This window comes from Pituophis catenifer, unplaced genomic scaffold, assembly GCF_029215685.1.
Source record: "Pituophis catenifer annectens isolate HBS135680 unplaced genomic scaffold, rPitCat1.0.hap2 SCAF_120, whole genome shotgun sequence".
Taxonomy (NCBI): domain Eukaryota; kingdom Metazoa; phylum Chordata; class Lepidosauria; order Squamata; family Colubridae; genus Pituophis; species Pituophis catenifer.
The window spans coordinates 15,130-85,613 of record NW_027257000.1 but is presented as its reverse complement, the minus strand read 5'-3'; the positions used below and the strand labels follow the sequence as shown (position 1 = coordinate 85,613).

The 70,484-nt window shown below is 46.2% G+C and overlaps 2 protein-coding genes across 3 annotated transcripts in view; both read left to right on the top strand.

The window, feature by feature from the left end:
• Nucleotides 1-11,755, top strand: part of LOC139326754 (negative elongation factor B) — a 16,465-nt gene extending 4,710 nt beyond the window's left edge. The window contains exons 5-13 of the mRNA XM_070956606.1: nucleotides 209-394; nucleotides 1,784-1,896; nucleotides 3,596-3,698; nucleotides 5,778-5,873; nucleotides 6,701-6,843; nucleotides 7,892-7,998; nucleotides 8,596-8,737; nucleotides 9,340-9,448; nucleotides 11,044-11,755. Of these exons, the coding sequence (XP_070812707.1) occupies nucleotides 209-394; nucleotides 1,784-1,896; nucleotides 3,596-3,698; nucleotides 5,778-5,873; nucleotides 6,701-6,843; nucleotides 7,892-7,998; nucleotides 8,596-8,737; nucleotides 9,340-9,448; nucleotides 11,044-11,184 (1,140 nt within the window). The 3' untranslated portion in view covers nucleotides 11,185-11,755. The remainder of the gene's footprint in view (nucleotides 1-208; nucleotides 395-1,783; nucleotides 1,897-3,595; nucleotides 3,699-5,777; nucleotides 5,874-6,700; nucleotides 6,844-7,891; nucleotides 7,999-8,595; nucleotides 8,738-9,339; nucleotides 9,449-11,043) is intronic.
• Nucleotides 11,756-52,300: 40,545 nt separating this feature from the next.
• LOC139326753 (glutamine synthetase-like) lies at nucleotides 52,301-67,899 on the top strand. 2 transcript variants are annotated; one of them, XM_070956605.1, is made up of 7 exons: nucleotides 52,301-52,342; nucleotides 58,921-59,095; nucleotides 60,445-60,606; nucleotides 62,590-62,736; nucleotides 64,685-64,812; nucleotides 65,673-65,872; nucleotides 67,477-67,899. In XM_070956605.1, exons 2-7 carry the CDS (start codon nucleotides 58,930-58,932, stop codon nucleotides 67,835-67,837), a joined length of 1,164 nt encoding a protein of 387 aa, XP_070812706.1. In that variant the 5' UTR covers nucleotides 52,301-52,342; nucleotides 58,921-58,929; the 3' UTR covers nucleotides 67,838-67,899. The 2 variants fall into 2 exon arrangements, with proteins under 2 accessions (XP_070812706.1, XP_070812705.1); XM_070956604.1 differs by lacking the exon at nucleotides 52,301-52,342 and having other exon boundaries at nucleotides 58,897-59,095.
• The last annotated feature ends 2,585 nt before the right edge of the window (nucleotides 67,900-70,484 follow it).

Genomic DNA, 70,484 nt, shown 5'->3' with positions numbered 1-70,484 from the left:
TAGGTTGACCATAGTCAGATGGCCGTGGCGAGTTGGCCACGGCAAGTTGTGTTAGGATATGGTTTGAGCCTAACAAGTTGTCCAGGCAATATATGTGTTCTGTGACTTTACTATGAATATGTATTGTGTGACTTTAAAGTCACACAATTCATGCCGTGGTGAATTGTCCTCGATCCCACTCCGAACCTTGCTCTGTTTTTGGGACCAGGTGGTTCAGAAGCTGACCCAGATGATCGGGAAGAACGTGAAGCTGTATGACATGGTCCTCCAATTCCTCCGGACTCTCTTCCTTCGGACACGGAATGTCCATTATTGCACGTTAAGGGCGGAGCTCCTGATGTCCCTCCACGATCTGGACATCAGCGAGATCTGCACGGTGGACCCCTGCCACAAGGTACAAACCCAAGAAACGGTGGTTGTAGCCCTTCCTCCAGCCCTTCCGCGGCTATAGAGTTTTGTTGCCATCAAAACATCCCATCTTGTTCGCATCCCAGCTTGTCCCCTAAGCGAGACTGCTGTGGCAGGCCACTCTAATCAGGCCACTCTAATCTAAATATCAACCTTATTTTCTCATTTTTACTTATTTGTATCCCGCCTTTCTTATTTTTTACAAAGAATTCCAAGAGGCTGATATATCCAACACGAATTCCTCTTCCTATTTTCCATTCAACAGCAATCCTGTGAGGTGGGTTGGGCTGAGAGAAAGAGTGGGACTCGCCCAAAGTCACCCTACTGGCTTTCCATGCCTAAGGTGGGACTAGAACTCACTGTCTCCTGTTAGTTGACCCTAAGTCGTCCAGACAACTTTCATGATTAATGTGAGACTAGAACTCACCGTCTCCTGGTGATTGGCCCAAAGTCATCCAGCCAACTTCCATGATTAAGGCGGGTCTAGAACTCACTGCCTCCTGGTGATTGGCCCAAAGTCATACAGACAACTTTCATGCCTAAAATGGAACTAGAACTCACAGTCTCCTGATGATTGGCCCAAAATCACCCAGCTGGTTTTCATGCCTAAAGCAGGACTAGAATTCACTGTCTCCTGTTAGTTGACCCTAAGTCGTCCAGACAACTTTCATGATTAATGTGAGACTAGAACTCACCGTCTCCTGGTGATTGGCCCAAAGTCATCCAGCCAACTTCCATGATTAAGGCAGGTCTAGAACTCACTGCCTCCTGGTGATTGGCCCAAAGTCATACAGACAACTTTCATGCCTAAAATGGAACTAGAACTCACAGTCTCCTGATGATTGGCCCAAAATCACCCAGCTGGTTTTCATGCCTAAAGCAGGACTAGAATTCACTGTCTCCTGGTAGTTGACCTTAAGTCGTCCAGACAACTTTCATGCCTAAAATGGAACTAGAACTCACCGTCTCCTGGTGATTGGCCCAAAGTCATCCAGCCAACTTCCATGATTAAGGCGGATCTAAAACTCACTGCCTCCTGGTGATTGGCCCAAAGTCATACAGACAACTTTCATGCCTAAGATGGAACTAGAACTCACCGTCTCCTGGTGATTGGCCCAAAGTCACCCAACCAATTTTTATGCCTAAGGAGGAACTAGAACTCACCGTCTCCTAGTGATTGGCCCAAAGTCATCCAGACAACTTTCATGCCTAAAATGGAACTAGCTTTCTAACCTCACCACTAGACCCCTAGAACTTCCCTTCCCAGGTGCCTGCATTCTTTCAGGCACTGGTCAGCCTCTCCTCCTGGTTCATGCTCTTATGTCAAAAATATTTTTTAAATATATATATATTTCTTTGCTCCCTTCCTTGGCAGTTTACTTGGTGCCTCGATGCTTGCATTCGGGAAAAGTTTGTCGACAACAAGCGGGCGCGGGAGCTGCAGGGTTTCCTCGACGGAGTGAAAAAAGGCCAAGAGCAAGTCTTGGGGTGAGTGTCGATGTATCTGGAGGCAGGCTGGGCTTTTCCTGGCGCGAAAAAATTCCTAGCGTTAAAACCCCATTCACGAAACGTGATGTGTCAGCAGTGAGGAATCTGCCGCTGTGTTTCCTTTTTGGGGGGCTTTGTTCTGAACTGCCTGGAGTTGAACTGGTGATGGACATTTTCTATGTTAGGCACGGATGCCTAAATAAACCCTGTTCTGTCCCCGTCCCCACACACACACACAAACAGCCAGCCGGGGTTTAAAGAAGTACTTGGCACACACAAGGTTCGTTATCAGGAACTTGGCAGCAATACGATAACCGTCTGCCAAGTGCTTTACTACAAGAAGAGGGAGTGTTCCTCCACCAGATAACACCAACTAAGACACACAGTTTTCAAAACAGTCCAGCTCAAACATGAAACCTTCAGCAGATTCAGGCGTTGTACAAAGTGACTAGCCAGAAGTTAGCTTTGTCCGTCACAGAGTCTAAATGGCCACCACACTCTCTTATATAGCCTGTGGGGTGTGGTCCAGTGACTCAGCTTAATCCCTGGCACGCCTCCTCATCTGCTGCAAACGTTTATCTCGCCTTCGTTGGCGTGGATCCAGGAACGACTTATCCCCCTCATCGCTGTCATCGGAGACACCTGGCTCCTGGTCAATCTCCTCTCCCTCGGCAGACACCTGAGGCATTGCCAGAGAGGAGGGTCCTGGAGAGGGAGGCCTGGCCGGCTCCTCTCCTTCATGTTCGGAGCCTTCTTCCTCCGATAAGATGGGCTCGGGGGTCGGAGCCACAACAAACCCCAAATCCCCTTACATTCCTAGTCTGTATATATATCTTTATTCTAGCCAACTGGAACGGCACAAAACAGTACACCTTTCATTGAGCGACCTTGCAAAGTTACAACGGGGCTGAAAAAACAAGGGACTTACGGCCGTTTTTCACACTTAACGACCGTCACAGCACCCCTGTGGTCCCGTAATCAAAATTCTGACGCTCAGTAACTGGTTCATACTTAAAGACCGTTGCCGTGTCCCCTAAGGTCACACGATTCCCCTTTTGACAAGCAGAATCAACGGGAAAGCTGGATTCGCTTAACAGCCATGCTGCTAACCGAACAACCGCAGTGATTCCCTTAACCAGGAAGCAGGGGTAAAATGCTCCCGGTTCGGACCAGATCACCCGATCCGGTAGTGATGGCGGCGGGTGGTTCAGAGAACCAGTAGCAAAAATCCCTGTGCCCCCCCCCCCCCATGCCCAGCTGACCCGCGCAATCATCAGAGACTTTTTTTTTTAATTTTTAAAAGCATTTTTTCTACAACCTCTTCGGCTGAAAAGATGCTTTTTTTTAAAAAAAAGCCCCTGATGATCGCGCGGCTCAGCTGGGATCGTCAGAGGCTTTTAAAAGCATTTTTTTTCTACAACCTCTTCGGCCGAAGAGGTTGTAGGGGGAAAAAATGCTTTTAAAAGCCTCTGACGATCCCAGCTGAGTTGCCTGACCGTCAGAGGCTTTTAAAAGCATTTCTTTTCTGCAACCTCTTCTGCCGTGATTCACTGAACCAGCGCGGCGAGGAAAGTCGTAAAATGGGGCAAAACTCAATTTAGCGACATAAATGTTGAGCTCAATTGTGGTCGTAAGTTGAGGAGTACCTGTAGGTTGCCGCAAAGGTACATTGGGTTCTGTTTCTTCTCGCCTTATCTAGGGACCTGTCGATGATCCTGTGTGATCCGTTTGCCATTAACACCTTGGCTTTGAGTACCATCCGGAATTTGCAGGAGCTGATTGGTCAGGAAGTGTTACCCAGGGTAAGTTGGGGCTGGACCTTTTGAATCGTAGAATCCTTCAGAGGTCATTAACAGATTAATACAATTGAAAGGGGACCTTGTAGGTCATCTAGACCAACCCCCCACCTGCCCAAGCAGGAGACCCTACACCAGTGATGGCTATTGCGTGCCAAAAGCGGGGTGAGTGTTGGAGGGTTACGCACATGCCCACACACATAATTCTACTCATCCCACAGCCCGCGCGCTTCCCCTGCTTTTGGCACGTCATGTCATAGTGGGCCCGGTAGGCCCGTTTTTCGCCCTCCCCAGGCTCCAGAGGCTTTCTAGGAGCCTGGGGAGGGTGAAAACAGCCTTCCCCCCCCTCTGGAGGCCAGAAAGAGCCTGTTTCCCGACTTCCAGTGGGCCCAGAAGGCCTGAAAATCAGCTGGAGCTGAGCTTGCGTGCCCACCGATATGGCTTCACGTGCCACCTGTGGCACGCGTGCCATAGGTTCGCCATCGCGGCCCTACGCTATTTCTGACAAATGGCAGTCCAATCTCTTCTTGAAACTCTCCAATGATGAAGCTCCCACAACTTCTGTTCCATTGGTTGATTGTCCCTGTAACCGTTCATCGCATATTTTAGCCTCCAGTCCCCTCATCATCCTGGTTGCTCTTCTCTGCACTCTTTCTAGAGTCTCAATATCTTTTTTATAGTGTGGTGACCCAAACTGAAATGCAGTATTCTAGGTGTGGCCTTAGTAAGGCTTTATAGAGTGGTATTAGTACCTCCCTTGATCTTGATTGTATCCCTCTGTTCATGCAATTTAGGATTGTGTTGGCTTTTTTGGCTGCCGCTGCACACGGCTGGCTTATTTATTTATTTATTTATTTATTTATTTATTTATTTATTTATTTATTTATTTATTGGTTCGATTTATATGCCGCCCTTCTCTGGAGACTCAGGGCAGCTTACAATGCGTTAAGCAATAGCCTTCATACTTTTGTATATACCTGCTTAGTAGGGCTTTCGGCCCTCCCTAAGCGGTGTTCTTTTATATACAAAGTCAGCTTATTGCCTCCACAATCCGGGTCCTCATTTTACCTACCTCGGAAGGATGGAAGGCTGAGTCAACCTTGAGCCTGGTGAGATTTGAACTCGCAGTAATTGCAGGCAGCTGGCAGCTAAGTGCTACTTTAACAGCAGTTTAGTCCGCTGCGCCACCAAGGCTCCAAAATCCCTCTCACAGTCACTGCTATTAAGCCTGGTTTCCCCCAGTCTACATGTCTACTTTTGGTTTTTCTTGCCTAAGTGTAAGACTTTACTTTTCTCTACATTGAATTTCATTTTGTTTAGATAGTGTTCAAGTGTTCAAGTCTGTCAAGATCCATCTGGATCTTGAACCTATCTTCTAGGGTGTTAGCTATTCCTGCCAGCTTAGTATTATCTGCAAATTTGGTGAGTTCTCCTTCTATTCCCTCATCTAAGTCGTTTATGAAGATACTGAAGAGTCCTGGGCCTAAGACAGAATCTCGTGGTATCCCGCTGCTTACTTCCCTCCTCTTCTAGTCCAAGCCCAAGGCAGGAGATCTTATTCCACCCTAGATGAATGGTTGTCCAAGGAAGCGAAGTGGATTTGCAACGTGCACTTGGGGTTTTGCAGTGAAGATCTGAGAGCTGAACTCTACATTTCCTGATGGAGGGAAAGCTCAGAGCTCCTAAACATAACTGAAAGGACGTCTTCCCCCCCTGGTAGAAAAAGGATTCTAATGGCCATTGCCAGATCCTCAAAAGCAGTGCTAGAAGAGACCAGTGGTGCCACAGCTCAGAAAGTGGGGGACAAACAGGAGGGGTTTAGCATTTCTCACAATCTACTGGGGTGGTGAGGCAAGGCACCAGGTTTGCTAAGATGATGATGGAGCAACTAGAAGCGAGGAACAGATCCAAAGAGCAGTCTTTGTGATGTCACGGTGCACATTTTGGCAATCATCGGGGTTTGTTCCGGATGCCGACGCGGCCGTAGTTTAATTTCCACTTGTTCGTTGAGCGCATAGTCGACCTGACAGATTTTAGCATCCGGAGAATTCACTTGGAGATGCTTCCGTGTTGTTGAATTTTCAGGAAAGCCTGGAGCTCTTGTTACTTCTGAGGATGCTGTCCCTGGGACAAGGAGCTTGGGATGTAATCGACAGCCAGATCTTCAAAGAACCCAAACTGGTAAGGGGTCAGCATGAACGTTAGCGCTTATGGCAGCGGTCCATAACCTTTCCAGCTTGGCACCTCGGCCCAGAGCACGTGTGTGTGTGACAGGCGTGGGAGTGCAAGTGTCCTCACGTGAGTGGAGCTTCACACATATGCGCACTTGCCTGTCACTTCTTGTGGCCCGCCAGCAGATTCGGACAGTGAGGAGGTTGGGGAGGAAGATGGGCCAGTCCTGGAGTCTGGGGAAGGCTCTGATGAGGGCTCTGCGTCTGAGGCAGAGAGAGGGCCAGGGCCATCTGACAGTTATCAGCTGCCTTCGGAGTCAGACATCAGTGAGGCAGACGAACAGCTGAAGCCTGTTCCCAGTGTGTGCATGCACAGAGCTGCCAGACGAAGGGAACAGCTAAAGAACAAGGGTCAACTCAGGAGTAAGGCCACAGGTGGACGATGAATGGCCCCTCCCAGAGGGAATAAAAGAGGAGCGAAAGGGGAGGGGAGTTTGCAGGAGACAATTAGTTCATTCCTGCATTCTTGGTGTCTGAAAGATATCGGCCTGGCCACTCTCCAAGCCTGATAAAGGTCGGTAATTGTGAACTATCTTGAAAGACTGTGGGAGAGGAAAGACTTTGCTGGAGAGGAATTCACTGTAAATTAAATAAAAGGGGTTTATCGGGACGAGGGCTTTGTGCTGCTGGGGAAGCCTAGGTGAGAACACCACTCAACAAGTGCCGCGGCCTTGTAAGGGTTGGGGACCTCTGGCTTATGGTCTTGAAGGTCCGATTCTCACTAGCAGTTAAGGATAATGTTAGGTGAACCTCCTCCGCTGCCTTTCTGTCTCCCAGGAAGTGGATTTGATCACCAAATTTCTGCCCATGCTGATGGCCTTCGTGGTGGACGACTACACCTTCACCGTGGATCAGAAGCTGCCTGCGGAAGAGAAAGCGCCAGCGTCTTACCCCAGCGCCATCCCTGAGATGTTTCCAAAGTAAGTCATTTCAGCTCGGGAGCCTTTGCCCGTCAGTCAAAACCTTCCGGTCGGCAGAGCTGAAGAAGGTGGGCTTCAGAGACCGAAGCCAAAATGTAGGTAGTCCTCGACTTCTCGACAACTGGGTCCAGAACGCCTGTTGTTAATAAGCAAGGCTGCTGTTCACCCACCAGGCCTCACTGAGAATTGTGAGTTACAAAAAAAATCATTTAAGTGGTAAGGCACCTGGCTAGTAAGCAGGAGACAGTGAGTTCTAGTCCCGCCTTAGGCATGAAAGCTAGCTGGGGGACTTTGGGCCAATCAACAGGAGACTGTGAGTTCTAGTACCACCTCAGTCATGAAAGTTAGCTGGGTAATTTTGGACCAATCACCAGGAGACTATTCTAGTTCCACCTCAGTCATGAAACCTAGCTGGATGACTTTGGACCAATCACCAGGAGACTGAATTCTAGTTCCACCTTAGGCATGAAAGTGGCTGGGTGACTTTGGGCCAATCAACAGGAGACTGAATTCTAGTTCCACCTCAGTCATGAAACCTAGCTGGATGACTTTGGACCAATCACCAGGAGACTGAATTCTAGTTCCACCTTAGGCATGAAAGTGGCTGGGTGACTTTGGGCCAATCAACAGGAGACTGAATTCTAGTTCCACCTTAGGCATGAAAGTGGGCTGGGTGACATTGGACCAAACAACAGGAGACTATGAATTCTAGTTCTGCCTTAGGCATGAAAGTGGCTGGGTGACTTTGGACCAATCACCCGGAGACCGAATTCTAGTCCCACTTTAATCATGAAAGGGGCTGGGTGACTGGGCCAGCCCCTTTCTCTCAGCCCAACCCACCTCACAAGGATGTTATTGTCGAAAATGTAGGAGAAGGATATCTCCTACATTTGTGTGTTGGATATCGTTATCACTTTGAGATATTGATTAAAATAATAAAGGTGTGGTAGAAAATGAATGAATGAATGAGCGAGCAAGGGAATGAGTGAACGGACAAAGAAGTGAACAAACACAGCAGCTGAAACTCTTCCTTTTATGCGTGTCCCAGATTTCTGCAAGAGCAGCGGATCGCCTGTGAGATCGGCCTTTACTACGTGCTTCACATCACCAAGCAAAGGAACAAGAACGCATTGCTTCGCTTGGTTCCCACCCTGAGTAAGCCCCCTTGTCCCATGTCTTCATCTCAGTGGAAAAGCCAAAAAACCCTCCCTGCATTGGTGGCTCTTCAAGTCAGGAAGAAATTGCAAGACTTAAGACCAAAACAAAAACAAAAATTGCAGTGAAGACATCGTGGAGTCATCCACCACCTTCTCTCTCCTCCTCCTCACTTTAGAGCAGGGGTCAGCTCTGGAGCCGCATGTGGCTCTTTCACCCCTCTGCTGCGGCTCCCTGTCGCTCAAAATATGTGTTGCAACCGCCAATGTGCGACACCCGCCGGCACGTGATTTATTGAGCTTTTCAACCCCCCGTTAGGCCAACCATGGATAAATCCAAGAAAAGAAAAGTTTCAGAAGAAAACATAATGTTTAATTCAACTACATATGCTAGTTTTGTGGCCGCTCGAGAAATAGTCAGGCACGGGAAGGGTTTTTGTGGCTCCCGGTGTTTTTTTTTTTCTGTGGGAAACGGTTCCAAATGGCTCTTTGAGTGTTTGAGATTGCAGATCCCTGCTTTAGAGAGGGGGAGGGAGAAAGTGGTCCTCTCCCCCCTCTTCTCAAAGTCACCCTAAGTATCTCTCTGGGCCTTTTGTAGCGGAGACTTTTAACGACCTGGCCTTTGGCGACATTTTCCTGCATCTGTTCACCGGCAACCTCACCTTGCTGGCTGACGAATTTGGGCAGGACGATTTCTGCGCTGTCCTTTTCGACCGCTTCTTCCTGACGGCCTGCCCCAGGTAACACTCACCTCCTTTCCCAGAAGGTGACAGCGGAAGTGTTTCTTGCGCTTATATTCTATGCTCCCTCGGGAAGCGAGGGGAGGGAAGAGATGGAAAAAGAGAAGGAAGGGAAGATGGAAGGGAAAGGAAGGGAAGGAAAAAGAATGAGGGGAAGGAAAGAGAAGAGAAGGAAAATGAAGGAAGAAAGGAAAAGAGTAGGAAGGCAAAAGGGAAGAGAAGAAAGAAAAAAGGGAAGAGAAGGAAAAAGGAAGAGGGAAGGAAGAGGAAAAGGGAAGAGAAGGAAGGGAAGGAAAAAGAAGGAAGAAAAAGGAGAGGGAGGGGAATGGAAGGAAGGGAAGAAGAAAAAGGGGAGAGAAGGGAAAAGGGAAGGGAAGGAAAAAGAAGGAAGAAAAAAAGGATGGGGAAGGGAAGGGAAAATGGAAGAGAAGGAAGGGAAGAACAAAAAAGGAGAGGGAAGGGAAGGGAAGGAGGAACGAAAAAGGAGAGGGGAGGGGAGGGTTGCCACTCATTCTAAGGCAGGTAGTTAGGGCTACCGATTGGGAGAAGCTGCTGGGCTTCCAAACTGAGCCACCAACAGTCTTCTTTCAACCCCGTTCCAGGAAGGACAACGTCCACCGGCACCTGCTGAGGATGCTGCTTCACCTCCATCATAAAGTGGTCCCCACCAAGTTGGAGTCGTTGCAAAAATCCTTGGAACCCACCAAGCAGGTAGAGTAGTGCAAGGGAGGGGGAGGGCAAAGAGAAGATTCTCTGCATCTTCCATGCAAGAGTTCCATCGGGGACAGAGGGAATTTTTGGAAGGGGGGGGGTTCAGTGGAAGTGGTAGGGACGAGACATAACCTTTGGGGCACCCCCTTCCTCTGCCCACAACTCTTGTGGGGCTCCCCTAAAGCAGGGGCGATGGAATAGGTGCTGGCAGACATGTAAAACGGTGGACACCTGCGAAATGCCATCAGGCCTACAGGTAGTCCTCAACTTAACGACCGCAGTTGGGAATGGAGCTTCTGTCGCTAAACGGGGCAGTTGTTGAGCGAGCTTCTGTCAGGTTTCACAACCTTCCCGCTGTGGTTGTTAGGGTTCCCTCCCTGATTTTTGTTTGTTGGAAATTCTCGGGCAATCCCATGACCCCAGGACGTAGGCAACCATCCTAAATAAAGATGCCAACCTGAATTTCGAGTGTGGGAACGTGGTGACGGTTGTACAGTCAGCCCTCGACGTAACAACCATTCGTTTAGCGACCGTTCAAAAGTTACAACAGCGCTGGGGGGGGGAGTATAAGTATAAGTATAATTTTATTTCTATACCGCCCTTCTCCTGAAGGACTCAGGGCAGTGTACAGCCTATTTAAAAACACAAGACAAACATCAATTAAAAATTAAAAATTATTAAATAAATTCGGCTCAATTTAAAACCCCAGACTTAGGATCTTAGCATCCCCACAGTCGTGTGATCAAAATTCAGCCGCTCGGCAACTGACTCGTATTTATGACAATTGTCAGGTGATTATTGTGGCCCGCCAGCGGAGCTGGTGGCAGACTCAGACAGTGAGGAGATTGGGGAGGAACATGGGCCAGTCCTGGAGTCTAGAGAAGGCTCTGATGAGGGCTCTATGTCAGAGGCAGAGAGAGGGCCAGGGCCGTCTGACAGTTGTCAGCTGCCTTCAGAATCGGACATCAGTGGGACAGAAGGACAGCTGGAGCCTGTTCCCAATGTGCAGAATTGCCAGAGAAAGGGAACAGCTAAAGAACAAGGGTCGACTCAGGAGTAAGGCCACAGGTGGATGATAAATGGCCTCTCCCAGAGGGAATAAAAGAGGAGCGAAAGGGGAGGGGAGTTTGCAGGAGACAATTAGTTCGCTTAACTGGTTCGTGACTCTCCGAGACTCCTTGCCAACTTTTGAAGATATCGGCCTGGCAGCTCTCCAAGCCAGATAAGGTCTGTGACTGTAAATTCTCCCTTGAAAGACGTTGCTGGATACGAATGAGAGGAATTCACAGTAACTTAATAAAAATGGGGGTTTTGTCGGGACAAGGAGTCTGCTTCATGCTCTTGGGAAGCCTAGGTCAAAACAGGGATCAAGTGGGGAGAGCCCGATTCGGTTAACGACCGGGTTACTAACTTAACAACAGCAGTGATTCGCTTAATGACCCTGGCAAGAAAGGTCGTAAAGTGAGGCAGAACTCCCTTAACGGCCGTCTGGCTTAACCCCAGGAATTTGGGGCTCAGTTGTGGTCACGATTTGAGGACTGGCTCTATCTCCGGGGCAGCCATTTACCATATTTTAAATCTTCTCCTTGGCACAGAGCAGCGAAGCGGTGAAAGAGCTTTTCAACCAGCTGGGCGAGAAACTGGAAGTCCGCAAAGCCAGCCCTGTCCCAGAAGCCGAGGCACCACCGATGGATTTGCCCCTCCCGACAGTATCTTCTACCCCGGTTCCACCATAGATAGCCTCCCCTCCCCTCTCCCCTCATTCCTTCTGGGGAATGAGCCAAGGTCTTTCCTGGCCTTGGGCACAGAGGTGGGGCATCGGTTGGTGCAGAAATCACCTGGGCGACCTTGAACGAAGCTTCTCAGCTGCCCGCTTAGGGTCTCATCTAATGGTTGTAGGTGCCTCCCCTAGAAGTGGGGAGGGGGCTGCACAACTAAGGGTAAGGTTGGGGGTGTTTTTTTGAAGGGGAAGATCATTTAGGGCAGGGGTCTCTCCAACCTTGGCAGCTTTTAAAACTTTTGGGGACTTTCAACTCCCAGAATTCCTCAGCCAGCCAGCCGGTTAGAGCCCACAAGTTTTCAAATTGCCACAGTTGGGGACCCCTGATTTAGGCTGTCTGGATAATAGCCCTGGAAGGGGCAGGGCAAGTTTAAATCCAGATGTTATTTTTGTAAAAAAACAAAAAAAAAATTGTGTGTGTAGGAAACGCACTAAAGGAACGATAAAAGTTGGGAATAATTTGTTCGTGCCTTTTTTTTTTCTTTTTTTTTCCCCTAGTGTAGGAAAAATAAACTTTCCAAGCTCTGCCTCTGGTTTGGCATTTTGTTTTGTTTTTTGTTTTCTTCCTTTTTTGTTGTGGTTGATTTACTCCCCATAACAAGAGCCTTGGTAGTACAGTGGTCTAAGGCACCTTGTTATTAAGCTGGTTATTAAGACCAGCTGCCTGCAATTACTGCAGGGTTCGAATCTCGCCAAGGCTCAAGGTTGACTCAGCCTTCCATCCTTTCTAAGGTAGGTCAATTGAGGACCCAGTTGGTGGGGGCAATAAGCTGACTTTGTATAAATATACAAAAGGATGAAGGCTATTGCTTAGCACATTGTAAGCCGCCCTGAGTCTCCGGAGAAGGGCGGCATATAAATCAAATTAAAAACAAAAAAATAAATAACTGGATCGCTTGGAAGTACCGTATTTTTCGGAGTATAAGACGCACCTACCCTTTTTGGTGAGGAAAAGAAGAAAAAGAAATCTGCCTCTGAGCAATTTTGCCTCTTGCAAAAATATAATAATAAAGTGGCACGTAGAGCCATATCGCCTGGCATGCGCGGCTTCCCCCTGTTCCTCTTCCGAGTTTCTGGCGTGCATGCGTGGGTGACGATCAGCTGGCCTTTTTGCATGCGGCAGTGCTGGAAGCTAGAAGATCTAGCTGGACTTCAGTTTTCCTGCGTGAGCATGCGCGCCAGAAACCCGGAAGAGTAGCCGGCTGAAACCGGAAGCCCAGTAGCTGAAACCGGAAGATCATTTTTGGCACGCGCGTGCGCCCCGGGTTGTGGCCCAGACGTGCGTGCGCACACTCCCTTTTCGGGACTTGGTGCCGAAAAGGTTCGCCATCCGTACTTTAGACGCTTCCGTTCTTCCCGGATTGTGTTTGCAATAAGGACCAAGAAAGCTTCCCAAACTGCACAGACAAGGAAAGAAACTGGGTCGGCTTCAGGATGCTGAAAGCTTTAATGTCTCCAAACCAAGCCCAAAACGGAGCCCGAAGAGACCCTGGAGAGCACTCATCTGCACGGAGAGTCCTAAAGTCCACCCCAGAGTCTTAATTTCCAGCAAAAGAAGCTATTATCAGCAATTTCTCTCTCTCCACCCCCCTGTTTCTTTTTTTCCCCTTTTTTTTTCTTTAGCAACCCAACGTCCTCTGCTACAGTCTTCTCCAACCAGCAAACCTCCAGAACTGAGGGACTCCGGGTTTTAAAACTCCATAGGGAAGGGCATTTTTTTCCAACAGGAGCCCTCCACTCGCCTGTGGGAAAGTAACTTTTTTTCCAACCTGCACTCTGGGCAGCTTAGCATGCATTACCAGGGAAGACAAAGAGCCAATTCTTTCCCCTTTTTTAAAAAAAAAATAGCGTTGCGGAATAAACTCTTCCTCTTTTTTTGGGGGGGGTGTCATTCCGTTGCATTGGATCCAGGTTCGAGGTCTCCAGCGTCCCCAACTTTGACATCTCTCTCTGGCTCGGCTCGATCCGGTTCGTCGGCACCCGTATTGGAGGTTTCGTCTTTGGGGCTGGTGCCGGAGGCCGCCGAAAAGGAACTTGATCCCAGTTCGCCCTGGGAACCGTTTATCGGAATCCCCTCGGCCACATTTTTCTCGGCTAGGAACTGGGTCACGGTTTTCCACCCCAGGGGAGTGCCTTTGGCACTTAGGTTTTCGCTGGAGAGATACCGGCTGACGGTCGGGATGATGATGGCGCTCTTGGTTTGAGGGATACCGTCCGTGTCGACCCCAGGCCTGTTGAGGTCTCCCCTTCCTTTCCCGGCCAGCTTCACGCTTGGGTTTCTTTTCCTGGCAAGCATCTGATCGGTAGCTTTCTCGTGGTGTTCCTTGGCCGACACAGGCCTCAACCTGGGGGAATTCCTCAAAGGAGCCGGGAACCCCCTGAGTTTGCTCCACGCTTCTGCGGGCGGCTGCTGTTCGACCCGGTCTTCCCTCTTTGCCGAACGGCGCTTCGATCTCTGGAAAGCTTCAGTTAAGGGCCCCGTTTTCTCAGAGACGGGGTGATGTTGCAGGTGAGGGAAGTAAGAGTTCACCGTCGGGGCGGAAGGGGTGTTTCGAGTGGGCCCGAGGTCGTTTTCGTTCACCAGGACGAGTTTGTTGATCTTGTAGGTCAGGCTTCTCAGAGCCTGAGTCGGATTCTTTCTCAAAAAGTCGTTACCGACCGGGCAGTTGGCATCTGGGGTGGCATTTCCCCTGGGTGCGAAAGAAGGGCAGAGGGGTGGGGGTGGAGAAAAATTGCGAGAAAGAAAGCTGCTAGTCGCCGTCAACGAAGGCGGGATTTGGGTCCCCTGCTTTTTGAAGTCGCCAGTGTAAAAAAGAACGTATCAGAAGTTGAGCTTGGTGATTTTCTTGCAGATGTTTTATCGCCCAACTAGGTAACATCATCAGTGCCAGAAGGGAATGCAAGAAGCCCCACTCCCTTCAAGCCCTGATGGCGTTCCCTAGTTGGGTAATGAAACACCTGCAAGAAAACCACCAAGCTCAGAGAGAGCACCAAGAGCCCCACATTTCAACCCCGAGTTACAAATATTCTCCTTTATTGGTGAGCAAGTTAGACTTCTTCCCCTCACGCATTGCAAGGTGGAGGATCATGACTTTGGCATGGAATTTTTATATCGAAGAATAACTCCCCTACGTTAAATGTCTACGGAGATTCTCAAATCATCCAGGTCATGGATTGTCCCAAAGGTGTTTTTTCCCTTCAAGAGGCAAACTGGATTTTCTTTGAAGACATTTCGCTTCTCATCCAAGAAGCTTCTTCAGCTCAGAAGAAGAAGCTTGGAGAGCTGAAGAAGCTTCTTGGATGAGAAGCGAAACGTCTTCAAAGAAAAACCAGAAAGTCCAGTTGCCTCTTGAAAAAAGCACCTTTGGGTCCCCTACGTTAAATGTATGCAATTCTGCCCTCCACAAACCCCATTGGGAAAGAAAAGGGCTTGGAGAAGGCAACGTTGTCCAAAGTCAACCTTGGGCTCCAGGTTGGAGATGTAGAACCTCACGGGTCTGAATTTGTCTATCACATGACACCCATACACACCTTCCTTGCCTACCACATGACACCCATACCGGGGTGGGCTGCTGGGGGTTCAGGAGAACCTCTAGCTAAGATTCTGTGCAGTTTGGAGAACCCCCAAATCTCACTCCTGATTGGCCCCGCCCACCTCACCCCTCCCAGGAGTCCCTATGTGGCCCATTTTGGATGCAGGGTGCATGCAGAGGCTCGGGGAGGGCGAAAAATAGGCCTACTGGAAGTTTGAGAAGGCTGGAAACTGGCATGTTTCCAGCCTCCAGAGGGCCTCTGGAGCCTGGGGAGGCCCTTTTCGCCCTCCCGGAGGTTTGAGAAAAGCCTCTGGAGCCTGGGGAGGGCAAAACCGCCCCCCCTGTGGTGCAGGAGGCTGACTAGGCCACGCCCACCATGGCCATGCCCACCCAACAACCAGGCAGAGAACCCCTTACATAAAATTTTTGAAGCCAAACCCTGACCCATATTTGTAGAATAAAACCCACACCTACCCTGTTTCCCCCCAAATAAGACTTCCCCTGATAATAAGCCCAATCGGGCTTTTGAGCGCATGGCAATAAGGCCAAGCGCTTATTTCAGGGTTCAAATATATATATATAAAACAGGGTCTTATCTTCGGGGAAACATGGTATGAATCTTAGGTCAGCTGACAGCTGGACTTGAACTCTCAAGATTCCTCCGCCAGCCTGGGGAATTCTGGAAGTTGAAGTCCACAGGTCTTTAAAAACGGCCACCGTTGAGAAACTAATCTAGGCAGTGGTGTTGGAGGGAGGCAGGTCCTGGATACACCAGTGAGGAGAAACACCAGAGAAGCTTCTCACAATCTCAAGCTTAAGGGACCATGGTTAGACAACACCCCCCAGGTGCTGTAGGAGCCGATACCTTTGGGATTTGCGTATGTCCCACTGATGGTGAGGCATCCAGCACGACAGCTGAGTGGACCTTGGCGGCTTCGGTTCTACCTTCGCCTGGTAGATGGAGCGCAAATTCTGCTTTGTATTTTCTTGAGGGGAGTGAAAATTCGATTTTCCTGAGGAGCAAGGAGAAGAGAAATCTGCAAGATTGGGCCACGGTCCGATGTTTGACTTTCCTACATCTCTTTCTGACCGGTTTGATCCCTTCCTGCCTTTCGCAGGGAGAAGGCGCAACCGGTACGCAAAGAGTTCCTTGTTCCCCCAGCCCGAATTCACCCACCGTTCTTGTTAATGTTAGCCAGCCTGGTTTAGCTACGTTAAGGTGGAAGGTCTAGACTCTAGAGGTCTACAGCCGTCAAAGGACAACAGAAGGACAATAAAGGAACATTATGGGACGAGGTGACAACTCCGTTAAACTGAATTTGGAGGCCACCAAGAACGGTTCTTTTCGGAGAGGAAGAAAGCAGGACAATCTTAAGAAATAGTTCGGCGGTTTTCTTCGACGTACCTGGGTATACAAACTGGAATTCGGAGACGGTTTGGTACTTCCTCTTCTCCACAACGTTGGGGTATTTTATTTTTCTGTTCAGGAAGACAGAAGGCAGATTGGTTTCCGAATCAGTTGTCCCCTCCATTTAATGCACACTCCTCGCATCTTACGTCGTCCTTGGTTGCTTCTTGGTGATGGACCGATGGAGCCTTCCTACCCCATTTCTGTTGTGCCACAATCTAGACAAATTTTGGTGGCTTACATAAAGTATAAAAGTCAAAAGGAGTTTGGTAGCACCTTTCTCCAGCTGACCAGTTTTCTTAAAAGGCCTAATTTATTAATTTCCCTCCCCACCAACATAGACTAAGCTTTCATTGCCTATAAAACATGGGAGTTTCTTAATGATCTGTCTGTATTTTATTTGTCTGTCATATGTCTATCCATTCACCTTTTTCTATTTTCTCTCCATCTATCATCTCTCTATTCTTCCTTCCTTCCTTCCTTTTGTCCTTTTCTTTCTTCCCCTCCTTTCTTTTCTTTCCTTCCTTCCCTCTTCCCTTTTCTCCACCCCTCCTTCCTTCCTTCCCTTTCTTTTGTTCTTTCTTTTCTCTTTTCTTCCCTCCTCCCTTTTCCTTCCTTTCCCTCTTCCTTCCTTCTTTCTATCCTTCCTTTTCTTTCTTTCTCTTTTTCTCCCTCCCTCCCTCTTTTTCTCTCTCTCTCCTCTCTCTCTCCCTCCCTCCCTCCTTCCTTTCCTTTCTTTTTATCCCTCCCTTTTTCTTTCTCTCTCTCTCTTCCCTTCCCTCCCTCCCTCCCTCCTTTCTTTCCTTTCTTTCTTTTTATCCCTCCTTTTTTCTTTCTCTCTCTCTCTTCCCTTCCCTCCCTCCTTCCCTCCCTCCTTCCTTCCTTCCTTCCTTCCTTCCTTTCTTTCTTCCTTCCTTTTTCTCAAAAATGTGGTAGGTGCTGCCACCTAGCTGGGCATTTTAAATAGAGACAGGTTGGCTAGGAAACTTAATTCTTTCAGTAAACTGATGGAAATAAAATGGCTAGCTTTTTCTAGACATTATATTACTTTTTGTTCTCTCTGCTGTTGCTAACATCTTTAGGTTTTTCTGATGGCTCTGTTCTCTCTTTCCTGAGCGCTATCCTTTTCTTTTCGGTTCCCAGCTTGGCATTATGGGTCTCTCCCTGCATTTTGAAAAAAAAAATAAAATAAAATTTAAAAGAGTGGTACTGGAGTACTATATGAGCTACATCTGCTTCAATATTCTTCAATAACCATGGTTACCTAGGAATTGAATGCTAGCTCCACCTCGCACTAAGCAAGGATACTGCTTAAAAGGATACTGAAATAGCGACACGTTGCCCAGGTTCCTGCCCCACTCACCAAGTTGTCTGTCTCCGAAGATGCGTTTCCCGTGTCCTCATTGCTGCAACACAACTCGGTGGGACTCTCTTGGCCTTCTGATGGCAAGCTGGGTGAGAAAAGCCCGACAACATTTCAGAAATGTCACGTCGACTCAAACCAAAAGTCGATCACCACCTCCTGGCCCGCAGCTCAAGCCACGCGTTCTCAAAGCATGTCCTTCAAAAGATCTCCAGAGGTTTAGGAAGCCTGCAACATCAGGAGTGGTATATAGTCTAACAAGCTATCCTCTTCTTTTAATGACCCCATAATCCCTTGCAGGGTGGAGTCTGGGTAACTGAATGGAGCTGAGTGTTTGAATGGCCGGATGCCTTTCCTGTCGCCAATGCGGAGTTTTGTTCGGCAGATATATTCACATTGTGCTCAGAGAGAGAAATATCTGCCTCTACTTAGGATCGAACTCACAGCCTCCTGATTGTGAGGCGAGAGCTCCACCTCTAGGCCACAGCACCACTCATAGTCTAACAAGCTATGCCACGTGAAATTGCCGAGCTTCAGTTTTGCGCTACTTTCACAGCTGCCTGACTTTCTCTCCGCTTCCTAAGGGAAGGAATGTAAGCTATGAATCAGCTTCCAGCTTAAATCTCACCTCTGCCAATAGTTCACACAGGTGTGTAAACCTTTGTGACTCAACCACAGTCTTCTGCAGCAATGCAAGGGCTAATACTATGGAAGCTGAATAGCTGATGGAAATAAAATTTATTCATACGCGTCCCCAAGATTATATGCCAGGCACTGAACCTTTCAGATAATCCCAAAATTCAGATATGGATCAGAGTAACTCGGTATGAATGGGCAACCCTGGACCTATTTAAATCAAGCCTGATGGGTCATCTGTTCAAAACCACTGACCCTACATTCAGAACTGAACAAAACGTACATCCTGTCAAATTTCAAAGCATCCCTGGCCTGCACTCGAGTTGCCATAAGCAAGGGAGGATGGGAAACCGACGAAGCAACATGGCAGCCAAAGACAGGAGCGCATTCCAGATATATCTTTCTCAAGGCTGTCTCCCAGGGTTACCCACAGCGGCAAGAGGGGAGTGATCTCTACAACCGCAAAATGTGATCAATGACACACCCTGGGGTGAGGGGTGAAATAGGGACATGATTGGGGCCGTAAATTACGTGGGGTCAGAGTTGGCTTCACTTGGGAACGTGCCAACATGAAGCTCCTAATAAATAACTGGATTTCTTTTGAAGCTTGGCTCAAGGCTCATGATTTAATTAGGGCATCCATCAGAACCCTGACATATCCCTTCTAATAATAATCAGGTAAAAACATAATTAATTGCTTTTATGCATCCAAATAATACACATCAACAAGGAAGAACCAGGGAATTATAGACCCCAGAAACTTCTCATGGGATTTTATGTCTTGTGATTCTAACTACAAACGGGTCAGGGTTAGGATTAGGGTTACAGTTAGATGAGCCTTGTTCATACGATCAACAAGCTTCTAAGTAGCTAAATACTGGGTTGAGTGTTTTGGTTTTGAAGTTTGGATCCTCTCCTGATGAGGACACAGCATTATTCTCCTCCTGATGAACTTCAAGTTCATCCTCACGAGGAAGAGACTGTGTTATTTGAGGACCCAGAAGTTCCTTCAGGGTGGATGGAGCTGACTACACCCAACATGAGATTCCCTGTATAAACATCTATGGAGATTCTCAGTCCTCCAGGTGCAATCTTGAAGGGCTGAAGAAGTTGCTTCTGGAAAAAGCACCTTTGGGACAACCATGACCTGGAGGACTGAGAATCTCCATAGACATTTAGCTACGCCAGAGCTGAAGAAGCTTCTTGGATGAGAAGCGAAATGTTTTCAGAGAAAGGCCAGTTGCCTCTTGAAAAAGCATCTTTGGGATCCCTATTTAAGCCTTAAGAGTATTGGGGAGACAATCTTCTGCTGCTTTTCCAAAAATCCGTTGGACCTTCTTCAAGGTCCTGGCCTCCCTTGCGAAATTCAGCCTCACCCTTTGGAGTCAAGACTATGAATGGAACAGCTCCTGCCGTGCACAGTGAGATGGGGCCGCTGGGATTTACTCCTCTTTTTCTTGCTACGCTTCTTCTTCTTCTGTCGAGGCTGCTTAATGATCTGGGCTGAGTTGGGCTCCACGGTGGTAGGTTTCTTGTCCTTCATCAGGGCAATCTTGGACGGACTTCTTTGCCGTGTCTTGGTTCCCATGGGCCTGTTGACACAAGGGGAGGAAGGAACGAACCGAGTTTTGAGATTTTTGATGGCCCTTCTGATGCCAACATACTTCACCTGAAGCAGAGCTCCTCAGGTGGAGCAGCCTTAGGAACTGCTGATGAAGGTCGGTGGGAGTCACTGTGTAGGGGAACAATTCCTGCTCCTACCACCAGATTACCTGGACGCATCATTTCTGCAATAGTGATAGCCTTTAGACTTATATACCGCTTCACAGTGCTTTACAGCCCTCTCTAAGCTATTTATGGAGACAGCCTCTTGCCCCCAACAAACTAGGTCTTCATTTCACCGCCTTCTAAAGGACAGAAGGCTGAGTCAACTTTGAGCTGATCAGGATCAAACTCCTGGCAGTGAGCAGAGTTAGCTTGCAATTTTACATTCTAACCACTGCGCACCAAGGAAGGAAGGAAGGAGCAAGAAGTTAAGGAAGGAAGGAAGGAAGGAAGGAAGGAAGGAAGGAAGGAAGGAAGGAAGGAAGGGGTGAAGAGGAAGGAAGGAGTAAGAAAGTAAGTGAAGGAAGGAAGGAAAGAAAGAAGGAAGAGAAGGAGAAAAGGAAGAGCAATAGCTGTAGCACTTATATACCACTTCACAGTGCTTTACAGCCCTCTCTAAGCTATTTACGGAGTCAGCCTTTTGCCCCCAACAAACTGGGTCCTCATTTCACCAACCTCAGAAGAACGGAAGGCTGAGTCAACCTTGAGCCGGTGAGGATTGAACTCCTGGCAGTGAGCAGAGTTAGCCTGCAATATTACATTCTAACTACTGCACACCTTGGAAGGAAGGAAGGTAGGAGGGAAGGAAGGAAGGGGTGGAGAGGAAGGAAGGAGTAAGAAAGTAAGTGAAGGAAAGAAGGAAGGAAAGGAGGAAGAGAAGGAGAAAAGGAAGAGCAATAGCAACAACACTTAGACATACATACCACTTCACAGTGCTTTTACTGCTCTCTCTAAGCAGATTACAGAGTCAGCCTCTTGCCGCCAACAATCTGGGTCCTCATTTTACCGACCTCAGAAGGAGGGAAGGCTGAGTCAACTTTGAGCCTGGTGAGATTCGATCTGCCAAATTGCAGGCAGACGGCAGCCAGCAGAAGTAGCCTGCAGTACTGCATTCTAACCACTGCACCACCGCAGCTCACAAACCTTTGAAGGTTTGGAGAACACCAAGCCAGGGTGGGCTAAATGAACAGCTCTTTTTTTTAAAAAAAAAATTGATTTATATGCCGCCCTTCTCCGGAGACTCAGGGCGGCTTACAATGTGCTCAGCAATAGCCTTCGTCCTTTTGTATATTTATACAAAGTCAGCTTATTGCCCCCACAAACTGGGTCCTCATTTCACCTACCTTAGAAAGGATGGAAGGCTGAGTCAACCTTGAGCCTTGGCGGGATTCGAACCTGCAGTAATTGCAGGCAGCTGGTCTTAATAACCAGCTTAATAACAGGGTGCCTTAGACCACTGTACTACCAAGGCTCTTGTACGATTGCCCCTTCACCTCACTCTAATAAAGTCTTGGTTGTAGCTGAATGCGCTGCTCTGTCGCCAACACGGAAGCCAAACCCGATTTTTGCTAATCTGATTGTAGTTCTGATTGTGGAAATCCTAGGTGGAGTGAAATTGCATGGTTCATCAGAATCGGGGAAGTATTGTGGCTTGCTCTACCTTTGCAGGTCCTTTAAAACTTGATTAGGACGAAGAGGAAGAACTGATTTTCATCCTCCGTTGAGTTACAATCTTGATCCAAAGTTGAGTAAGACAGAAATCGCGCCCACCCTTCAGCATTTCTCCTAGCCTTCTGTGGTGCTGTTGCAGCTACTTATCCAGAGTTAAATTTTACATACATTGGGTGAAAAGGCTTTGTGAAATTGTGTGCTGGCTCCTGAGTTCATTAGATAACACCCCTTCGATCGGTGTTATCTAAAATTGAATTATTCTGCTTTCCTGCTCCCCAACATAAAAATTCTGTATAAATTGGATTTTTTAAAATATATATGTTTATAGTTTCCCACTTTTGGCAAAACCAGGATTTTCAAACCATTGTAGGTTGACTCAACCTCAATGGCCGGATTGACAGCACTCTAACCCCAAGCCCATCAATTCATTTAAAATAGAGGTGAAATGATCATCCCCGATCTTAAAGAAATCTCTTAAGATCCCATCATCGAATCCTTTCACGTCGTATCTTGAAAAGGCACCCAACGCTTATCATAAGATGAACAGACGGACACCCAAAGATGAAATCTCCATAAACTGAGAGGAACAAGAGTTTTTGTGAAGATGCGAAGTAGGGAAATGTCGGATACAGACGCGCAACTTACTTGTGATTTATTGTTGGTTTCGCAGCCGAGGCACAACGAGACGCTTAACAACAACAAGAGCAAAAACCTTGGGTAAAATAGGTCCATGGGGAAAAGCATTGGGCGCTCGAGATCCAAAGATGGGCTGTAAGGTAAAGCTGTCTCTGGATCTCAGCAACTGCCTCTGTTGCTATGGAAACAGGATTCCACCATCCTGCCTGGTCCTCTCTTTGGTTTTTGCATCTATGTAGGTTTTCTAACTATGTACCGCTCAGGTATCTTCTGGTTCTTTTGAAACAGAGAAGGAAAGGCAGTCCCAAACAGATAAAGAAGCAGCCAACATATAAAGAAACAGCAATTTACTTTGACAGGGACTCTGGTACATATGAAAAATGATCCAGCTTGGGTTTGTTTATAGAATGCTTCTTTAAAAAAAAATAAGTGAGAATTAAGAAACCAGTTCACTGTGGGTTTTTTTTAAAGGAGCTCTAATTAATTAATTAATTAAGGGACGCAGTGACTCAGCAGCTAAGACGCTGAGCTTGTTGATCGAAAGGTTGACAGTTCAGCGGTTCGAATCCCTAGTGCTGCGTAACGGGATGAGCTCTCGTGACTTGTCCCAGCTTCTGCCAACCTAGCAGTTCGAAAGCAGGTAAAAAATGCAAATAGAAAAATCGGGACCACCTTTGGTGGGAAGGGAACAGCGTTCCATGCGCCTTTGGCATTGAGTCATGCCGGCCACATGACCACGGAGACGTCTTCGGACAGCGCTGGCTCTTCGGCTTTGAAATGGAGATGAGCACCGCCCCCTAGAGTTGGGAACAATTAGCACATATGTGCGAGGGGAACCTTTGCCTAATTTATTAGAGGATGACCCTTTAAGTCAACTTGATATCTGATGAGGTTACGTCTATATTGTTTGCTAAGTTGGCAAGATGGAAGTGATTTGTCATTGATTTCTTTCAGCCTGTGTATTTTATTTCATTCTTACTTGAAATTATTATTTTGTTCTTTATTCTTGGGGGTGGTTTAGATAACTGACTGACTCAATGTTTTGGGCAAGTCCCTGCAGATGGATTTATTTCGTAACCCATTAACCTTCCTTGAATTCAGCGCAGTAAGGCAATAAAACTTCAGCGCAAAACCAGAAGGTTTTCTGCTTTCCGCAGGGAGTTGGACTAGAAGACTTCCGAGCTTCCTTTCAGCTCTATGCTTCTATGTTCTAAATGTTCTTTGTTTCCAGAGAACAAATGCAGAGTCAAACTTGAGCCTACTGTAAATGATTTTTAACTAAAAAAGAGAAAAAAATTCCCATTCTTTGCCATGAAGACTGCCACCGGAACAGAACAGAATAACAGAACTGGAAGGGATTTTGGAGGTCTTCTAGTCCAACCCCCCGCTCAGACAGAAAACCCTATAGCATCTCAAACAAATGGCTGCCCAATCTCTTCTTTAAAAAACTCCAGTGAAGGAGCATTCACAACTGCTGAAGGCAAGCTCTTCCACTGATTAATTGTTCTAACTGTCAGGAAATTTCTCCTTACTTCTAAGTTGCTTCTCTCCTTGCTTAGTTTCCATTCGTTGCTTCTTGTTCTGCCTTCTGGTGCTTTGGAGAATAATTTGATCCCCTCTTCTTTGGGGCAGCCCCTCAAATACTGGAATACTGCTATTATGTCACACTTAGTCCTTCTTTTCATTAAACTAGACATACCCAGTTCCTGCAATCCTTCTTCACGTGTTTTAAACTCCAGTTCTTTCCCTTGATCTCCACCAACAGAAACAGAAAACCCAAAATTAATGACTGGAAACCAGTTTGAGCTTATTTTGGGCTGGCTGAGATGTCGGACTAGACGAGTCTTCAACCTGAGCTATAGCATCTCTCTCTCCCTGCAGTGGACCTAGGCTTTAATGCCAAAAATGTATTTCAAGAGCATGTTGATTTAAGAGCTCAGCGTTAAATCCACAGAAAAGACAGATCCACATGTCAAACAAGGAGGAGAAATTGAAAGCATCCTTTGTGGCAGCCTCTTCATAGCAACCCAGCATGGATCCAAGTTAGATGCATTATTCCAATTATTCTTTTTATTTTTTTCCCTGAAGGTGGGGTGGGGTTCCGTCATTTTGCAAAAAAGGGGGAGCGAATCAGATTCATTCTCTCTCCCTCCCTCTCTCTCTCTCTCTCTGTCTCTCTCTCTCTCTCCCTCCCTCTCTCCCTCCCTGCACTTCTTCCTTCATCCAGAGGGAATCTCGAGGGAAGAGCAGAGCAAGAAAATTGCTTTGTCTCGTGGGCGTGCATCTCCTGCGAAGCTTCAATGCATAAAACGCCACCGGTGAAGGATGAAGACTGCGGGGAGCTTGTGGCAGCTTGGAGGCTGAGAAGAAACCAGAGGTGAGCCGAGCAAGCCATGGCCTCCCGTCGCACGATTTTGCTCACTGGCTTCACAACTGGCCGGTATCATCCCCTCGGGGAGCCTGATCGCCAGGGGCTGAATTGGGGGGCAGAAAGGAGAAATTGCTAGCCAAGATCATTCCTTCTCTGGCCTGCCAGCATCCATGACCCCCAGGCCCGATGAAGCGGGCTCTGAGGTGCCACAGATGGACCCAGCCATCCTCATCTTTCTCCTGTATCTGACGATCATCCATGAGCTGGTGAGTGGCTGGATGGAGTATCAGAAGCAGGCCACCAAGCCGAAGAAGCAGGCTGGTCCTCCTTGGTCAGGCAGGTAAGGTGTTAGTGGGTTTGTGGGTCTGTGTGTGCTGAAGGGGGCTCTATGCTGATTATGCCATTGCGGTGCCAGCATGGCTTGGCATCTTTTGATGAGAGCAGAAGGGTTTCCCACTGAGCTACAGCTCTGCTGCTGCTCTCTCAAAACAAGAAGAGATGCTAGTCCTCAAGGTTTGGGAGAAAGGGCAGAATTAAGAAGGAAAAGATGGGAGCAGCGGAAGACACTTGATTTTGACTCAGCTCTGGGTTCAAACACTCTTTCCAAACAGTCCTTGGAGTTGTTGCCTTTGGAAGCCGGGACTCTCTGCACCCGAAGGCTGTGCTTCCCCACTAAGCTATGGTTCTCTCAAAATGAGCAAAGATTCTAGTCCTCATGTTTTGGAAGAAAGGACAGAATTAAGAAGGAAACGATGGGAGCATTGGAAAGCACTTTATTTTGAGTTAGGCCAATGTCTACCCAGTCCAGTGAAATCAATACAAGCTCTGGAGATTCATGGGGGATTTTCTGCAGCTCTGGAGATTCATGAGGGATTTTCCATCCCCATCTGGAAACATCAAGGGTTGAGTTAGATACAAGAAATGCTGCTGTTTTCCCAACGATTTCTGCATGCTTTGGAAAAGTAAGATTCTGGTCCTCATGGCTCTGAATAAAGAACAGAGTTTAGTCAACATGCATTCAAACACCAACGTTTCTAGACTTGTAGGGTTTCAATTTACAATTCCTGTGCCACTTCACCAAGGTGTTACTACCGAGTTGTTTGCATATTCTACTTTGCGAAGTGTTTCTGAACTGTAGCTCCCCCCCGGCAGGTGACACACAACCACCAACACACACATACACACTTGCATTCACACATTATCACCTTACTCTGCACCAGCTCTAGGCTGGAACGGTGAAATCAGTTCAGGCATGTGTAAGTTGCTAATGAATATTGAAACTTTGGTTCAAATCCACTTTTTTTCTTTTTCACAACAAAGAAATTTCCTAGAAAGTGTGCAGAGCAGAGCCACAAAGGTTGGGAGGCTAAACCATAGGACGAACGGTTAAGGGAACTAAGTAAGAGCCTGTAGTACAGTGGACTAAAGCACTGTTATTAACATCTGCTGCTTGTAATTACTGCAAGTTCAAATCTCACCAGGCTCAAGGTTGACTCAGCCTTCCATCCTTTCAAAGGTAAGTGAAATTTGAATATTGCTGAGCACATTGTAAGCCGCCCTGAGTCTTCGGAGAAGGGCGGCATATAAATCAAATTAAAAAGAAAAAAAAAATGAGGACCCAGATTGTGGGGGCAATAAGCTGACTTTGTATAAATATATACAAAAGTATGAAGGCTATTGCTTAGCGCATTGTAAGCCGCCCTGAGTCTCCGGAGAAGGGTGGCATATAAATTAAAGCAAAAGAAAAAAAAAACTGGGTTGTTGTTAGTTGCGAAGTCGTGTCTGACCCATTGCGACCCCATGGACAACGTTCCTCCAGGCCTTTCTGTCCTCTACCATCCTCTGGAGTCCATTTAAGCTCACGCCGACTGCTTCAGTGATTCCATCCAGCCACCTCGTTCTCTGTTGTCCCCTTCTTCTTTTGCCCTCCATCGTTCCCAGCATTGGGCTCTTCTCCAGGGAGTCCTTCCTTCTCATTAGGTGGCCAAAGTATTTGAGTTTCCTCTTCAGGATCTGGCCTTCTAAAGAGCAGTCAGGGTTGATCTCCTCTAGGACTCACTGATTGGATCACCTTGCAGTCCAAGGGACTCGCAGGAGTCTTCTCCAGCACCAGAGTTCAAAGGCCTCCATTCTTTGGCGCTCAGCCTTCCTTATGGTCCAACTTTCACAGCCATACGTTGCAACTGGGAAAACCATCGCCTAGGTATAGGTTTAGAGAGCTGGGTATGTCTAGCCTAATGACGAGAAGGATTTGGGGTGACATGATCATTGTCCTGAGGGGCTGTCGCAGAAAAGAGGGGATTGATTTATTCTCCAAAGCACCAGAGGGCAGGACAAGAAGCAATGGGTGGAAGCTAGTCAGAAGTAGATCCAAGCTAGACATAAGGAGAAATTTCCTGACAGTGAGAATGGATTAATCAAGGGAACAGTTTTGACTCCTGGAGTTGTGGTGCTCCATCACTGGAGGGCTTTAAAAAAAAGAAAAAAAGAATGGACAGCCAGAATAATATTGCCCACAATAGAATAAGATCTCCTTCCTCATGGTACCCTATTTCTCTTTCCTTGCTTAGTTTGCATTAGCTTCTGCTGCTTAGTTTGAATTCGTTTCTACAGGACAATAAGCAACGGGTGGAAACTAATCAAGGAGAGAAGCAACTTAGAACTAAGGAGAACTTTTCTGACAGCAAGAACAATTAATCAGTGGAACAACTTGACTCCAGAAGTTGTGAATGCTCCAACACTGGAAGTTTTTAAGAAGAGATTGGATAACCATTTGTCTGAAGTGGTGTAGGGTTTCCTGCCTAAGCAGGGGGTTTGACTAGAAGACCTCCAAGGTCCCTTCCAACTGTTATTCTATTCTATTCTATTCTATTCTATTCTATTCTATTCTATTCTATTCTATTCTATTCTATTCTATTCTATTCTATTCTATTCTATTCCATTCCATTCCATTCCATTCCACCCCATCCCATCCCATCCCATCCCATCTCATCCCACCCCATCCCATCCCATCCCACCCCATCCCAACCATTGTAATGCTTGCTAAAATTATTTAATCCCCACATTCTTTTTATTTGGTATCTTTTTCAGCGGCTCTTCCCAAGGAAACCGTTCAAGCGCGTCTCACTCGTTGGCTTACCCAGTGCCACGAGAGCGATCCAAGGACTGGAGGAAGCCAGGCAGAATCATCCGGAAAGCGTAAAACCGACTTCATGAGCTCAATCCACCGGGTTCAGCTAAGGAAGCTGTCGAGAAACATGGCCGATTGGAGATCTCCACGTTGATCCTGGCTGTGAGGCTGTTCTGTCTAGCTGCGATTGAACTCGGAGCATCTTCCAAGCAGCTTAGCATGGTAGGTCCAAGATCAGACAGCGCACCAGAGTTCCCCGAATGAAACAGGTATCTGTAAATAGTGGAGCACCGTTGACGTGGTGCTTTTAGCATCATCCAGAGCAACCGATGGACCGATCCTCACAGTGGATGAACATTGTACCTTCACAAGCATGTGGCAGAATGAAGAAGACGACTGCTTGAATGGATGATCGTGGAACAGACCAAGTATTGTGGCCCGCCGGTGGCCAGCAGAGCTGGCAGCAGAGTCGGATAGTGAGGAGGTTAGGGAGGAACTTGGACCAGTCCTGGGGGCTGGGGAAAGCTCGGACGAGGGCTCTGTGTCAGAGGCAGAGAGGGAGCTAGACAGCAGTGAGGCAGAGGAACAGCTGGAGCCCGTTCCCAGTATGTGCGTGCGCAGAGCTGCCAGAAGATAAGAACAACTCAGAAAGCAGGGTCGACTCAGGAGTAAAGCCACACCTTGGAGGCGATTGGCCCCTCCCACAGGAAATAAAAGAGGAGCAAACAGGGAGTGGGCCTTTGCATGAAGCAATTCATTCATTCCGTGACTCTGAGAGACTCTGTGCCACGTTTGGCCTTGTACTGCGGTTGGAAACAATTCACGTGGCAGCTTGCCCAATGAGATAAGGTCTGTGTTGATAAGTATTCCTTTGAAAAACTGTTTGGACAAACTGTGCTGACTGTGAATGAACGTAATTCACAGTCCGTGTAAATAAAAGAGGTTTTTGCCGGGACCAATTCCTGCCTCCTGCTTGTTAAGGGAGACTAGGTCAGAACACCAAGACGGATAAAGAAAGGAATGCAAGAAAGCACTAAGTCCCCAAAGGAATTTATTTATTTATTTATTTATTTATTTATTTTATTTGTCAAGAACGTATTAGGTAATATATACAAGCATGGATTGGATACATAAAATAGATACAAATAGAGGAAACATTAGGACAGGGATGGAAGGCACGCTGGTGCACTTATGCACGCCCCTTACAGACCTCTTAGGAATGGGGCGAGGTCAACAATAGACAGTCTAAGGTTAAAGTTTTGGGGGTTTTGGGATGACACCAGAGTCAGATAGTGCATTCCAGGCATTGACCACTCTGTTGCTGAAGTCGTATTTTCCTCAATCGAGTTTGGAGCGGTTCACTTTAAGTTTGTATCTATTGTGTGCTCGTGTATTGTTGTGGTTGAAGCTGAAGTAGTCATTGACAGGTAGGACATTTTAGCAGATAATTTTATGAGCTACGCTTAGGTCATACCGAAGGCGGCATAGTTCTAAGTTTTCTAAGCCCAGAATTTCAAGTCTGGTGGCATAAGGTATTTTGTTGCGAGCAGAGGAGTGGAGGACTCTCCTTGTGAAATATTTCTAGATACGTTCAATTGTATTAATGTCCGATATGCAGTGCGGGTTCCAGACAGATGAGCTGCGTTCGAGAATTGGTCTAGCAAAGGTTTTGTATGCTTTGGTGTGATATTACCGGAGAAGAAGCTACGCAAGATTAGGTTGACAACTCTTAATGCCTTTTTGACGATGTTGTTGGTTGAGATTTGGAGTTGCCAATTGTTTGACCATTCCGACACAAAGTCAAGGTCTTTTTGAAGGGTAGCAGTATTGTCGGTGGTGTTAAATATTTTTACATCATCAGCGAAAAGAACGCAGTTGCTTAATAATATGATCACAAAGCTCATTTATGTGTAGTATGAAGAATGTTGGTCCTAGAACGCTGGATTGGAGCTTTCTTATTGATATGGGTAATTTGTTTTTGGTGGTGATTAGTGGTACATATAGTTTAATAACTCTATTGATTTCGAGCCAGAAAATGTTATAATGGTCTTCGGCAGTGTTACAGCCAGAGAATAGAATTTGCCAATCAAGAAATGAGAGGTCGGTGTCTATGAGATCACAGTTGGCTTTTTTGAAGTTGTAATTGAGTATCCCATTATTTTGGTGATTTTTGTAAGGGCGTATATTGAGACAAAAGTCAATCGTGCTGTGGTCACTTTTATTTAATTTAATTTAATTTATTTAACTGTGGTCACAATCAGAGGATTAAAACATTGGGAGATGGCAGTGGAAGTTGAGGTAGAAGGGGGTGGCCTCAAGATGTAGGTGACACAGGGATTGGCCAGTGGATGGAGAAGATGAAGAGCATGGGAATTAACACAGTGCTAGGGAAGAAGTTATGAAGAAGCCTGCTAGGACAGAAACATCTCAGCTCTCCTCTGTTAACCCTGGTGATGGTGATCATCCTTGGTTTGGGCAACCATCAACCTTTGGGGCAATTCCTCTCCATATCTAAGCTTCTCTGCTCAGCACTCTTCTACCTGGTAGCAACTTCTTTTGATCCTCCTCAGCTTCCTTTCCTTTTTGTCCTCCTTGAAGAAACTCCTACTGGGTGTTCGAACCTGACTTTTTCTCCAAGACCTGCTATTCTTCTCTACCCTCAAGACCTCGACCATCAATGACTTGCCGATGTACCTTATGATTGACGTACCTTATGATTCTTGTCGAATATATCTTTTCTTTTATGTACACCGAGAGCATATGCACCAAGACAGATTCCTTGTGTGTCCATTCACACTTGGCCAATAAAAATTCTATTCTATTCTATTCTATTCTATTCTATTCTATTCTATTCTATTCTATTCTATTCTACTCTACTCTACTCTACTCTACTCTACTCTACTTTATTCTATTCTATTCTATTCTATTCTACTCTACTCTACTCTACTCTACTCTACTCTACTCTACTCTATTCTATTCTATATGTGTTTTTAAGGACTCACCCATCAGAACTGTCCATCATGTCCTTGATCTACAGACTCGTCCCTGAGATCTTTTCCTTCTTTCTTTTAGCATCTCCTTGACTTCCTATTGAGAGGTTTACGTTGCCAAAAGTCAGTTTTGAATACCAACTCCATGCAGACGATTGCTGTCATCAGTGTCACCTTTGCATTCCAGCTGTCTGTGGAGAAGGTCCAAGTCGGTATATCTTTAATCTTCGTGGTTGCCAACTGTTGACTTGACCTCTTCATCCACAATCCGGTCATGGGGAAATCGAACAAATGTTGTTGAGGTTCCCTATGGAGAACATTTGTTTCTAAGGGTTAGAAAATCTTTTGGTGAAAAGACAAAAAAAGCATGAGAATTTATGCTTAGTAAATCATGCTTTGAAAGGCGAGTAAGAATCTCCAATGCTTGTCTGTTGCTTCTTCCATTTAGCTTCTATCTGACTTCCGAAAAATAATAATGAGATAGTTGCCAGTGAGATTTGATGTCAAGCAGTGGTGAAATTCAATTTTTTTACTACCAGTTCTGTGGGCGTGGCTTGGTGGGTGTGGCAGGGGAAGGAAATTGCAAAATCCCCATTCCCTCCCCACTCCTGGGGGAAGGATATTGCAAAATCTCCATTCCCTCCCCACTCCTGGGGGAAGGATACTGCAAAATCTCCATTCCCACCCCACTCTGGGGCCAGCCAGAGCTGGCATTTGCCGGTTCTCCGAACTACTCAAAATTTCCGCTACCGGTTCTCCAGAACCTATCAGAACCTGTTGGATTTCACCCCTGATGTCAAGGTAATCTGAGCCTTTGCTAAAAAAAATTTTCTTTTCAAATCCTGTTAGATTTTTAAAAACACATGCATGGAGTCATGTATTCATGGAAGCCAAACTGAAATTCTTGGGTGTTAGTTAATTTAGTAAATTTTAGTAAATTAACTTTTTTAAAAAAAACAGATTAGCAGTCTTCCAATATCTAACGGGTTGCCACTAACTGGTTTCTCTTTGAAGACATTTCGCTTCTCATCCCATGATTAGGGAACTGGAGGAGGCTAAAACATATAAAGAACAGTTGCAGGAACTGGGTATGTCTAGTTTGATGAAAAGAAGGACCAGGGGAGACATGATAGCAGTCTTCCAATATCTCAGGGGCTGCCCCAAAGAAGAGGGAGTCAAGCTGTTCTCCAAAGCACCTGAGGGCAGGATAAGAAGCGATGGGTGGAAACTCATCAAGGAGAGAAGCAACTTAGAACTAAGGAGAAATTTCCTAATAGGGAGAACAATTAGCCAGTGGAACTCCTTGCCTCCAGAGGTTGTGCATGCTCCATCACTGGAGGTTTTCAAGAAGAGATTGGACAACCATCTGTCTGGAATGCTATAGGGGCTCTTGCTTAAGCTGGGGGTTGGACTAGAAGTCCTCCAAGGTCCCTTCCAATTCTATTATTCTGTTAATATGAACTTGGACACCAGATGGTGCTCCATGTTATCCACTGTGAACTCTGTTGAGGAAATTTCAGTATTAGGGTTCCTTTCTAATTGTCTCCAAAGAAAATACGTTGTGGTGCCCTTCTACGCAACGTGGCTGCGTATATTCAAAGTTGGATAAGAGCAAAACATTCCCTCAACCCCTTAACGATTTGTTTATTCTTTGCTGACCTGGCCAACCTTTTAAAGAGCTGACAATTTATTAAGACATCGTTGAGGTTTCGGGAGAGACATTACCCCATTTCAGATTTAACTGGATTGCTAGATCAGAAATGGGTAACTTTGGGCTGCTTGAGGTGACAGTTAACATTTGAGGGAGTGGGGCAAAGAGATGATTCCAGAATCAGAAGACATATTTGTGTACATTCGGGATTATGAACTTCCTTCCTTCCTTCCTTCCTTCCTTCCTTCCTTCCTTCCTTCCTTCCTTCCTTCCTTCCTCCCTCCCTCCCTCCCTCCCTCCCTCCCTCTCTCCCTCCCTTCCTTCTTTTCTTCCTCTCCCCTCCCTCCTTCCTTTCTCCTTCCTTTCCTCCCTCCTCCTTCCTTCCTTCCTTTCCTTTCTTTCCTTCCTTCCTTCCTTCCTTCCTTCTTTTCTTCCTCTCCCCTCCCTCCTTTCTTTCTCCTTCCTTTTCTCCCTCCCTCCTTTCTTCCTTCTTTCCGTCCCTCCCTCCGTGTCTCCCTCTATTGTCTGGATGAATAGATGGATGGATGGGTGGGTAGGTGGGTAGGTAGGTAGGTAGGTGGTGTGTGGGTGGATGGATGGATGGATGGGTGGGTGGGTGGATGGGTGAGTGGATGGATGGATGGATGGATGGATGGATGGACAGGTAGGTAGGTAGGTAGATAGGTGGATGGATGGATAGATAGATAGATAGATAGATAGATAGATAGATAGATGATAGATAGATAGATAGATAGATAGATAGATAGATAGATAGATGCAATAATGTGATTCAGCCGGTTTTGTCCGGTTCGTGTGAACCGGTAGCGCCGACTGCAGTAGGCCCCGTCCACCTGCCCAGATGTAATGACGTCCTATTTAGCCACGTTTTGGAGGCCGTGCGCATGCGTGGAAGGTGCGAATGCTCACATTTTGCAAACCGGTAGGGAAGGTAAGTGCATCCCACCTCTGGTTGGTTGGATGAATGAATGGATAGCTGGATGGATGGATAGAAGGGAGGGAAGATGGATGGATGGATGGATGGATGGATGGATGGATGGATGGATGGATGGATGGATATCTCTTGTTTGATGTCGCAATTCAGCTAAATCTGCAACCAGGAAACATCTCCTGGGACCTTCAATTACGTCTTAGGACATTGTCGCTTCATTAAATTGCTGAGCTGCCCAGGTTGTGCTGTTAACTCTCAAATCCACCTACCATCTGTAAACAACTCTTCCACTGTGTTTGAAAAGCCCAGCCACACACGAGGGAAGTAGGGCCAGGTTGCTCAACTCAACGGCAACCTTTAATTATTATTATTATTATTACTACTACTACGTAGGAGGTCTAATCCCATTTTCAGGAAGCTCGTTTCAACCATTCCAGATCCAGATCTTGCCTGCCGTGACGTCGATAACAAGGAAACCTCTTGGCAAGGAGGAAGGATCCACAGAAACTCCGATGGATAAAGATTTGATGAAGAATCGCCTCGTAGGAAAAACGGAGGTGTGAAAATTGAATCAATAAAACTTAAAAGGGGTAGCGTGAATGAAAGCACATTGCGTGATCCCCCGCAAGCGAGGATGAAAGGATTGTAGAAACCATATCCAACAAATGGTACACCAAAGTAATCTTTTCTGGCGTGAGTGAGATTCCACTTGTGAATTAGGGGATAACTTATTTATTATTTTATACATGACATAAATTTTTGATTGGTGCCCTGGAGCCGATTCAGAGGAGATCAAAGGAAGAGGGTTGAATCGACAGGAAATAGTTTGGTGGAGAGAATCAAATCCTCACCACCCAAAAGAATGCAGGTAGTCCTCGACTTACGACCGCCACTGAGCCCAACACTTCCATCGCCAAGAGAGACATTTGTCAAATGAGCTTGGCCCTGTTTTACGACCTTTCTTTGCCACTGCGGTTAAGCGAATCCCTGCTGTTAGTAACATGGTGGTTGAGTGAATCTGACTTCCCCGTTCACTTTGCTTGCCAGAAGTTCGCAAAAGGGGGATCGCGTGACTACGGGGGACACTGCAACCGTCATAAATACGAGTCAATGCCCAATTTTGATCACGTGACCAGGGAGATGCTGCACGGTCCTAAGTGTGAAAAACGGTCCTCGGTGTTCTGACCTAGGCTTCCTGAGTCATTAAAACACACGAGTAGTCCCAAAAACCTCTTTTATGGCAACAGCTGTGAATTCTGTTCATTCACAGATGAGTTCCCAATAGTTGTAAAGAGTCCTTTGGGATAAGGCTGATAATCACCCACCTTTATCTCCCTTGGCACACTGCCAAAGACCTAATTGGCAAAGCCACACGGAGTCCAGAATCAAACAGAGCTTCCGACTTTAAACTGAACATAATGAACAAACGTTGCTTCCTGTAAAGGCCCACGTGCTTTTGCTCCTTTTTTAAGTCTTATGGGAGGGGCCAATCATCTCCAAGCCTTACTCCTGAGTCGTCCCTTTTGTTTTAATTGTTCTTCCCTTCTTGCAGCTCTGCACATGCACGCACTGGGAACAGGCTCTCCCTGTTCCTCTGCCTCGCTGAGGTCCGACTCTGGAGGCTCCGGAGGCAGCACGTACCTCCCAGATGGCCCTTTCTCTGCCTCCGACACAGAGCCCTCATCCAGTCCTTCCCCAGACTCCAGGATTGGCCCATGTTCCTCCCCAGCCTCCTCACTGTCCGACTCTGCTGCCAGCTCCACGGGCTGCTGGCAGACCACAACACTCAGTCCCTTTTTCCCCCATGCCCTTGTGACTTCGAATGGTCACTAAATGAACTGTTGTAAGTTGAGGACTACCTGTGATTATCCTGTTACAAGAAGACAAAGTTCCACCTGAATCTTGAGGAATCTGTCTGTCTATCTATCTATCTATCTATCTATCTATCTATCTATCTATCTATCTATCTATCTATCTAAATAGTAAAAACGTTTCAGGGATGAAAATATCGGGAGGCGATGAGCTGCTTCTTCCTCGCTGTGTTTAAAGCAGAAGTAAATAATCATCCTTGCTCCAGATTCCTCCACCGACCAGGGGGTGAGGCTTGATGACCTTCATAGTCCCTGTTGACAACCTGCAGGTTTCAAATCCTGCTGAAATCGGCCGTATGACTCAAGAGCTTTGACAGCTATGGGCGGTGCAAAACAACAACACGGATGTCGCAAGTTTTTTAATTTTGTCCGTTGTTTCGGCGGGGTTTTCGGTGTTTTGAAACCGACCCACAGATCTTCAAAAAGAAAAAAATAATTGAGAAATGTTCATTTTTGTGGCCAAGCTTTGGTGCAGGAACCTCCAGAAAAGAAAAAAAAAAAAAAGATGGAAAATTCTCTCGGATTTTGCTGCAGAGATGGAAACTCCAGTCCAGGAATCAGCTGAGATTCAGAAAATCCAAACACTTAAAAAAAAAAATGATTTGTAATAATTAAAGGTGGAGTTGCTAACAGGAGCCTTACCTTTTGTTGCTGTTCAGCCCAGCAGGCTGAAACGTAACAAACAAAACATTTTGTCATCGTGGTTCATTGGTGGCCTTCAATGGGCTGGTACCCCATCTGGCTTGGCGTTTGCTCATCCCTGGGTAGAAGAAGATGGAGAACAAAGGAGAAGGCAGAACAGGACAGGTTTAATTTAAATGGATAGGATTCTCTCAGGGGGTGGGGTGGAGAATTCAGGAACTGGGTCAGATCTTATGGCACTGCGATTCTGTTGTCCTCGGTGGATCCAAGGTTTTAACAGAATAACAGAGTTGGAAGGGACCTCGTAGGTCATCTAGTCCAACCCCCCACCCAAGCAGGAGACCTTACACCGTTTCTGACAGATGGCAATCCAATTTCTTCTTGAAAGTTTCCAGGGATGAAGCTCCCACAACGTCTGAAGGCAACTTCTATTCCATGGGTTGATTGCTCTCACTGTCAGAAGATTTCTCCTTATTTTCAGGTTGAATCTTTCTTTGGCCATTATTCCTTGTCTGACGTTCGGGCGCTTTGGAAAACAGCTTGACCCCCTCCTCCCTGTGGCAGCCCCTCAAATATTGGAACTCTGCTATCATGTCTCCCCTGGTCCTTCTCTTCACTAAACTAGCCATGCCCAGTTCCTGCAACCGTTCTTCATTTGTTTTAGCCTCCAGTCCCCTCGTCATCTTGGTTGCTGCACGTGGAGAAACTGACCGTATCACAGCAAAATAGTTTTGTCTTTTTCTTTGTAGATTTTGTTAAGTTTCATTTTTAGCTAAAACTACACAAAGGGAAGAGAACCGAGAGAAGACAAGAGCGAAAGGAAGAGAAAAAGAACGGTGACTGAGGGGTCCTTGGTGTTCTCTGAGCTGGTTGGTTTTCTTGCAAGCGTATCATTACCCTAACTAGGTAACACCACTAGCACTGATGATGTTCCCTAGTTGGGTAATGAAACGTCTACAAGAAAACCACCAAGCTCAGAGAGCACCAAGGACCCATCATTTCAACCCTGAGCTACAAGATATTCTCCTTTATTGATATAACAGTGACTGCGTTGCTTTTTAGCCTTTTGGTTTAAGCTCCGGTATCCTAAAGATCTTTCGTTTCTTCAGCAGAAGACAAAAGAATTAGTCTGCAATCCCCTTTCAAAGCCATTTAGTAGCTACCTCCCCATCTGGTGGCAATGAGTTCCGCTGGTCCCTTTCTTCTTACCTCTTTTCATTGGACAAGATGGACTGTAGTTTTCCCCTAGGAGAGGGGAAGGAAGAAAAAGAGAAGTTCTTCCTCCATATATACTGTATATATATATATTTATGCAACAGAATAAAATTTAATTCATTTTTCTGCTCATCTTCGACTTGTTGGCCAGGAGATGATTGTGGGTTCAATCTCGGGAGGGTCAGGGAGGAGGAGGAGTTGAGTCAAAATGATTGGCTAAGACACTCCATCAAAGCAGCCGAAGCTAACACGAGGAATAATTCTGAGTCTCTCAGATACGCAATCCGGGTTTTCCTATCTGAAACATCAAACTGGCATTCTTCCTGGTTACAAACCATTGGGCTGGGCACTTCTGTTTCGATCCACCCACTCTGCCTTTCCTTCCTTCCTTCCTGTCTCCCCATCAAGCTATCTGGGTCAAGAAGAGGTGTGATGGAGACCACAGAGGAGATTCAGAATCAGAATAGAGCCAGAAGGGACCTTGGAGGTCTTCTAGTCCAGCCCCCTGCTCAGGCAGGAGACCCTAGACCATTTCAGACATGTGACTGTCCAGTCTCATCTTAAAAACCTCCAGTGATGAAGCACCCACAACTTCTGGAGGCAACTTCCGTTCCACTGGTTAATTGTCCTCACTGTTACGAAAGGTAAAGGTAAAGGTTCCCCTCACACATATGTTCTAGTCGTTCCCGACTCTAGGGGGTGGTGCTCATCTCCGTTTCAAAGCCGAAGAGCCAGCACTGTCCGAAGACGTCTCTGTGGTCTTGTGGCCGGCATGACTCAACGCCAAAGGCGCACGGAACGCTGTTCCCTTCCCACCAAAGGTGGTCCCTATTTTTTCTACTTCCATTTTTTTTACGTGCTTTTGAACTGCTAGGTTGGCAGAAGCTGGGACAAGTCATGGGAGCTCACTCCGTTCCGCGGCGCTAGGGATTCGAACCGCTGAAATGCCGACCTTTCGATCGACAAGCTCAGCGTCTTAGCCGCTGAGCCACTGCCATCCCTTTCTGTTAGGAAGTTTCTCTGTAATTCCAAGTTGCTTCTCTCCTTGCTTAGTTTCCATCCATTGATAGATAAATAGATAGACAGACAGACATATGATGGAAGATGATAGATAGATAGATAGATAGATAGATAGATAGATAGATAGATAGATAGATAGATAGATATTATTATTATAATTATTTGATTTTAGGGTTAGTTTTAAAATTTTAATATTGATTTTAAATTGACAAGTTTTAAATTACGGGCCAAATTTATAAATTATTTTAACTCTATTTTTTAACTGTGATGTTATGTATAGATGTTTTTATTTTGGCTGTTCACCGCCCTGAGTCCAAAAGGAGAAGGGCGGTATAGAAATTTGAATAATAAATAAATAATAAATAAATAAAATAAGATAGATAGATAGATAGATAGATAGATAGATAGATAGATAGATAGATGGATGGATGGATGGATGGATGGATGGATGGATGGATGGATGGATGGATGGATGGATGGATGGATAGCTAAATGGATGGATGGATGGATGGATGGATGGCTAGCTAGCTAGCTAAATTGATGGATGGATGGATGGATGGATGGATGGATGGATGGATGGACAGACAGACAGACAGACAAACATATGATGGAAGATGATAGATAGATAGATAGATAGATAGATAGATAGATAGATAGATAGATAGATAGATAGATGGATGGATGGATGGATGGATGGATGGATGGATGGGTGGGTGGATGGATGGATGGATGGATGGATGGATGGATGGATGATGGATGGATAACTAGCTAAATGGATGGATAGATAGATAGATAGATAGATAGATAGATAGATAGATAGATAGATGAGAGAGAGAAAGAAGTTAAGAAAACTGTCTTGGAGACTTTTCTCTGAATCGACTAGGATTCGAACACAGCTCAAAAGACATTTTACTTTGCCTGCCTTCCTCTTAGTGCCTTGTAACTGCGTGTGTTCTGCTTCATGCTGTTTTTCCAGTTAGCCTAACTTTTTTAAGTTGTAAAACATCAGCCGAGGGGCTGCTGCTGACGTGGTTGATTAGTCCATCCAGTTTTGCAAGGGGTGGTGGTGGTGTGACGGCGGAGGGGGAAAAAATAAGCTCATGCTTCGTTGTGACTTTTTCAAGAGAGAGAAGGGAGAGGAAATGCCGTCAGCACAAACAGACACTTCCCCACCCCTTAAAAAGAAGAAAAGAAAAAAAAAGTGGATTTAACTAGGGGCGAAAGGTTATCTGGTTCCAGAAAACCAAACCTGTTGTTTTTCTCTCTCTCTCTCCAAGTCAAAACTACACAATCAAACCTTAAAACTTTCATTTCTTGCTGCAACAACACACACACATAAAAGCTGGGATCAAAGGGTCTCCCCCCCCCCTCAAAGTTTTGGTCAGCGAGAGCATGGAGGCGAGGAGGAGATACGGCATGATTTGTTTGCTCGGTTTAAGTGACGCAAGAACGAGTACAAGGAAGGACGGAACGGAGAAACGCCCGGAGGGAGAAATATTTCCTAGCTCAGAAACAGCAGAGTAAAGACAGTGCGATGGATTCCCAGTCTTACCCACCGGGCATTTGTACTTTTGTGTGTAATAACACACACATGAAAAGACCACAAGGTCGCACCTTAGGTGGGCCTGGCAGAGGAGGTTACGAGACCCAATTCCTTCATCTTCCGCCTGCATGTGCCTCTTCGCAATTTCTTAATTTCTCAACTGCCCTGTATTTCATTGGCATCTTCAGTCTCAAGAGACGATGGTCTCGTGCTCTGGAAAGAGGTCCTAAAACAGCATCTGGTGTGACTAAAAAGGCCAATTCGAGAGTGGCCATCCCTTCCACACTTCCTCCTCCTCTCCACAAATCCCATTCCCTTCTAGCATTGATGATGTTCCCTTTCTGCTGGTTTGGAGAATAATTTGACTCCCCTCTTCTTTGGGGCAGCCCCCCAGATATTGGAAGACTGCTATCACATCATCCCCAGTCCTTCTTTTCACTAGACTAGACATACCCAGTTCCTGTACCCGTTCTTCCTATGATCTTGGCTTTTAAAATTGCTCCAGGTTAGAAACCTCAGATTTATCTTATGTTTGCCTCTGCCTGTTCTTTTTTTTTTTTTATAGATTTTTTTTTTATTTTTTAAGACAGACAAACATTTAATACATCAATCCTCCCTTCCCTGTGACGCCTCGGTGTTATCTTCTAGGCTTCTTTTCTATCTTCCATAAGTTTCTTCTATCTTCATATTCATCCAAATCATTCTAACGTTTCATTTCTAAATCAATATTATAATCATCATTTATACATAATTATAGTCTCAATCATTTGTAGCTCTTTTCCAACCAACTATAAAAATAGTTCCATGTTTTAAAATATTCTGATTCCTCCTTATCTTTAATCATCAAAGTTAATCTATTCATTTCTGCACAGTCTAAATTTTTTCTAAAGGTATTTTCTCTAATTTCCGATTTTGAACATACACAATTCTTGCAGCTGTTATTACGTTTATAATCAAATATGCATTTTCCTTCCTAATTTTTTCTGGAAAGATACCCAGTAGGAACAACTCTGGTTTAAATTCAGTACGTTGCTGTATCATTTCTTCCAGCCAGATTTTAATCTTGTACCAATAATTTTTTGCTTCGGGACAAGTCCACCACATATGGTAATAAGATCCTGGTGTTTGATGACATTTCCAGCATTTAGCTGATTTATCTTTGAACATTTTTGCTAATTTCTCCGGTGGAGTATGCCGCCTCTGCCTGTTCTTATCCCCGCCTCGCCTCATGCCCGCAAAAGGAACCAGTTGTCTGGGCAATGACATCGGCTTTAAATTTGCAGGAGGTGAACCACGGAGGCGAATGTTCATAAAAGGATTGAGGACAGGGCTGTGTTTGCTGAATGCAACCGCTTTGCTTTCTGATTTCCTGGGTATCCTTTTCTCTCTCTCTGCCCAAGCAGGGATTTGCTGATCATGTCTCTCTTTGCGGTTAATTGGTAACTGTTTCCATGGTGATGCCCAAGGGGCGACAAGCAATTCCGGATGTGTGTCTTATGTATATATAAAGAAAGGGGACACGGTGGCTCAGTGGCTAAGACGCTGAGCTTGTCAATTGAAAGGTCGGCAGTTCAGTGGTTCGAATCCCTAGTGTCGCTGTCTTTGGACAGCGCTGGCTCTCCGGCTTTGAAACGGAGATGAACACCGCCCCCTAGAGTCGAGAATGACTAGCACATATAATAACAGAGTTGGAAGGGACCTTGGAGGTCTTCTAGTCCAACCCCATTCAAGCAGGAGAACCTATACCAATTAGCTGCTCAGTCTCTTCTTAAAAACCTCCAGTGATGGAGCATTTACAACTTCTGAAGGCAAGTCGTTCCACTGATTAATTGTTCTAACTGTCAGGAGATTCCTCCTTAGTTCTAAGTTTCTTCTCTCCTTGATTAGTTTCCACCCATTGCTTCTTGTCCTGCCCTCAGGCACTTTGGAGAATAGCTTGACTCCCTCTTCTTTGGGGCAGCCCCTGAGATATTGGAAGACTGCTACCATCTCCCCTAGTCCTTCTTTCCATTAAACTCGAAATACCCAGTTCCTGCAACCGTTCCTCATATGTTTTAGCCTCCAATCCTCTAATCCTCTTTGTTGCTCTTCTCTGCACTCTTTCTAGAGTCTCCACATCTTTTTTACATCATAGCAACCAAAACTGGATGCAGTATTCCAAGTGTGGCCTTACTAAGGCATTATAAAGTGGTATTAACCCTTCACATGATCTTGATTCTATCCCTCTGTTTATGCAGTCTAGGACTGTGTTGGCTTTTTTGGCAGCTGCTGCACACGGCTGGCTCACATTTAAATGGTTGTCCACCAGGACTCCAAGATCCCTCTCACAGTCACCACTATTGAGCAAGGTACCACATATACTGTATATGTATACATATACTGGTGGTTCAGTCAATCTGGTCTGATAATGACCATCATTAAGAGAAGTTATGCTGGGCAAGGCAAAGGTTCCTTTTTCTTCAGCTTCTCAAGTTACCTTTTGAGAACGATGCCTGGAACTTTCCACAGAGGTATGTTTTTTTTTTTTCTGAGTCCTGAATCCTGTGTTTAGGGCTGGTTGCTCGGGTGTTTGTTCTTGCCGAAGAAAAATGCGATAAATAGCAGAGCACTGACCTTGCTTTTGAGGCTCTCCCGAACAAAGCTTCTCGTCTTGATCTCTAGGGTTAAAGCAGGGGGAGGAAAAAAAAAAACCAGTCTGGATTTTTTGAAGGATCTAATAAAGGAGCTGTAATTATGCAGAGTGGAATGAGGAGCTGGTCGGCCGGAGAACCCTAAGGGGAAGGCAAAATGATCTTGGCTGCAACCACACCTTCCGTTGTCTCCCTAGGAGGTCAGAATAACAGAAGAGAGTTGGAAGGGACCTTGGAGATCTTCTAGTCCAACCCCTTGATGAAGCAGGAGACTCTGTTTCAGACAATTTCCCTGCTTGCTGGCCCCAGATTGGGCTGCACAGCACTAAGGAAGCTTTGCTGACTCGAAATTGGTGTTTCCAGGATCACGACACGAGGGGACAAACGCTTGTGGCCCTTTTCAACAGCCACTAGTTCATTTTGGGGTTCCTATTGGAAGCAAAGTTACACTGTCCCTCTGTCTGGCTCCTTATCTCAAACCCTAAAAACACCCCACTGAAGTCAAAGTCCAACATGAAAGACCGGAGCGATATCTTTGTTAAGCCAAGGAGACACGAAACAAAGTGCAAGCTTTGAAGTTCTCTAGAGCTTTCCGGCGAGCAAAATATCTTTTCTGACTCTCTAATATATTTTTTTAAAAAAACACCACCACCAGCTTTTCTGAGATGTAGCATGTACAGATTATGAAGTGAAGGGCGTCTCAGAAAGCTGGTGTTGTTTTTTTAAAAAAAATAAAATTGGAGACAGAAAAAGTGGTGCCGGACTCCTCCCAATTATTTGTCTTTTGCCACCATAGACTAAGACAAGTTTCCTTCTAGAATGTCCAATGAGAAGGATGTCATTGCTGTAGAGAGAGGTTGGTTGGTTGGTTGGTTGATTGGATGGCTGGGTGGATGGATAGATGGATGGACCAGATAAATAGATACAGCTAGATAAAGGTAGAGAGAGAAAGAGATACAGGAAGAGGATGGATGGATGGATGGAGACACAAATAAAGATAGAGAACAGATAGATGGATAGAAGATATAGATTAGGTAGGTAGGTAGGTAGGTGGATAGACCAGATAAATAGATAGACAGATAGATAAAGGTAGCGAGACATAGAGATACAGGTACAGGATGGATGGATGGATGGATGGATGGATGGATGGATGGATGGAGACAGAGATAAAGATAGAGAAGAGATGGATGGATGGATACAGGTAGGTAGATAGATAGATAGATAGATAGATAGATAGATAGATGATAGATAGATAGATAGATAGATAGATAGATAGATAGATAGATAGATAGATGAGAGAGATGGAGAGAGAGATAGGTGATGGAAAGATAAAAAGATGGATAGATTGATGGATGGATGGATGGATGGATGGGTAGGTGGGTAGGTAGGTAGGTGGAGGAGGGAGGGAGGGAGAATGAGAGAGAGAGAGAGAGAGACAGACAGACAGACAGACAGACAGACAGACAGAAATGGATTTTGGATCTCCTCCACCCTGGTAAATAGATTTTTTTTCACTCGTTCTAAGTAGAGGAGCCCTTCCAGAAAGTAAGCTGATGAGCTGTGAACACTGATGGAAACCCCAGGAAGTTTGATGTCTAGAAGCATTTTTTGTTTTTAGAGGAAGCGTTTGCTTCGCTTCCATCCAGATCTGGTGAAGAAGCTAGAACCTCCGTTGGCTAGAGGTTTCGCTCCATCTTCTCCCAGGTTTGGTGCTCTCTACAAACAATAAAGGCAGAATTATGGGGGGGGGGAGTTTAAGAGAGCAGAGAATTTAATTCTGCAACTTTGACGTCCCTAAAGACACAATATATCCTTACTGTAAAAAACAAAACAAAACAAAAAACCTTGAAGGGCAGCATCTGGTTATCTTCAAAGGATTATTTCTGTTCCCCCACTCACAAAACTTTTGCTATTCCATGGACTTCCTTCCAGCTCGGAGATAAACTTTGACTGGATTAGGGAAAACCCAAAGGGCAAGAAAGCCATGAGGGCAGGAGGTGTAAACATGGTATAAAAAAGATTAAGCAAATCTCCAGGCAGAATCCCTGATGTAGCCAAGTCGCTTGAAACTTGATGGACGTTTAGCCAGAAGAATGTCTAGCTGCAAGCTTCCTTCGGAGAAATGAGTTTTCGACAATGTTTATGCTCCGCGTCGATGGCCTCTGCAGGGATCGCGAAGGGATAAAAAGTAAAACCACTTTTCAGAAAGGCCAACCTTGTCCTGGCTTACCCAGACAGGCCACAGTTTCTTGGCTGAGGTTTTGAAAAAATGATTTTATTTTAAAGATCTCGGATGCCACAGATTGGTTTTACAATATAAAAGGAGGTGTGGTTAAGAACATAAATGTAGAAGATTTCCCCTGTCTAGTGTCCAATACTAGGGGGCTGGATCTCATTTAACATATGTTTTAAACATATATGTTTCTGTTTGTCTCTCTGACTATCTATCTCTGTCTCTCTCTCTCTGTCTCTCTCTCTCTGTCTCTGTCTCTCTCTGTCTCTGTCTCTGTCTGTCTCTCTCTCTCTCTCTCTCCCTATATATATATATATATATATATATATATATATATATATATATATATATATATATCTGTCTCTATCTCTTTGTCTGTCTCTCTGCTTATCTCTCTATCTTTATCTCTATCTCTTATTTATCTTGTCTCTGTCTGTCTGTCTGTCCCTCTCTGTCTCTCTCTCTTTGTCTGTCTCTCTGCTTATCTCTCTATCTTTAGCTATATCTCTTATTTGTCTTATCTCTCTGTCTGTCTGTCTCTCTCTCTCTCTCTCTCTCTCTCTATCCCCTCCATCATCTATCGATCAATCGATTGATCAGACGATCGATCGATAGAGATAGAGATATATAGATAGATAGATAGATAGATAGATAGATAGATAGATAGATAGATGATAGATAGAAAGAGAGATAGAGATAGAGATAGAGATAGATATATGATAGGTAGCTAGATAGATAGATAGAGATAGATAGATAGAGATAGATAGATAGATAGATAGATAGATAGATAGATAGATAGATAGATATAGATATGGATATAGATAACAATAAAGATAAAGATAAAGATATAGAGATAGATAGGTAGATAGGTAGGTAGGTAGGTAGATAGAAAGAGAGAGAGAGAGAGAGAGAGGGGGGGGGATCTGGATGCCCTTGCCTGAGAGTTTTCAAGCTCAGGTGCTCTATTTGTGAAAATGATTTCATCGAAGGGTGAAGCATCGGGGCCCAGAAGTTGCACAAACTCAAACCACTGCAAGTCGTAAGTCATGGCTGAAGGCTCAATGCGTTGTCCTCATTTGGCCACAGTGTTGTTTCAGCCAACGAAGCAAGTGGAGGAAAACATGGTTTAGCAAAAACTCCCAAGTCTTACTTAAGCAACGGAATCATCACTTCTGCTGACTCATGGACTGATGGAGGAAAACAACATAGGGTTGCTAACCCAACCGAGCCACTGGGCACCGGGTGGCATATAAGTCAAATTAATTCATTAGTCAGCCTAGCAGTTGATGAGCCCAACTGAGTTTGACTCAAAATCTCTTTTCCTATCATCACAAGTGATGATCTAACCAGTCAATTAGATCAGTTCCTCACGGAGGTCTGTCAGCTGAGGGACTTGGTCCACGTGAGCTTCCTCTTCCAAGTTTTAACGTCAGCAAGTTTGTTGAGTGAATTTGATGCCATTTGGTTAGAAAACATCGGTCTTCCAAGAAGGACAGGTGGTCCTCGACTTACAACACTTCGTTTAGCGACCATTCAAAGCAGTGGTGAAATCCAAATTTATTTATTTTATTTTTTTATTTGATTTATATGCCGCCCTTCTCCGGAGACTCAGGGCGGCTTACAATGCGCTAAGCAATAGCCTTCATACTTTTGTATATTTATACAAAGTCAGCTTATTGCCCCCACAACTGGGTCCTCAATTTACCTACCTTAGAAAGGATGGAAGGCTGAGTCAACCTTGAATTTATTACCAGTTCTGTGGGCATGGCTTGGTGGGCATGGCAGGGGAAGGGTACTGCAAAATCTCCATTCCTTCTCCACTCCAGGGAAAGGATACTGTAAAATCTCCATTCCTTCTCCACTCCAAGGGAAGGATATTGCAAAACCTCCATTCCCACCCCACTCCACGGGAAGGATACTGTAAAATCTCCATTCCCTCCTCACTTCTGGGGGAAGGATTACTACAAAATCTTTTTTCTTTTCTTTTTTCCCTCACATTTTCTCTTCCCCTCCTTTTTTTTTCTCTCCCCCTTCTGCTGGTTTCCCATTATTTTCATTTTCCTTTGCATTTTATATCTCGATCAGCTGATACAAATTTGAAAAACGGGGAAGGGGGAAAAAAGAAAAGAAACGAAACTCTGGATTTCCGTGGCCAGCCAGATGCTGCTGAACTATCCTTGACTTAGATAAGGAGGATTAGCTAAGGAAAGGTAAGACTCATTTCACCTTTCCAGGGGGAAAAAAAAGCTGTAATTTTTTCGACAAAGAGGGTTGGTTGTGCCTTGAGGCTATGTTCCACTCAGCTGGGGTTGCAAATCTCATAAACAACCAGCCATGGTGAAAAAGACTGAACAGAGCTGGCTTAAAGTTTTGACTTAAAGCAACATCTTCTGCTAATTCAAACCCATCCTGAGAGCTGAGCTTAAGGCAAGGACAGTCATTCCACTGAAATGCTTGGTTCGGTTTCCAGCGTCAGGTTGCAAAATACCTGAGGCTACATTTCAGAGATGCTGAAACCAGTCTGTGGGTTAGTCTTGATCTTCTTGGACTTCCTGGGCCAAGGGTCTTTCTTAGCCTGAAGGCACCTACCTTTCTTCCTTCTGTTCGCGGAGAACCTGTTGTGGTCCGCCAGCAGCCTGCGAAGCTGGCAGCAGAGTCGGAGAGTGAGGAGGTTGGGGAGGAACATGGGCCGGTCCTGGAGTCTGGGGAAGGCTCGGACGAGGGCTCTGCGTCAGAGGCAGAGAAAGGGCCATCTGGGAGGTACGTGCTGCCTCCGGAACCTCCAGAGCAGAGGTGAAATCCAGCAGGTTCTGACAGGTTCTGGAGAATGAGTAGCGGAAATTTTGAGTAGTTCAGAGAACCGGCAAATGCCACCTCTGGCTGGCCCCAGAGTGGGGTGGGAATCGAGATTTTGCAATATCCTTCCCCCAGGAGTGGGGAGGGAATGGGGATTTTGCAATATCCTTCCCCCAGGAGTGGGGAGGGAATGGGGATTTTGCAATATCCTTCCCCCAGGAGTGGGGTGAAAATGGAGATGTTGCAGTATCCTTCTCCTGCCACGTCCACCAAGCGATTCCACACCCACAGAACCGGTAGTAAAAAAATTTGGATTTCACCACTGCTCCAGTCGCACCGCAGTGAGGCAGAGGAACAGGGGGAGCCTGTTCCCAGTGCGCGCATGCGCAGAGCTGCCAGAAGGCAAGAACAGTTAAAACAAAAGGGACGACTTGGGAGTAAGGCTTGGAGATGATTGGCCCCTCCCATAAGGCTTAAAAGAGGAGCAAAGGCTCATGGACCCTTTGCAGGAAGCAACCTTGTTAATTCTGTGCAGTTTAAAGCCTGAAGCTCTGTTTGGTTCTGGACTCCATGTGGCTTTGCCAATGAGGTCTTTGGCAGCGTGTCAAGGGAGATCAAGGTGGGTGATTATCAGCCTTATCCCGAAGGACTCTTTACAACTACTTGGGACTCATCTGTGAATGAACAGTATTCACAGCTGATGTAACAAAAGAGGTTTTTGGGACTACTCGTGTGTTTTACTGACTCAGGAATGGGGGGCATTGAATTATGGGTGTGGGCACACGTGCAACTCCTCCACGCTGTGCCCACTTTTGGCACACGATGGCAGAAAGGTTAGCCATCCCTGGTATAGGGTCTCTGCTCGGGCAGAGGGTTGGACTAGAAGACCTCCCAGATCCCTTCCAGCTGTGTTATCCTGTTATTAAGTAGCAGCTCTTTGGATACCCCTCACCTAGTCCTGACACCCTTTCTCCTCAAAGGTCATGCCTATATTTTGGCCTGTTGCAAAAACATCACCACTCTCGGGAGATGTAATCTGACTGAACTTTTGCCAATATCGGAGAATGGCGTTTACTTTGCTTCGGGCTCCGCTGTTCCTTGGTGTATCCTTGGTTGTGACCCCCTCCAACCCAGGCTTTCAATATTTGTCGTACCTGCCCCCAAGAGGTACAGGGTGAAGGCGGAACCACATTTCTCCTTCTTACCCTTCAGAAGATCTCTGCCTGAGGGAAGGAAAAAAAACTTCTTTTTTTCATGTTTTATTTATTTAATTTATTTATACAACATTCGACTTCCATCAAAACTGTGTGGGATCTGGGTACGATTATTTTTAAACAGTCATAATCCACATATTTGTTGTAGTATTCATCACCATAATGTTGATAATATATAACAATAATACTTAACATCATCTTCTTTAACAACTCTCCACATTAGCATTTCCTCTTTTTGTCTCCTCCTTTCTAACTTCTGTTTCTATTGTCTAAGGTAAAGGGTAAAGGTTCCCCTCGCACATATGTGCTCGTCGTTCCCGACTCTAGGGGGCGGTGCTCATCTCCGTTTCAAAGCCGAAGAGCCAGCGCTGTCCGAAGACGTCTCCGTGGTCATGTGGCCGGCATGACTCAACGCCAAAGGCTCACGGAATGCTGTTCCCTTCCCACCAAAGGTGGTCCCTGTTTTTCTACTTGCATTTTTTTTTACGTGCTTTCGAACTGCTAGATTGGAACAGGAGCTCACCCTGTTACGCAGCACTAGGGATTCGAACCGCTGAGCCACCATTGTCTAGCCATTGATAAAATACATCCCATATCAAAAGATATTCAGTTTCGTCTTTATCCTTAATAGCGAGCGTTAATCTATCCATTTCTGCGCATTCTAATACTTTCTTAATTACATTCTCCTCTTGATGGGGAGTCTCATCATTTTGGGAAGTAAAATTCTTAGAAGGTACAGTAAGAATTCGGATAGCAAAGAAATCCAGAAATCCAAATCAATATGAAAGGTGCAAATTGGTGTGAAAGGGGCAGGAGGAGTCAGGATTCGATTCAAAAACAGCTCAAAATTTCAAGGACGTTGAGAATATTTTAGAAAGTCCTTTTCAGGAGTCCGGCAGTCAGAAATGTCAGTGGAAATGTTATCAACGAATGCGTTTTATCAGCTGTCCACGGCTGCAAATCGAGAGTAGATTTGTTCTTTCAGTATTGTTCAATAATTTTCTGAACTCCGTGTTCTTGATACGCTGATAACTTCTATACCCTGGCAACTCAGAAGGAGTGGAGGAAACACACAAGCAACCACAAAAACAGAACCTTGGTAGAACAGTGGTTTAATGCACCCTGTTATTAACACAGCTGCCTGCAATTTCTGCAGGTTCGAATCTTACCAGGCTCAAGGTTGACTCAGCCTTCCATCCTTTCTAAGGTAGGTGAAATGAGGACCCAGTTTGTGGGGGCAATAAGCTGACTTTGTATAAATATACAAAAGTATGAAGGCTATTGCTTATTGCTTAGCGCATTGTAAGCCGCCCTGAGTCTCCGGAGAAGGGCGGCATATAAATCAAATTTAAAAAAAAAAAAACCGCAGTGAAGGCATTCACACCACACATCCGATTACTGACTTACTGGCCTTGGATAGAGGCACGCAATATGTTGGAGGCCACATGAACCAAGCCCAGCAGATAAGGCCACAGAGAAAGCTAACCTAGGTTAATAGGACTGCTCAGGTTAACATTGTCCTGCTTGAAGGAGAGCATAGCACTTAGACTTATATACCGCTTCACAGTGTTTTACAACCCCTCTCTAAGCGGTTTACAGAGTCAGCATATCCGGGACCTCATTTTACCGACCTCGGAAGGATGGAAAGGCTGAGTCAACCTCGAGCCGGTTAGGATCGAACTGCTGGCAGTTGGCAGAATTAGCCTGCAATACTGCATTCTAAGGGACGCGGTGGCTCAGTGGCTAAGACGCTGAGCTTGTCGATCGAAAGGTTGGCAGTTCAGCGGTTCGAATCCCTGGTGCTGCGCAACGGGGTGAGCTCCCGTGGCTTGTCCCAGCTTCTGCCAACCTAGCAGTTCGAAAGCACGTAAAATCTCCTCTTTAAAACCTCCACGAGCTCCCAAAACCTCTGGAGGGAAGTCCTTCCGCTGATTAATTGTTCTCACCGTTGAACGAAAGTTTGATCAATGAGGCTCAAACAGGACTCAGATCATCTTTTTGGGACCTCGATTGTTCAGATGGACTTAAAAGACAACTGATGAAGCGCTTACTTCTAGTGAAGGCAACCCACCTACCGCATCCGGCCATTGTTTCGTTTAACAATTCCTTCGGAATCTAAGCATTTATGACGTCATCATCGGTCCCCTTTTTCCTTGCTCTCTGCTCTTCCTCTGAGCCACAAGTTGACCAGACACCCAACCTAACACCACCCAACCCACCATGAGGGAAGCTGACTAGAAAACCCTGGTTGTCTGAAACAACTGCCCCTTTGTTGGCAAGGAACTTTTTTTTCTTTTCTTTTCAGATTTCGGACATTGTGAACAAACGTGAGTCGGTTCGTGGGTGAGGTTGGGCGAGGAAGGATGGGGTGATTGAAAGGGAACATGAAAGAAAGATGCCTTAAAAAGTATTTTAAGTGCCAGTTGAGTTGAGGCACTTGACTGAACTTTGTGGTTAAGGGATAATTATTGACGGAAGAGAATATTTGCAGCTGAAAGTGGAACTGTGGGGTCCTTGATGCTCTCTTGGTTATTTCAGAGACGTTTCATGACCCAACTAGGGAATATCATCAGTCGTAGAAGGGATGGTGTCTGCAGAGTAGAAGAGAAGGAGAAGCAGAAGGAGGGGGAGAGGGAGGAGAAGCAGGAGGAGGACTGTGGTTTGCTTGCAAACGTTTCGTGACCCAACTAGGGAACATCATCAATGCTAGAAGGGAAAGGGATTTGTGGAGAGGAGGAGGAGGAGGTGGTGGTGGTAGTGGAGGAGGACTGTGGGATCCTGGGTGCTCTCAAGCTCGATTGTTTTCTTGCAGACATTTCATGACCCAACTAGGTTACGCCATCAGTGCTAGAAGGGAGTGGGGTTTGTGGGATGGAGGAAGAAGAGGAACAGGAACAGGAGGAAGAGGAAGAGTGTTAGGTCCTAGGTGCTCTCTGACCTTGGTGGTTTTCTTGCAGACATTTCATGACCCAACTAGGTTACGCCATCAGGGCTAGAAGGGAATAGAGTTTGCTCTTCTTTTTTTTATATACCAGTGGCTTGATAGTTCCTGGTTGCAACTGCACCCGTTCAGTTTGGATAAAAACATTGTTTCCAGGTGCCCCCTTAGTGGCAACGGCCCCTCAACTGCATTGCCAGAGTCTAATCTTGAAGTCGGCAGGACTGGATTCACCGTGCCTGGTGCCATTTGGTAAATCAAACAAACAGGCTGAGCCACTCGGCTGTCCCCATCTCTGAGGCCATAGCAACCGCCAGCTACGGCTGTAGCTGTCAGCCAAAAGGTTCAGTCACACCCCCCCACACACACCCCTCCCCACCTGAGATCTTGGCTGTCGGGTGCCTTATCAGCACCCAAGGTGTTCTTGGCCACAGCCAAGACAGGTGGGACGGCATCTCCTATCACCCACAGCCAATGCACTTTTTCGTACACAGGTAGCAAGATCTGGAAATGGGTTCCTGGCAGAAAATGGTGTGTGTGTGTGTGTGTTGTGGCTTTCCTCCAGAGCTAAAGTCTGTAATCCGCCTTGGGTGGCCATAGTTTCCCTGTTGACCTTGGTTTTGAGGACTAGGAAGTTGACTTCCCCTTGTAAACGAAGGGCGTCCAGGGGAAAGAGAGTCCAGGGGAAACGCAGTCCGGCTCCGTTGTCTCCAGGACTCTGTCATTTTCGTTTTTCAACGCGGCCTCAAGGGCGTCGTAACGAGTTCCTCTGGGCATGTCTAGAGCGCCTTTTCCCTTCCTCAAAGACTCTCTGAGCTGAGGTCGCCCGAGGGGATTCTGAACAGGGATTCCCCCTTCGCCTTCTCGTTCTAACCCAACCCACGGCTCCGCCTGCCTTGGTCCACGCTCCTCCTCCTCCTCCTCTTCCTCCTCCTCCGAGTGCTCTGGGTAGGCGGGAAGCCAGCCCGCCCTATAAGAGAGGCAGCCGGTGCTGGGAGCCGGCCGCTGCTCCGGAGCTGTGCCTCGAGATCGCACCGCAGGAACAGCCCAGGTGCCCCTCGCCAAACAGGTAAGCGCATCGCGCCGGGACGCGCGGATCTTGGCGCTCGATCCTGGGGCGGAAAGGAGCCCTGGGCGGATGCGCGCCTTCACCCTCCCCAATTCCCCCATCCCCATAATTTAGCAAAGCGCTGGGGGAGAAAACTCTGCGCAATGAAGCCCTTGGAAAGAGAATCGCGCGCTTCCTTACTGTACTTTTCCTCCTGGCAGAGCCCACCTCTCCAAAGTTGCGTCCCATTGGGAGGGCAGTTTCTCCACCCCCCCACCGCTTAAAAAACCAGCCGATTGTCATCTTAAGAAGAACAGGGAAGAGATAGGTTGGGGTGGGTTGTGGAGGGTCCCCTCCTGCCCAGGTTTCTGCTTGGCGAGGGTCTCTACCCAGCCTGAGCCTTGCGCAAATACGCGCGGCTGCTCCACATGGCTCCGGATGCCCGGAACTTGTCTGCTGTCCAGCCTTAGCCAACTCGATCCTAAGAGCCCCTCGGGCCGCCTCTGTTGGGGGCCAGCTCTTCCAAGGGAGACCCGGGCCCACCGGAGCAGGGAGGGAGGGAGCAACGTTTTGGCTTGAATAAGTCTGGTTTTTCCAAGGGTCTGCAAAAGGGACAGAACTTAAAATCACCTGGGGAACCAGCCGGGGCATTTTCGTCCTTAGCGTCTGGAGGGTATAACGTTGCCTTCTGGGGGGGGAGGCGAGGAGCGATCCTATGAGATGCTCTTGTCCTTCCTGCTTCCCAGAAAAGTTAATAGTAACATCTCCTTTGATCTGTTCAGAACTGTATCTCCAGATCTTCTCTCCCTTTCTCTTTCCCTCTCTTTCTCTCCCTCTCTTCTTCCCTGTCTCTCTCCCCTTTCTCTCTCTCCCTCTCTTTCTCTCCCTTCCTCCTTCCCTCTCTCTCTCTCTTCCCTCCCCCTCCCCTCTTTCTCTCCCTCTCCCTCCCCCCTTTCTCTCTCTTTCTCCCCCCCTCTATCTCCCTCTGCCTCTCTCTCTCCCCCTCCCTTTTTCTCTCCCTTTTTCCCTCAGTGGCTAAGACACTGAGTTTGTCGGCAGTTTGGTGGTTCGAATCCCTACTACAGGTCTCCTGCGTGAGCAAGGGGTTGGACTACATGACCTCCAAGGTCCCTTCCAACTCTGTTACTGTTACTATAAGTCCCCCTCTCTCTCTTTCCCTCTCCATTTCTCCTTCCCCCTTCTCTTCCCCCCCCTTCCTCTCTCCCCCTCTGCCTCTTTCTTTCTCCCTCCCTCTCTCTCAACTGCCGGCATAAACGGGGAACTCAAGCATCAGGTTGGATGATGCAACTCTGAGCTGGGCACTAAAAGATTGCAGTGGAAATTTTAGAAAGCTGGGGTAGCCCCCCCTCGCCTCCCCAAGACTAGCACCCTTCCTATGGTGTCAACTTTCCACAGTCTCTTAAGAGCGGCTGCCCCCCTCCGAATCTTGTCGTCCTAAAACCTCAACAAATACATTCGCTGTCCATAATAAATAAATAAATAAATTGCAACATCTACCATGTTTCCCCGAAAATAAGACCCTATCTTACATTTTTTTTTGTACCCTGAAATAAGCGCTTGGCCTTATTGCCATGCACTCAAAAACCCCGATTGGGCTTATTATCAGGGGATGTCTTATTTTGGGGGAAACTGGGTAGTTGTTATTCCATTAAACATCTTCCTATAAATAATCTTGTTCTAAGCTCTGTAGGGAATCTGCTGAAGGATTCAGAGCAGAACCCCACTTAACCAAAAGAAGAAGAGTTTAAAACCCAACAATCTTACGATTTTTAATTCTCAAAAGGCCGGTTGGCTTGATTTGTTAGGAGGTTAACTTAGGCCACTGATGGGAAAACATTTAGCGGATGCCCTGGCCTTTAGTGACGGGAACGCCTTAGATGCAAATAGGTTGGCGGGAAGGGATCTGTTGACACCACTTCTCTTGAGATGCACCTGGAAGGCGGCTCAACAAACCAACATTGGCTGTTTTGCTGATAAGAGTAGCTTGCAAAAGGATTCGTAGCCCCCGTTCCCATGCTTGAGTGAACAGTTACAAGCCTGCTTTGCAGAAAAGTAAGAAAACGAAGCTATGGGACTATGTTTCACCTGCAACAAAAGCCTATTTTAACACTGCGCCTCTGCTAAATTGAACAGTATTGCTCCTGGCATTAGCACTGATAATGTTACCTGGTCAGGTAATGAAACGTGTGTAAGAAAACAACCGAGCTCAAGAGAGACACCCCTCATTTCAACCCCGAGCTACAAATATATTCCTTTATTAATACCGTTCCTAACCTGTATCTGAAAGGGACGCAGTGGCTCAATGGCTAAGACGCTGAGCTTGTCGATCGAAAGGTCGGCAGTTCAGCGGTTCGAATCCCTAGTGCCGCGCGACGGGGTGAGCTCCCGTGACTTGTCCCAGCTTCTGCCAACCTAGCAGTTCGAAAGCATGTAAAAAATGCCAGTAGAAAAATAGGGACCACCTTTGGTGGGAAGGGAACAGCGTTCTGTGCACCTTTGGCGTTGAGTCATGCCGGCCACATGACCACGGAGAACGTCTTCGGACAGCGCTGGCTCTTCGGCTTTGAAACAGAGAGGAGCACCGCCCCCTAGAGTCGGGAACGACTAGCACAGATGTTCGAGGGGAACTTTTACCTAATCTGTATCTTATTCCCTCCAGGGAGTGATAGAGGTGAATATTCAGATAGATTTTTACATATGCTAAACAGTTCTTATCTTTCTTCTTTCTCTCCTCGTTCCTCTCCTTTTTTTTTTTTTAAAAAAAAAGGGTATTTTTTCCAGCATTGCCAACTTGATGCTTCATTCTGTAGGAGCTTCAAGCTTGACTGATTTGGCCGGGGCTTTATTTCTATTGATTCTGACTTTCCTTGGCACAGTCGTTTGCCTTCAACTTTACAGCTGTCTTCTTCGGTTGGACTTCAGATAACACCGTTTGTTTTTCCACTTCCTGGTGTCGTTTGGTGATTGCCGAGCATTTCCTGGTGCTCGGCTGAATCACAAACCGCATCGCCAGGAATCCGAAGCAGTAAATGTTGGCCTGGTTAGCTGTACTTGATGCGTATCTCCTCTGTTTAAACACCTGGGTTTGTACAACATGCTTAACCAAATCAGTCATGATTTTATCCGGGTGGGATTTCCTTTTCAAATATTGTTCGGCTTTGAACAACTGGAGGCTTTGGAGATTAAATTTACTGTAAACCTCTCCACCCAGAATGAAATTTCCATTCTGATGCAAAGTTGACAAATTTCTCTCTCTCCTTCTCTCTCTTTGTGTGTGTGTGTATCTCTCTCTCTCTCTCTCTCTGGGTCTTTTTTCTCTTCTTCTCTTTCCTTCCTTCCATCTTTCTGCCTCTCTGTCTCCCTTATATCTCTCTTTCTCCCTCTCTCTCTTCCCCTCTTTCTCTCTCTGGCTCTCTCCTTTCTTTCTTTCTTTCTTTCTTTCTTTCTTTCTTTCTTTCTTTCTTTCTTTCTTTCTTTCTTCTTCCTTCTTTCCTTCCTTCCTTCCATCTTTCTGCCTCTCTGTCTCCCCTATATCTCCCTTTCTCTCTCTCTCCCTCTCTCTCTTCCCCTCTTTCTCTTCCTCTCTCTGGCTCTCTCCTTTTTTCTTTTTTTCTTCCTTCCTTCCTTCCTTCTTTCTGCCTCTCTGTCTCCCCTATATCTCTCTTTCTCCCTCTCTCTCTCTTCCCCTCTTTCTCTCTCTGTCTCTGTCTCTCTCTCTCTTTCTTTCTTTCTTTCTTTTTTCTTCCTTCTTTCCTTCTTTCCTTCCTTCCTTCCACCTTTCTGCCTCTCTGTCTCTCCTATATATTCCTTTCTCTCTCTCCCTCCCTCTCTCTCTTCCCCTCTTTCTCTTTCTCTCTCTGGCTCTCTCCTTTTTTCCTTCCTTCCTTCCTTCCATCCACCCATCCATCCATCCATCCATCTTTCTCCCTCTCTGTCTCCCCTATATTTCTCTCTGTCTCCCCCCCTTTCTCTTTCTCTCTCTGACTCACTCCTTTTTTTCTTCCTTCCTTCCTTCCTTCCTTCCTTCCTTCCTTCCTTCCTTCCTTCCTTCCTTCCTTCCTTCCTTTCTCTCTCTCTCCCTCCTCCCCCTCTCTCACACACAACACAGATACATAGCCACTGATATGCAGTTTTTCTTCCCCAAGGACAGTATCAAAAGGCTACTTCCGGAAACCTTCAGGCACATCTTTTCTGCCTAATCTCTTCTTAGATGAATTTAATCAAATTTAAGTAGGGTGGAGAAGGGGGTAACCCTTCTAAAGCCAGGACTTTGGCCCCCTGTCCCGCCCCACCCCCCCTCCCCTTTGTTTGCAGTAATACTTGAAGTTAATACTCTTCCTTAAGAGACCTTGATAGCAGAGTATTCTGTTTGGAGATTTTCTTTAGCAATGCCAATGATCCGTCTGATATCCAGAGCTGTTTGTTGTAAATGTGATAAGGGATTTAGATAAGCTTAAATTAGAACCATGGAAGGCTGGCACAACAGGAACTGAAGGGCCATTTCTTTATTATTTATTAAACAAATTTATATAACCGCTGTCACTCCAAGTGACTTACATTACTTCAAGAACTCTGTTCTGGATCCAGCTACAAATTCTCTCGATTCAATTGGTAAATAAACCCCTTATACTGGTGCAAGGGACATATAAGGGATGTGGTGACTCTGTGGCTAAGACGCTGAGCTTGTCAATCGAAAGGTCGGCAGTTCAGCGGTTCGAATCCCTAGCGCCGCCTAACGGGGTGAGCTCCTGTTACTTGTCCCAGTTTCTACCAACCTAGCAGTTCGAAAGCAGGTAAAAAATGCCAGTAGAAAAAACAGGGACCACCTTTGGTGGGAAGGGAACAGCATTCTGTGCACCTTTGGTGTTGAGTCATGCCAGCCACATGACCACGGAGATGTCTTCGGACAGCACTGGCTCTTTGGCTTTGAAATGGAGATGAGCACCGTCCCCTAGAGTCGGGAACAACTAGCACGTATGTGCAAGGGGAACCTTTACCTTTACCTTTATACTGGTGCAAAAGTATTGGTTTAATGGGAGGGCCGATGCTTATCTCCTTTAAAAATAGACTCCTATTTTTAAAGAAGCAATTTAGTCACTTTGGTAAAACTCTTGCAGCGGGCATTTTCTTGAGAAAGGGCATTTTGATTTTCTAGAGCGGGGGTAGACTTTGAAAAAATTAGATTTGAAGCTTAATGTCGTCCCAAAGCTTTCCCAGGCTAACCTACTTCACTGGGTTGTTGTGAAAATAAGGCTGGGCAGCGGGATAGGATTCTTGTCCAGCCTGAGAGTGACAAAACCATCTCTTAATGTGTGTTACGGGATTGTGTCGAGTGTCAAACTGGAGTAGATACTTCCTCGTGGGACCCAAGGACATTCCTGCAGGGTGCTCAGAAGGAGGGGACTGGAGTCACTTAGCAACTGGACATTATTCTGATTGGACCCCGTAACCAATTGTTTTGAGAAAGCGATAAACTTGCACTTTTATTTAGATGGAAGACCGCGGGAATATTCAGAGTCGGTTTTCCGCCAGCCGGTGCCAATAGAACATATCCAGTAAACCTATTCTTCGAGGAAAGAAATTGCCTGCCTCAGAGTTTGGTTTGCTTAGGAGTGTGTTACTTGAAACCCTGAAAAAAGCAAGAATGAGTTTGAAATTTATTTTTATTTTATTTCCAATTTATATACCGCCCTTCTCCCTGAGGACTCAGGGCGGTGTACAGCCAGAATTAAGAACATGAAATACAAATATTAAAAAACAATTAAAATATATATATAAATGTGGCCCAAAAATTAAAAATCACAAACCAATTAAAACATTTAAAAATTTCTTCTTAAGCCAGCCCGGCTTGCTGGAAAAAATGGGTTTTAAGGGCACGGCGGAAGGCACTGAGGTCTTGGATTCTCCTTATCTCTGGGGGCAACTGATTCCAGAGGGTAGGTGCCCCCACAGAGAAGGCCCTCCCCCTTCTTGCTACAAGATTCTTTAAAAACAGAGGAGGTTTTGGGTTGCCAGATTGGGAGTTGTCTTACCAGGCATCACATGGTTGGAAGAATGAATATATCTGAGATGTAGATGATTATTAATTTCGGAGGGACATGACTTGCAACTGAGGTGGCATGCTTTCCTATGGGATGGAAAAAATAAAATACATAGATACTTCCAAGAATACTATACCCCTGTTTCCCCGAAAATAAGACATCCCCAGATAATAAGCCCAATCGGGCTTTTGAGCGCATGCGTTAAAATAAGCCTCCCCCCGAAAATAAGCCCTCCCCGAAAACATTTAAACGCAGAGCTGGAAATCAGGTAAGACGGCAAGAGAAGCCCCGTCTTGCTCCATGCACCCCAAAATAATAAGACCTCCCCGAAAATAAGACCAAGCGCTTATTTCAGGCTTCAAAAAAAAATATAGGACAGGGTCTTATTTTCGGGGGAAACACAGTATTAGAAATGCATGATTGTTAGTATGGGCAAAAATTAGAGAACAACGCTGTTTGAAAAATTACTCGGAACCCTGACATCCTCGTTACCGCGAACCTGACTTTGAAGGGATGTATCTATCTTTTCTCCTCCAGGTTGCCACCATGTCTGTGTCACACAGTTCCAAGCTTAACAAAGGGGTCAGAGACCAGTACATGAAGCTACCCCAAGGGAAGAGGGCCTTGGCCACGTACATTTGGATAGATGGAAGCGGGGAAGGCCTTCGCGCTAAAACTAAAACCTTACCCCAGGAACCAAATTGCGTTGAAGGTGAGGTTGAACACGGTCTACTACTCTCTTCATCCACCATTGCACATCTCGGGTTCTCCGAGGGGCGGGAACTTTCCCGAGCGCTCAAAACTTACTTTTTAGTAAGTTGTTTCAGGCAAACGCATGCCATCCTCAACTTACGACCACAATTATATATCTTCTTTTAATGACCCCATAATCACTTGCGGCGTGGAGTCCGGGCAACTGAATGGAGCTAGCAGAATGTTTTTTAATGGCCGGATGCCCTTCCTGTTGCTAGTGCGGAGTTGGTTTTTTTTTTTTTTTCAGTAGATACATTCTCATTGTGCCCAGAGAGAGAAATATCTGCCGCTACCTAGGATCGAACTCACAGCCTCCTGATTGTGAGGCGAGAGCTCCTCCTCTAGGCCACCGCACCACTCATAACCCTGCGCCATACGCACCGCACCACTCAAACCTACGACCACGATTGACCCCCAAATTTATGTCGCTAAGCGAGACAAGCAAGTTTTGCCCCATTTTACGGCCTTTCTCGCCACAGTCGTTAAGTGAATCACTGCCGTTGTGAAGTTAGTCACCCGGTTAAGCGACTCAGGTCACAAAAGCAGATCACGTGACACCCTGGGACACTGCAAGCGTCGTAAGTATGAAGCAGTTGCCAAGAGTCTGAATTCTGATCGCAGGACCAAGGGGAAGCTGCAACGGTCATAATTGCGAGAAACGGTCGTCAGTCCCTTTTTCCCTTGCCGTTGCAACTTTGAACGGTCCCTAGACAAACCGTTGTAAGTTGAGGACTTAGTTGCCAAGTGCCCAAGTCACCATGGGGAAGTTGCGACTGCCGTAAGTGTGAGGATTGGCCATAAGTCGCTTTTTCCGTTGCCGTTCTAACTTTGAACGGTCGCTAAACGAATGGTTATAAATCGAGGATTTCCTTCGGGCAAAAGGTAATCATTTGGGTGATGGATCAGATGGAATAAGGTGGGCTTCTTCGCTAGAGCCCCATATCGGTTAAGCTATTTTTAAAAAAAAAATCAGGGAAAATCTCCTTCTAAAGTGAGAATGCTGTGCCCACTGGGATTTGAACTGATAATGTTGATCAACCACCTCGGGATGCTTTTGGGTTAAAATGTAGATGCGCTTCTTACAAAGTCCATTCATGAGTAAAGACTCCTTTGTCTACAGTTAGAATAATTAATCATTGCCTCCAGAAGTGGTGAGTCCTTCAACGCTGGAGGTTTTTTAAGAAGAGATTGGACAACCGTTTGTCTGGAACGGAGTAGGGTTTCCTGCCTGAGCAGGGGGTTAGACTAGAAGACCTCCAAGGTCCCTCCCAAACTCTCTTATTCTGTTATTCTTCAACTCTCCTGCAGAGCTATCAGAATGGAACTTCGATGGCTCCAGCACAGGACAATCCGAAGGCTCCAACAGCGACATGTTCTTAATCCCCGTGAAGATGTTCCGAGATCCGTTTAGCTTGGACCCTAACAAGCTGGTCATGTGTGAGGTTCTGAAGTACAACCGGAAACCGGCGGGTGAGTCTTTTTCTCTTCAATGTTCCTTTTTTAAAATCCCCTTTTTCTCTCCCAAGGGAGAACACCCAGGCCGCTGGCATATCTGCTTTGCTTAAATAGATCGAACGAAATCTAGCACTGATGATGTTCCCTAGTTGGGTAATGAAACGTCTTCAGGAAAGCCACCAAGCTCAGAGAGCACCCAGGACCCCACAGTTCTCCTCCTCCTCCTCCTCCTCCTCTTCTCATACCCCACACCCTTCTAGCACTGATGATGCTACTTAGTTGGGTAATGAAACGTCTGCAGGAAAGCCACCAAGCTCAGAGAACACCCAGGACCCCACAGTTCTCCTCCTCCTCCTCCTCCTCCTCTTCTCATACCCCACACCCTTCTAGCACTGATGATGCTACCTAGTTGGGTAATGAAACGTCTGCAGGAAAGCCACCAAGCTCAGAGAACACCCAGGACCCCACAGTTCTCCTCCTCCTCCTCCTCTTCTCATACCCCACACCCTTCTAGCACTGATGATGCTACTTAGTTGGGTAATGAAACGTCTGCAGGAAAGCCACCAAGCTCAGAGAACACCCAGGACCCCACAGTTCTCCTCCTCCTCCTCCTCCTCCTCTTCTCATACCCCACACCCTTCTAGCACTGATGATGCTACCTAGTTGGGTAATGAAACGTCTGCAGGAAAGCCACCAAGCTCAGAGAACACCCAGGACCCCAGAGTTCTCCTCCTCCTCCTCCTCTTCTCATACCCCACACCCTTTAGCACTGATGATGCTACTTAGTTGGGTAATGAAACGTCTGCAGGAAAGCCACCAAGCTCAGAGAACACCCAGGACCCCACAGTTCTCCTCCTCCTCCTCCTCCTCTTCTCATACCCCACACCCTTCTAGCACTGATGATGCTACCTAGTTGGGTAATGAAACGTCTGCAGGAAAGCCACCAAGCTCAGAGAACACCCAGGACCCCACAGTTCTCCTCCTCCTCCTCCTCTTCTCATACCCCACACCCTTCTAGCACTGATGATGCTACCTAGTTGGGTAATGAAACGTCTGCAGGAAAGCCACCAAGCTCAGAGAACACCCAGGACCCCACAGTTCTCCTCCTCCTCCTCCTCCTCCTCCTTTTCTCATACCCCACACCCTTCTAGCACTGATGATGCTACCTAGTTGGGTAATGAAATGTCTGCAGGAAAACCACCAAGCTCAGAAACCAATAAAGAAGAATATTTGTAAGTCAGGGTTGAAATGTGCGATCCTTGGTATTCTCTGAGCTTGGTGGGTTTCCTGCAGACGTTTCATTACCCAATTAGGTAGCGGCATCAGTGCTAGAATGGAGTGGGACTTGCAAGGAGGAGGAGGAGGACTGTGGGGTCCTTAGAGCTTGTGATTTTCCTGCAGACGTTTCATTACCCAGCTAGGTAACATCATCAGTGGTAGAAGGGAGTGGGGTTTGGGAGGAGGAATTGGAGGAGGAGATTGTGGCGTCCTTGGACTGTTTTTAGTCTGTTTTTTGGCCTGAAAAACACCCGAAAAACGGCCTAAAAACTCGGAAAATGGCCTGATTTTTCAGGTAAGAATGGTAAGACGGCAAGAGAAGCCCCGTCTTGCTCCACGCGCCCCCAAATAATAAGACCTCCCCGAAAATAAGGCCGAGCGCTTATTTCGGGGTTCAAAAAAAATATAAGACAGGGTCTTATTTTCAGGGAAACACAGTATAGAGTTACTAAATATATGTATAGCTGTTTAGGAAGTAAAATACCATATACTTGATTTATAATGAAATAGGAGATCTGTAAATTTGTAGATAGATTAAGGAATATATTACATTAACTTGAATTTGACACCAATGTTCAAAACCAGAGATGTTGAGCAATGTCCATTGTTTTACTTTTAAAACTAATGAAATATTTTTTTTAAAAAAAAAGAGAGAGAGAGATGCTCTCCAGACGGTCTCGGGTTCAAATTCTCCCATTCCCGTTTCCTCCTCTCCTGCAGAAACCAATTATCGGTACACCTGTAAGCAAGTCATGGAATTGGTGAAGGACAGTCAACCGTGGTTTGGCATGGAGCAGGAATACACCTTGCTGGGCATGGATGGACGTCCATACGGCTGGCCCGAAAACGGATTTCCGGGCCCACAAGGTAAGAGGTTGCCAAAGGAGAACAGCTGGCTGGCCGGGCCAAAAAAAGCAGGGTTCCCATTCTAACGCAGGCAGTCCTCGACTTACGACGCCAGCCGATTCCCAACATTGCGAAGCGAGAACCCTTGTTAAGGGAGCTCTGCTCCGTTTTACGACATCTCCGGCCACTCTGCAGTCGTTCAGTTAGTTCAGGGGTCCTCAAACTACAGCCCGCGAGCCACCTACGGCCCGCCAAAGCCATTCATCCGGCCCATGTAGGACCACGAGGCTATCCCGCCCACATCACCCCACCTACCCGTTGGCTCCCACCCGCCTTCTGGAGGCCGAGGAGGCTAAAAACGGGACATGCAGAAGCCTCGGGAGGCCAAAAGAGAGAGAGGGAGGGAGGGAGGGAGGGAGAGAGAGACAAAACACAGCCACATCCCTTCGCTAACCTGCCTTCCACCCCCAGGAGCATAACAAAGTTTAATTTGTGTGTATTTTTTAATGGACTGCTCAATTGGCCACACCCACCCAATCACATGACGACCTAGCCTAATGCAAACCACTTTCAAGATTCCTTCCTTCCTTCCTTCCTTCCTTCCTTCCTTCCTTCTTTCTTTCTCTTTCTTTTTTCCCTCTCTCTCCCTCCCTCCCTTCCTTCCTTTTCTTTCTTTCTTTCTTTCTCTTTCTGTCTTTCTTTTTTTCTTCCTCCCTCCCTTTCTTCTTTCTTTTTTTCTCCCTCCCTCTTTCTTTCTTCTCTCTTCCTTCTTTCCTTCCTTCCTCCCTTTCTTTCTGTCTTTTTTTCTTCCTCCCTCCCTCCCTCCCTCCCTCTTTCTTTCTTTTTCTTTCTTTTTTCTTCCTTCCTTCCTCCCTCCCTCTTTCTTTCTTTCTTTTTTTCTCCCTCCCTCTTTCTTTCTTCTCTCTTCCTTCTTTTCTTCCTTCCTCCCTTTCTTTCTGTCTTTTTTTCTTCCTTCCTCCCTCCCTCCCTCTTTCTTTCTTTTTCTTTCTTTTTTCTTCCTTCCTCCCTCCCTCCCTCTTTCTTTCTTTCTTTCTTTTTCTTTTTTCTTCCTTCCTGTCTTTCTATCTGTCGTTCTGTCTTTTCTTTCTTTCCTCTCTCTCTCTCCCTCTCTTCCTCCCTTTCCCCCCTCCCTCTCCCTGCCCAAAGTCCAGACAGTAATGGAAAAATTCTCATGGCGAAATCCCCCAAGGACATTGCTTGTCCCCAGCATTACACAAAATGCGGCATGGAAGAACTGGTTTGATTGCGCAATCTTTTCTTCCTGATTCTTATTTTTTTCTCCCCCCCCCCCTCCTATGCACATTTTGGTTCTGGCTTGTTTGTTTTCTTTAAATTGCTAGCAATGGGAAAACAAGAAGTCAATGCAGATTAGAGTTGACAACATACTGGGGAAAGAATGAACCTAGGTTGGGGGCTGGTCGGGGAATGACAGGAATAGGTTTAAATAAAGGGATTCCTTCCCTAGGAAGAAAGAAAACATTTGGAATTAAACAAATTGTAATTCATTCTTTCTTTCTTTCTTTCTTTCTTTCTTTCTTTCTTTCTTTCTTTCTTTCTTTCTTTCTTTCTTTTTCTTCCTTCCTTCCCCCTCCCTTCTTTCTTTCTTTCTTTCTTTCTTTCTTCCTTTCTTCCTTTTTTCTTTTTTCTTCCTTCCTTCCTTCCTTCCTTCCTTCCTTCCTTCCTTCTTTCTTTCTTTCCATCTTTTTTTCTTCTTTTCTTTCCTTCTTTCTTTCCTTCTTTCCTCCTGTGAAGTGGTGTAGGGTTTCCTGCCTAAGAAGAGGGTTGGACTAGAAGACCTCCAAGGTCCCTTCCAAACTCCGTTATTCTATTCTATTCCAAAATGGAAATCTCTGTGCAGATAAACAGGAGAGAGAGTTCACATGTAGCATGCCAGACCCCGTGTGTGTTGAGCGTTTATTAACAAATGCAATCCTGCTTTTTCTCCCAGGGCCCTATTACTGCGGGGTTGGCGCAAACAAAGTGTACGGACGCGATATTGTGGAAGCACACTACAAAGCTTGCATGTACGCCGGCGTGGAGATTGGTGGCACCAACGCTGAAGTCATGCCATCTCAGGTATTTGACGATATTGATGCCTGAAAAAGATTTGAGGGGAAGGCCTGCTTTGTCGTCTCTCGCCCTGCCCATTCGGCATATCCTTCGGCACATCCTTTGCTGCAACATAGCACATTGATGGTGTTACCTAGTTGGGTCATGAAACGTCTGCAAGAAAGCCACCAAGCTCAGAGTTACTGTATATAAACAGGGAGCAAGCCACATTCAGTAGCACTGATGATGTTACCTTGTTGGGTGATTAAATGTCTGCAAGAAAACAACCAAGCTCAGAGATCAGCAAAGACCCCACAATTAAACCCTGAGCTACAAATCTTCTCTTCTGTTGATAATTAACTGTACCTAATTGAAGGGGACGCGGTGGCTCAGTGGCTAAGACGCTGATCTTGACAATCGAAAGGTCGGCAGTTCAGCGGTTCGAATCCCTAGTGCCACGGAATGGGGTGAGCTCCCGTGACTTGTCCCAGCTTCTGCCAACCTAGCAGTTCGAAAGCACGTTAAAAAATGCAAATAGAAAAATAGGGACCACCTTTGGTGGGAAGGGAATGGTGTTCCGTGCACCTTTGGCATTGAGTCATGCCGGCCACATGACCACGGAGACATCTTTGGACAGCGCTGGCTCTTTGGCTTTGAAACGGAGATGAGCACCGCCCCCTAGAGTCGGGAACGACTAGCACAGATGTGCGAGGGGAAGCTTTACCTTTTTAATTGAAGAGAGCATCTAGTATGATAACTGCTAACTGTGGGTGGGTCTCCTGCGGCTAGTCGCTTCCCCTGGGTGTGATTTTTTGGTTGAAAGGTTACTTAAGAGATACACCACGGAAACGTTTTTTAATACCAGTTTTCTCCATGCGTCCCTGTAGTGGGAATTTCAAGTGGGGCCGTGTATAGGCGTTGAAATGGGCGACCACCTGTGGATGGCGAGATACATTTTACATCGGGTCTGTGAAGATTTTGGTGTCGTGGCCACCCTGGATCCTAAGCCGATGATCGGCAACTGGAATGGAGCTGGATGCCATACTAACGTCAGCACCATAGAAACAAGGCAGAAAGGGGGTATCAAGTAAGTAGTTGAACTTAGAAGTGCAATTAAAGCCGAGAATGGCCCAGTTCGCGAGCCTCCAAGGTGGTTTGCTTCTGGTTTAAAATAAAAGGCAGAGTAGGATTCCCATCCTAATACAGAAGATTCTCAAAAGTGAAATACAAAGATAAAACTGGAAACTTTTCATTTGGGTTTAATGGAAAAAACTGGAACGAGCTCCCCCCCAGAGATACGGAGGATCCCGGACCTGCGCACGTTTCGCCGTGCTCTCAAAACTTTTCTATTTCAGCAGGCTGGCCTGGCCTAACTCTCCTCTTTTAAATTTTTTAATTCGTGATTTTATAAATTGGGTGTTTTCATTTGTGTTTTGGCCAAAATATTTAATAATTTTAAGGGACTTTTTAATATTTGTATTATCTGTATTTTATCTTGGCTGTTCACCGCCCTGAGTCCTTCGGGAGTAGGGCGGTATAGAAATTTGATTAATAAATAAATAAATAAATAAATAAATAAATAAATAAATAAATAAATAAATAAATAGACGTGGGGGCAGTAGTGAGTTCCAAGCAGGCCCCAGCTGTTCTTCCTCCTCACTCATCTCAGCCTCCAAAGGCAGCTGCTTCTCCAGCGGCTGGGAAATGTCGGTCGGCCCCTGGCTCTATCTCAAAGTCCATCACAGAGCACGCATCAGAGCCTTCCCCAGACTCCAGAACTGGCCCAAGTTCCTCCCCAACCTCCTCATCATCCAAGTCGGCCACCAGCTCTGCTGGCTGCTGGCACGCCACAACAGTTATATGCAGGAAACTCAAGATGGTGGCCGCTCAGAATGACATAATCAAAGCTCTTCTTCCCAGATGAAAAACAGCTGGAGCTTTGATCATGCCGTGTGATGGCCACCATCATGATTTTCCTGACTATGGAATCACCCTGTCTGCCCTTCTCTTTTCCCCTCGCCTCACCGTAGCTCCTAGCTTCTTTCTAGCCAACATTGAGCCATCACTTCCCATCAAAGGCGCAAAAAAAAATCAGGACCAATCCATCAGATTGCAGCATAGAAGATTTATTGAAACCCACATAAAAACCATCAAATAAAATTGATGAAGATTCTCTGTCATCCAGATAGAGTCGTCTGGAAGTTGAATCGTGGCAACTGGGCTTATTATCAAACCAAGAAGAATTTTTTTTTTTAATTTGATTTATATGCCGCCCTTCTCCGGAGACTCAGGGCGGCTTACAATGTGTTAAGCAATAGCCTTCATACTTTTGTATATTTATACAAAGTCAGCTTATTGCCCCCACAAACTGGGTCCTCATTTCACCTACCTTAGAAAGGATGGAAGGCTGAGTCAACCTTGAGCCTGGTGAGATTCGAACCAGCAGTAAATTGCAGACAGCTGTGTTAATAACAGGGTGCGTAGACCACTGTACTATCAAGGCTCAAAATTAGTCCAGTTATCAGGACTCAACTTCCAGACCGGTCAATATTAAATTGGTGCCAGATAAAAGTCAATAAAATTCAGGAATGGACTGTTTGTGGGAATGTAATGATTCTAGGCTGCTAACACGCTTAACTCCACCGCCCTAGCTTTGCTTGCTCTTCAATTATACTTTCTTGTCCTTCATAGGGCGATCGAAGCAGCCATCGAAAGATTGAGCAAACGGCACCAGTACCACATCCGGATGTACGATCCCCGAGGAGGCCAGGACAACACCCGAAGGCTAACCGGCCAGCACGAGACCTCCAGCATCACAGAGTTCTCGGCCGGAGTGGCCAACCGGGGCGCCAGCATCCGGATCCCTCGTCAAGTCGGGCAAGACGGCTGCGGCTACTTTGAAGACCGCCGTCCGTCCGCAAACTGCGATCCCTACGCGGTCACGGAAGCCATTATGCGGACGACTCTACTCGGCGAAACGGGAGACGGAACTGTAGAATACACGGATGAAACACGGCTGCAAAGGGCCACTCTTGAGCCCCCCCCTCAATGATGATGCACGGCCAACCAACCCTCCCCCCTCCCTTCCTAACTCGTCCGCCCCTGTTAGTAAACGTCTGGCAACTTCAGAAAGATTCTCTTTGGGTTCTGTGGTGTTGTTGACTTCCAAATTCTACCTTTTAGTGTGTTAAGATCATACTAATGGAAGTTCCCCAAATTAGAACTTTTTAGAAATTGAGTGGGTGGGGCAAACAGAGGGCAAACTTTCAAACTATATATACTGTATTTTTCGGAGTATAAGACGCACGTTTTTCCCTCCTAAAAGAGGCTGAAAATTTGCATCTTATATTCTGAATGTAACCCCGCGCTGTGCTCAAAATGGCTACTGGAAAGGCCCGGAAAACAGGCTGAAAAATGGCTTGGTTTTTGGCTGTTTTCAGGCCGTTTTCCAAGCCATTTTCAGACCGTTTCTTGGGCCATTTTTGGCCTGAAAACTGCCCAAAAAACTGCCTGAAAACAGCTTGCAAAATGCCCCAGAAAATGGCCTGAAAACGGCCCGGAAAACAGCCTGAAAAAGGGCCCCAAACCTCCAGTGTTGGAATATCCATAACTTCAAGTTGATTGTGTAACAAGTTTGTGCGTGAGAGAGAGGGAGAGAGCGAGCAGTAAATGTCAGAAATGGTGTAGGGTCTCCTGCTTGGGTAGGGTGGAGGGTTGGACTAGATGACCTACAAGGTCCCGTCCCGTCTCTGTTAATCTGTTAAATATCTCAACGTTGGGCATCTCTTGAATGCAGCTGCAATTATTCTCTCTTGCCACAAGAGGGAGACAGGTGTGGTTTGCGTTCTCCCTGCATCTTGCCAAGCTAACTTAACATTACCGTTTTGAAGATACTAATGTGCAATTATAAAAAAAAAAATACTGTTTTTCCCCCAAAATAAGACATCCCCTGATAATAAGCCCAATTGGGCTTTTGAGTGCATGGTAATAAGGCCAAGCCAGTGGTGGGTTTCAAGTTTTTTTTTTTAATTTGATTTATATGCCGCCCTTCTCCGGAGACTCAGGGCGGCTTACAATGCGTTAAGCAATAGCCTTCATCCTTTTGTATATTTATACAAAGTCAGCTTATTGCCCCCACAACTGGGTCCTCATTTCACCTACCTTAGAAAGGATGGAAGGCTGAGTCCACCTTGAGCCTTGGAGAGATTCGAACCAGCAGAAATTGCAGGCAGCTGTGTTAATAACAGGGTGCACTAAACCCCTGTACTATCAAGGCTCTTTTTACTACCAGTTCTGTGGGCGTGGCTTGGTGGGTGTGGCAGGGGAAGGATACTGTAAAATCTCCATTTCCTCCCAGTCAACTGGGACTCGGGAGGCAAGAGAATAGATGGGGACGGGGCCAGTCAGAATTTTTACTACCGATTCTCTGAACTACTCAAAATTTCCACTACCGGTTCTCCAGAACTGGTCAGAACCTGCTGAAAAACCCACCTCTGGGCCAAGCACTTATTTCAGGGTTCAAAAAGAAATACAAGACAGGGTCTTATTTTGGGGGAAAAACACAGTAATAATCAGGGGATCTCATTTCTGGGCATCCAGGGAAGATTCGGAATGGGTTCTTGGTTGAAACTGGGAGTATTGAGTTTTCAAGGCAGCTGTGAAGCCGAGCCAAGTAGGAGTTCGCAGTCCGGTACGTCGAGAATGATATGTGGAATCCCAAGTGTTTGGACCATGATGGACTTCATAGAGAACATGACCAACTCTCCTAATATCAAGAGAGCGGTCCCTAAATAGACTACAAAAACCTGGTGGCTGTGTTGGGACTATTTTTCTCAGGTTGGTTACTATTAAAGCTGCACCGATAGAAGGAACCCAACAGCTTCTCTTGAACGTCTTTCAGAATCTTCACCTTGATGGTCTACAGCCAGTAGACCTACCTTCCTGAGTCACCAAGGAGGCAGCGGATTACTTGTGAATTTTTTGGGGAATCCGATGCCACGAGCAAATCACCAGGTTGGACACCTGTCGATGCTGCTCTCGGTGCCTTGAATCACCCGACTGGATTGGCCGAAAAGGGCTCGAGCTGCTTGACAGCTTTGGTCTTCCCACCTGTGAAATGGGCATAAAAATATTTACCTGTTTCATAATGAACCGCTGATTCATTGCTCGCCTTACCGGTTTTCTTACTCACAAATGGTATTTGATGACTTTTTTTTCGTAAGAAAAACCTGGGCTTACGCATGCATTCCCCTTCTGGCTTTCCCTGTAGGACTTTAAAAAAAAAAAAAAAGCACGAGTTTTTTGTTTTATTTGGACAGGAGGAACAAATTGTTACCGAATCAGAGAGTTGAGTAATTTGTAGTTTAAATGAAGCATCTGCCAAGAATGTTGCTTCTAGGGCGAAGAATAACATTTTCGATCAGCAAAGGCAGAAGAAATCTTGCTGGCTTGTCTTGAGCATCAAACCTAACCAAGATCAGACTTGGCTTCAGCTCTTGGATGGAATAACGTCAATTAACCACCTAAAGTACACTAGGAATCTGAAAAACAACCCATACTCTTATCATTTCTTCATCCTGAGCTCCACAGCTTTTTTAGGAAGTCCAAATGCATCCACCAGCCTTGAAAAAGTTTGGAATCTTTGCTTATCGTGTTCAGAGGCATCCTGAAATTCCAGCCTTGATGCCTGGAGAACTGCA

What these genes read in the sequence shown, in the direction of transcription:
- LOC139326753 (XM_070956604.1), top strand. Translation starts at nt 58,897, where the DNA reads ATGTATCTATCTTTTCTCCTCCAGGTTGCCACCATGTCTGTGTCACAC. An exon ending in GGAACCAAATTGCGTTGAAG is followed by an intron (nt 59,096 to 60,444) that starts GTGAGGTTGAAC and finishes ACTCTCCTGCAG; the next exon opens with AGCTATCAGAATGGAACTTC. An exon ending in CGGATTTCCGGGCCCACAAG is followed by an intron (nt 62,737 to 64,684) that starts GTAAGAGGTTGC and finishes TTTTTCTCCCAG; the next exon opens with GGCCCTATTACTGCGGGGTT.